Source organism: Cenococcum geophilum (assembly GCF_001692895.1).
Source record: "Cenococcum geophilum 1.58 unplaced genomic scaffold K441scaffold_12, whole genome shotgun sequence".
Taxonomy (NCBI): domain Eukaryota; kingdom Fungi; phylum Ascomycota; class Dothideomycetes; order Gloniales; family Gloniaceae; genus Cenococcum; species Cenococcum geophilum.
In genome coordinates this window covers 555,567-627,655 of record NW_027137570.1, presented here as the reverse complement: position 1 = coordinate 627,655, position 72,089 = coordinate 555,567, and the positions used below count along the sequence as shown (strand labels likewise).

The 72,089-nt window shown below is 34.0% G+C and overlaps 3 protein-coding genes across 3 annotated transcripts; 2 read left to right on the top strand and 1 right to left on the bottom strand.

Moving 5' to 3' along the window:
• Positions 1-17,388: 17,388 nt before the first annotated feature.
• K441DRAFT_37441 (uncharacterized protein) lies at positions 17,389-18,028 on the top strand. Its single transcript, XM_067641472.1, has 3 exons — positions 17,389-17,484; positions 17,540-17,566; positions 17,614-18,028. The coding sequence occupies exons 2-3, from the start codon at positions 17,552-17,554 to the stop codon at positions 17,878-17,880; spliced, it is 282 nt and encodes a 93-aa protein (XP_067506166.1). The 5' UTR covers positions 17,389-17,484; positions 17,540-17,551; the 3' UTR covers positions 17,881-18,028.
• A 1,790-nt stretch (positions 18,029-19,818) lies between these two features.
• Positions 19,819-22,103, top strand: K441DRAFT_656640 (HET-domain-containing protein). The gene has a single exon (XM_067648036.1). It carries the CDS (start codon positions 19,940-19,942, stop codon positions 21,938-21,940), a length of 2,001 nt encoding a protein of 666 aa, XP_067506165.1. The 5' UTR covers positions 19,819-19,939; the 3' UTR covers positions 21,941-22,103.
• Positions 22,104-33,412: 11,309 nt separating this feature from the next.
• Positions 33,413-38,140, bottom strand: K441DRAFT_482912 (uncharacterized protein; the record flags this gene model as incomplete). The annotated part of the gene is made up of 2 exons (XM_067641904.1): positions 33,413-33,540; positions 37,996-38,140. Coding segments are annotated over 2 exons (273 nt in total), but the record flags the coding sequence as incomplete, so codon positions are not given.
• Between the last annotated feature and the right edge of the window lie 33,949 nt (positions 38,141-72,089).

The window sequence follows — 72,089 nt, the reverse complement described above, 5'->3', positions numbered from 1 at the left end:
ATTAGGGTAATATATATTAGACCCTACGGTAGCAGCTTAGGTTTGGTCATTATAGCTTTCGTCGTCGCTTTAGTAGGGGTTCCCGTTAGGTAAGGCTGCTCGGCGCTGACCCTCCGTTAAGCATTAAGTAGGTGAAGTTACTAGTGGCGTTATATGCAGTAGAGAGGTGTTTGGCGTTATTATAAATATACTTATTAAGCTAAGATTATAGGTATTTAATTATACCTTCTCTTTTAGTAACTATAGCAATAAGTATAATCTTAGCCTTCTTTAACTATTAGACGTCGCGTTTAGATACGTAGAGGTTATCTTTAGTTTCTTAACGCGTGTTGTCGGCAAGCGCCTTACAAGCTTATAGGTCTTGGATAATATCGCGATCTTAGGCAGTACGCATCTTAGCTTGTATAAGCTTTAGGTAGTAGTTCTATAAAAGGCGGTAGTATTTATTGGGTTCTTATGCTATTATTTTTATAAACGTCTCGGCGTCTCGTATTTTGATTTTAATAGGTAATAGCCCTTCCGCTTACTTATCCGTAGTTATATAGTTAATAAAAAATAAGACATTATTGGTGTCTATCTCCTTAGGGGTTAAGGCTAGGGCTAATAAATCGAATTCTCCTGGGATTAATTAGCGTCGTAGGTTAAGTATAGATATTGGATTGTTCTTTGGGTTTAATATAGTGGCTAGTAAGAAATATTGTCTTACTATTATAGGTTCCTTAGAAGTATAAAGTAAGGTAACTTATAGGTACGCTACTTTTGGCAGCGCCTGTAGTATTGCAGAGACGTAGAATTGGTCGTAGGCTGGGTATCGGTGGTAAAAAGGCGTAACGTAATGTCATGGGACGGGGCAGTGGCTATAAGACGTATGTATTTAAGGAGTCTACAAGACGTTGCGCGATCGATCGTAAGGGTTAAGGGCGTAAGGAGGTGATATACCTACGCGTAGCTGACATAAGCTGTACGCGAGGTGTACGCGAGAGCACGGGGCTCTCCTATGGAGGCCCCTGCGGTGGGGTTCCGTGACAGATAAACTCTTTTAGTACTCTACCTTCTTCTTTAGTAAGCTTATAGATTAGAAAAAACCTTAGACTTATTTCTAGTTCTAACTCTATCTTATAGTCCTATGCTGCGTACTTTAACAGCTTTTTACTTTCTGGTAACCAAAGTTTCTTACTATATTTATGGTATTTCTTTGGTATATAACTCAGTCCTTTTTCTATTTCTTTATAGGTCGCTCCTACTTAGTACTATACTAACTTAGCTTATTNTTANATCTTNTGTTATTAAGTATCNCTAATATTNACNTNNCCTATAACCNAATTAATNNTTAGATTGTATTTNTGTAACTAAGGCATTCCTAATACTGCCTTATTATTCCCTAATAGTAATATATTAAAAGATATCTCAACTTATCTTCCTTTAATAGTTAGCTAAATAGGTCCTATCTTAAAATTAATAATGCCTCCTCTATAGGCTATCGGATCTTTTAAAATTATTACTAATAGGTAAGGGTGCTTCTTTTTCCTATATGGTAACCCCATTCTTTTAACCGCTACTAGCAAGATATAGTTTTTTATTGCCCCACTATCTATTAATGCCTTAAACTATTAATCGTGCCACTTAATTTATAAATTTAGGTGTCGTCCTTAAATTCCTTTAAGGGTCTAAAGCTCTACTACTAGTTCCCTCTGGTTTTATAGGCCTCCACTTTTCCTAATTATTAGCTGCTTAATCCTGTTTATACTTAGTCTACCTTTAGCCAATACTTAGTTTGTTTTTTGTCTTTAATATACTATAGACAGGTATTCTCTAGACATTCCTACTATTATTATCCGTCTAGGCATTCTTCCGTAAGGAATCTTCCTAGTTAAAGTATTAAGTTCCCTTGTCCTTAAACTTCTATAGGGTGCTAACCATGTATATACCTAGCGTTTTAATATTTCGCCTCGTTTAGTGCCTAATATATTTTTACTAGGTACTTTTAGTGCTTATCCTTGAGTACTCTATATATATTATACACGTCATCTATATATATAATCCATGCTAATGTGTAATACGCTTAGTGTTTTGGGTTAACTCTTAGCTCGTCTTCGCCCTTAAGTTTAAACCTTTTACGTATTAATTTAAGCGTTATGACTTCGTTCGCAGGTACTAAGATTTACCTCTTACTTCTTTAGTCCTCTAATTACTTCTCTAGATCTTTTAATATTATAATTAAGGCTCCTTTAATATAAGTTATAGCCTTCTCTATAATTGGGTGGTCTTAGATAACTTTCTCGTTTAACTACATATAGAAATCTTCCCACTTATTATTGTGTCGTTGTCTATACCACTTTTAGTATAACCCTTTAAGTATATACGGCGTATTTATAAGAAAATATCTTCTTATTATTGTGTCGTAACAGCCCTTTATATATCGTTCCTTAAATCTAGTTAGAATCCCTAGATTCTCTTCTTACTCTAGTTTAGTAAGCTATTTAGCTCTTAGTATACCTATTCTAGGTCTATTAGTAATTCTTTATATAGGTGCCCTATCCCTTATACGTCCTAGCATGCTAGATCTCTTATCTAGTTTCTGCCCTTACTATGAGGTAATTCTTACTCTGAATTCCTCCATAGTTTCTTTTCTTTTGCGTCTTATAAGTAGATTCTTAAAGTCTTCTTGCTTCTTAATCTTGTTAGTAGTCCTTATTTATGCGTTAAAATCTTAGTTCTATAAGATCCTTAATTCTAAGCTTGCTTCTATCTTAAGCTTAGCTCCTACCTTAGTTTAATTAGGCGTCTATAGTGTTCTCATCTTATCTTAAGAATCTTAAATCTTACTTATTTTATCTTGAGAATCTTGTGTCTATGGGAAACTCTGTCCTGAGCTTATTCGTATATCTTTAAACTAAGCCACTGCCCTACTCTATCGGTTTTTGTTTATTGTGGGTCCTTAGGTATACCTTATCTTATCTTAATAATCTTAGTCATCTCTTATCTCGTCTTAAGAATCTTAAGCCTTTAGCCTTTTACCTTTATTAAGTAGTAAGCTAGCACTAGTAGTCGTCTGCTTACTTAATCCCTTATAGATATTACTCCTTCTATCTTATAAAGCGATAGATGCCGTATCTAACGGTATTATAATGCCCGTTACTAAACCTTGCTTTATAGCGGTCTTAGTCTCTGCTTCTGTTATTGCGTCATTAAGATTTAGATACCCCCAGTTAGTTCTCCTAGTATTCTTATTACTGTTAATTAATAAGTACTCCAACTCCATTGTTATTGTTACTAATTATTATCTGTACGTTACTATGACATCCTAATCTAGCTTATAGAGTTAATCTTATTCTTTATCTAACTCTTTAGTTCCTTTAAGTCCTCCTAACTCTAGCTCTTACGGCCAATAGCTTACGCCATACTTAGCGTCTTTATAAATTTGGTATGTGTTATTATAACAAAACGCGAAACTTCTAATTAAATACTCTTTTGTTCTTTGTAGTACACTATTATTCGTCTATACGTGTGTGTCTTTTACTAGCCCAGTCCCCTTTATTACATAATAACTCTAACTATCTTTGCAGTCCCTTATAAAGTAACCTTATTTTCCGTAATTTATATAAGCTCTATCTTTAAACTACTAACTTTGCTATAGAGTTCGCCTAAACGTCTTTTACTGCTAAGATCCCTGGTTTAGCCTCTGCTCCTTAGTCCTATAATTACTAGATCCTTAACCTCTAGGTTTTTATAGTTTCTTACTTTATCTCTTATAGGTTTCTTTAGTACCACTTAGGTTTATTAGCTCTGCGCTATACCATAGTTTTTAGCTTAGCTTTAGTTATTATATATTCTACGTTTTATATAACTATAGAACTCTATCCTAACCTCTCTTAGCCTACTCTCTTTAGTAGATCTAATTGTTAATCTTAATCGCTTAATCTATTAAATCCCTTAGAGTATCCGCATCTTCTATTAGGATAATTACGTCCTAGACTTTAGCCTTAAGTCCCTGTTTATACTATACTATAAGCGCCTTATTATTCCACTTAACTTATATAGCTAGCGTTTAGAACTATATTATATACTTAATTACTAAAGTTTATTACGTAATGTTTTGGTGTTTTCTTTCCGCTATAGTCACTGCCTCTAGGTCTTCGAATGTTTATATAAGTTGCTCTATAAACCCCTTCTAACTTAAGAATATAAACCGCACCTCTTAGTTAGTAGTTGTTATTCCGTTTGCTTGTATTTCTATAAGGCAAGGCTTAAACCACTTAAGTACTCTTCCTAATAGGAATAGTCCTGCATATGCTATTCGATCCATAAATATTAGCAGTTTTACTCCTTCTTGCGTAACCTTAAAGTGCATTTACGTAAGGAATCCTTTAAGCTTTAATCTCTCTCCTAAGAATCTCTTAATTAAAGGTAACTTAATCTTTACTGCCCCTATCCTATTAATCCTTTATTTAAGTATCGCATTATTCTCTATTAACTAGTTAACTATCTCTTGTAGTTATCTAACCGTTATAGGTTGTTATAAGTCAATATCTACTATACTAGTGTCACCTCCTGACCTTAAAGTAGTTGCCACTGTCAATGGCGTTATGGTGGCTGCTTTTAGTGGTATATTATTTAACTTTTCCGTATTTAATACTATAACCAGGTAGTAATTGTATAACGGAACCTTATAGTAAGTACTATGATGGGTTCTATTAATGGGCTAGGTATATAGGTAATGCAATACTTAAGTTAACAACGTAATAATAACTGGTAGAGTAGTTGCCTAATAGATTAACTCCAATTGTATTCTAAAAATTACTATAAGGAAGGAACTATCTAGGTAGGGATTAAGGGTCCTTAAATACACAACCGTACTCCTAAGAAATCCTTCTTATACGTAATGTACGTGTGCTCTATCTGCTTTGTCGCAGATCTTATAGATTACACAGATTATACAGATTACCTTATATAACTTATACTACCATTTCTCATTACATAGTTCTATCAGCTCCATTCTAGACCGTGCTTGTATTAACTAACTAGCTTCTTTTAACTCTTCTCCAAGTAGTCGTAATATCGTACTTAAAGCGTCCGTAACACTTACGGATATAAAATCTTTTAAGAATCTCCTTACCCTACGGTCTATTTTATGGTTAAGAGAAGCCTTTCTAACCTCCTCCTTTTACTCCTATAGCCCCTAGAGCGGATTTAAGGCCTAAATAGCGCGGCTATATAATATTTATAAGGCCTAGTGCTTAAAGAATATAATAAGGGCGTATAAGCTAAAATAGAAAAAGTAAAAAGATTAATATATAATATTAGAAGGTAATATAGATGGTGCCTAGGTAATTGTTACGGGACTTACCCGTTCTTATGTCCTTACGCGCTTTAACGTTCTTAGCCTATACTTACATTCGTCTTAAGACACCTACGCACGTACCCTTATAATCTCTATTTATATTTATACCTAGTATATAAAGACTCTTCTTCTTTATCTAAATGTCTTTGTATTAACTACGTATAGTTATATATACGTAGCCTTCTTTAATTACTACCCTGTTTAGTACATTGTATTCTAGTTTATGCCCACTTCCGTAACAGTAATAGAAGATAAGCTTTACCTATTTTTAGAGTAGTAAGTTATTAACTAAGAATTATAGGCCGTTAGCTATTAAAAATATAAGTTAAAATAGAAAGAGATATAGAAAAATAGGAAGCGAGTAAAAAAGAGGTAGAAAACAGCTAAGTAGGTAAAAGAAAAGGTAGCCGTAAGGATAGCTATAAGGGCAGCTATAGGGGCAGCCGCGATTATAGGGGAGAAAGCTATAAAGAAGGAAGGGGATATATAGAATAAGAAGGCCTTAAACACTTTATTTAATAAAATAGTCCAATACCTAGTTATAAATAGCTATATCTCCGCTACTACCGAGCTTTATATATAGTAATTAGAAAGTAAGGCCTTATAGCCGCTATAGGGGCAAAGCTCTTAACAGTACTAGATAGCTTCTACTATAATAAGGACTAGATTTAACGTGTTAACTTTATTAATTAAGGCCTATTTATAATTACTAGCAGCTATAACGTAAAAGGGCTTAAAAGGGCAATTACTTAGTACTAAGAGACGGGCTCTAAAATACTAGGTTTAGTTAAATCTTACTTTTAAACTACGGCTAAGTATTTATTAGGTTTATATCCGGTCTATATAGCTACTATTTTAACTTATTCCTTAGGCTATACTACTATTACTTAGGGTAAAAGTAGATAGGACGTTTAGCTTACTAACCTTATTCTTATTAAATTAAAGAATAAAGGGCCTAAACTAGATAAGCTAGCGCTATATATAATTATATTAATAATATAAAAGAAGTAGAATTAATATGGTAAGGTTAAGTATATAGGCTATATATATAATACTAACCCTATTCTCTACCCTCTCTCTATAATAGCCTTTTACTTCTTTAATCACTAGGGTAAAAATAGCACTAAGAGCTTTTTATTCTTTTAGTAGCTAAAGAACTGCTATAACCTATATGTCTTTTTTAGTAGTATTAGAGTACTGTAATAGCTGTTAAGCTATTATACGCAGTTTAAATAAAATAAGGAGATATTTTATGGGGTAGGAATTTACTTAAAAGAGAAAACCTATAATGTCTATAAGTAAAGCGTCTAGTATATTAAGCTTAGCAGGGTTAAGGAGACCTAAATTAAATAGATATAAGGGCGCGAAGAGACTTTAGAGAAGATTTAAAGGAATAATATAAATTCTATCTAAATCTAAAGTATATAGCTCTTGCTAAGAATAAGACGTTGCGTAAAGAAGAGAAAGGAATAACAAGAGAATTATATAGTTAAATAGTTAGGGGCTTAGTAGTTAATGCGTGCGTATATATACACGCAGTCTTTAACGGACTTTAGTAGAATTTAATTAATCTAGTAGAATTTGGTAGAATTTGGTTAAAGCGTTAGAATTTATCTATTAAGTATTTTACTAAGACATTCCTACTATAATTAGGCTAGTCCTATTATAGTACCCCCCCTTTTAGCTAAAGGTCTAAATAATTTAATTTTAGTTAAAACTTATAACTTATTACGTATTATATTTTCGCGTTAGGTAGCAGTATAGNGTTTTACTAATTNTATTATTAAATNGGCNAATTNGGATTTTCTATCCCNANGNTANAAAATNNCTATTAGCTTAGTTAAGGCGGTAAGCAGAACTAATATCTTTATAGTAGGTCTTAGTAAGGCAGATCTAACTAATTAAACAACTTTAACTGGCGGTTAAAGTTCCTTAATATTTTATATATTACGTAATTATATTATAAACGTTATAACGTATTTTAAGTTCTTTTTAATTTTAAGCTTTCTGCTATCGTGTTTTATATATTTATATTAGGTAGTAGTTATTTACCTTTATAATATATCTATCTAGCTAGAGTAGGCTATAAAGGATAATTCTTATAAAATTCTTTTATTAAGGAAGGCGTATTAGCCTTAATCTAGTTATAGGTTTCCTAGGTTTATATTTTATATCCTTTTTATTTAATAAAAAGTTTAAATTATTTAAATTATGTTTTTTATTATATATTATTAATTAAGTTAATAAAGTAAGAACTATTACTGTTATTAATAATTATAGGAGATAGCGGCGGCACTTTGTAAGTTAAAGGTTTACCTTTTAAAGGTTATAGTAAGTTTATATAAAACGTTAGATATATTTTTATTTTAGTTAGTAGTTTAAGCTTATAAGCGTATAGGCTTAGTTTCTTCTTAATTTAGTATAGGCCCATAAACTTCTAGTCTAGTTTCTTTAAGGGTTATTAAGTCTTTAGGTTTTATATATTTAGGTAAACTATATTACTTTCCCTAAAGTCCTACGCCGAAGCTCGTTCTTTATTTATATACTATTCCTATACTATTTAAGCGTACGCTAATTTACTTTAAATAGTTCCGTTAACTGCTTTATTTAATTAGCAAAGTTATATATATTAATTAGTTAAATCCTCTTAATTATAGGTCCTATTATATTAATTTTAGGTTATAGTTTAAATTTAAGTTAAGGGTTTTATCTATAGGTTGCGTAGAACGGCGTTACGCCTATTAATTTATTTCTTATATTATTTGCAGTAAACTTAGCTAAAGATAGCTACTTTTCCTAGTTATTTTATAGGTAGGAGTAGTATATTTATAGGTATTGTTCTATAATCGCGTTCGCAATTTTAATTTAACTATCTGTCTTTAGATAAAATATAGTTAAGAGTTATGTTTATATACTTAATTATTTATATAGGGCTTGCTAAAAGTCTAAAACAAACTAGCTTCTATAGTTAGATATTATTAAATTAGGAAGTCTATATAGCTTAAAGATATACTTAATAAAGCATTCGGCTACTAATATTGCATTAATTAAGTCTATAGGAATTATATATTGCATTTTTGTAAGATAGTTAATAACTACTATAATATTTATAAACCTATTACTATTAGGCAGGTCGATTACAAAGTTAATTAAAATATCTTACTATCTTTGCATTTGTTGGTCACACAGGGTGACTCACCAATAACAACTACTCGAGTAGGTTACAGTGATGTTGGTTAATAAAGCTTCTTTCTTAGAATGAGGAAGGGCGAGGAGCTTAAGACTCCTCGCCACGCTAGTGCCGCGGCGTCACGTGACAACCGCTTGCCTCATTCCCGACACTGGCAACTCTTCTTTTATGGTTGCTATCTATATATAAATACTGCTTAACTAGCGTAGCAAATATAAATCCTCCTTACTTACTATTGCCATTGTAATATAAGTCTCGCTGCCCTAAAATTTGCCTAAAGAAATGGTGGTTAACCAAGTGGTAAATCTTAAACTATTATGACCTTAAATTGCCTTACAGATAGCCTTAGCTCGTTACGTAATGGATAGAAATAGTAGAGAATCGTAGAGCTTGTCTATTAGTTGGTTAGCTACTGATAAAGTAGCAAGGGTTGGTTAACTGTAGGCAGGGCAGCGGGGTCTATTGTAATAGCAGTACGGCGCCAGCGATAGGTTGTTTGGGTAGCAGTACGGTATCAGCGCAGGGTCGGTTCCGTAGGTAGATCGGCACGAAGTCTCGTCATAGGGTTAGTTCGCAGGTATATTAGTTACAATAGTTATCGGGTTCGTAACTGCCGTAGATACTAGCAGTTCTTTCTTTATGCTTATAGCGTTGCTAGCGTAACTGTGCCGTTCCAACCGCTTCCCCCTTATATTACTCTCTTTTTACGGTACCCTCTATAAGAACTCCCTGTCTAAATTACGCTGGTAGCCACCTCTATAGCTACTTTGGGAACCGCAGGAGTCTTAGAATCTTTGTGGAGGAATAGGTAACTATTGCTGCTGATTAAAGATACTGTTTGTAGATCTGGGTTGTTATAGAGGCTTTTGCGGAAGCTTTTACGGAGGTTACTGCGGAGGTTGCTGCGGATATTGCTGCGGATATTGCTGCGGATATTACTGCGGATATTGCTGTAGAGATTGCTGCGGAGGTTCTTGCGGAGGTTGCTGGTGGGTTGGGATATCGTTTATAGATCTGGCTTGTTGTGCTGGTTGTCCAGGCGCGGTAGGGGTTAGAGGAAACGTCTTGGCGCTTGAGTTGAATGGGGTTGAGAATCTCGGGTGGGGCGGAGCTTGAGGTACGGGTTGAGATACGGCAGCTTGAGGCACGGGTTGAGATACAGCAGCTTGAGGCATTTGATAGCCTGAGGTTGTTTGTGGTAGTTGCTGCGGAGGTTGCTGCTGTAGTGTTGCTTATGGCTGTCCGTTATTAGGATTCCCTTAAGAGTTATTCTTTATAGCGCGTATTTGGTGCTTAATCTTAATCTCTTGTAGAGTCCATTTGTGCTCTTTTTTTGCGTTAAGGACTTGCTCCTGAATATTGTCTCTAATAGCACCCCCATCTATAGGTATAAACACTGCGTACTCCCGTAAGAAGTTACGGAAGTTTTGTACGATATCCTTCTTTGTATAAGCCTATATTTTCTTTATTTATCTAATAAAGTCCTCCCTTATATAGTACTATAGCATAGTACCGTTATATTCGCTGTCTTTATAGTACGCTATATGGTGTAATAAGAATCCATTTAGGTCCTGTTGCTTAGCATTTATAAAGTCGATTATATTGGTATTCCATGTTTCCGGGTTAATATCCTTCTCGTACTTCTTTGGATAGGTTAACGCCATGGTAGGTATAGAATTGACGGGGTGTCGTACGTCAAAGGTAGGTAGGATTTTCGGTTTTATAGGATCTCGTAGGTTTGCTGTTAAGAGGTAGGCAATTTGAGATGTTGTTCAACGTGTTTTGGACGTCGTTTAACGCGTTTTGGACGTTAACTTGGGACTGTAGGTTTAGTGACACTTCTGACCTAAAGTACTCGACCAAATCTTCGTAAACGTGGTTGTTCTGCGTAATAGACGCAACTTGGTATCTCCTAGTACTTAGTAACACTTCTGTTACTAGTTTTCCGCAAGTCTAAGGTAGCACAGTATCGCCGGAATCCATTCCATATAAGCGTATATGGCACCCCTATATGAGACTGTCTCTTCTGTTCGAAAACCTAGCTGCTCTGTGGTTGACTGTGTATTTAACCACTAATTAGTGTTGGTTATATAGGGTGACTCACCAATAACGACTACTCGAGTAGGTTACAGTGATGTTGGTTAATAAAGCTTCTTTCTTGGAATAAGGAAGGGCGAGGAGCTTAAGACTCCTCGCCACGCTAGTGCCGCGGCGTCACGTGATGACCGCTTGCCTCATTCCCGACAGCATTAGAATTGGCAATAATTAAAGTACTCCTTACTTCTTTATATAAGAGGTCTTCTTATATATATACATTCTATATACTTAAACGTATTTTTGTATATAGTTATATATTATAGGCCAGTAATATACTTATTAGATAATCTTATAGGTCTTTATATAGCTAGGATGCCCTACTATAAGGGAATTATATATAAATTCGAGTATCTTAAATTATAAGGGTTTGGAATTTAGGATTACTATCTTCTATTAATAGTATAACCGATTATTACGGATTTTATATTTAGCGAGTATAATATTTTTATATTACCGTTTCTCTATTTAAATTGCTTTTATTAAATTTACTATTTAGGGGTTATTCTTATATTTATGCTTTATTAATTTATTAATTTCTATATCCTACTTATTAATTTCCAATTTATTCCTATTAAGCTCTGCGTTTAAAAATATAGGGCGTAGTTTCTTAAAGCGTTTAGGGGGCAGTAGAATTCGTAATTAATTTATAATCCGTTTATTAGAGGCGTTTATAAGTCCTATAATTATTATATTAATAAGTTAGGCTTTTAATTAAGTTTGCTAGGTTAGTATATAATCTTAAAGTTAAATTATAAAAGGTATTCGGCCTAATAAATTTGGTGCTATATTAATTGCTTTATAGTTATAAAGTACTATAGGTTTTTATAGTCTATTAATATGCGTATTAAAAATAATAATCCTTTAAGTTTTAAACACTATTATTTAAAGCATCTAATAATTATAAGTAGTTCCTTATTATATTTCTTATAGTTTAATTTAGTAGGGGTAAGTTTCTAGAAGAGAAAGGCTACTAGGCGCAGCTTGCCGTTCTTATTATATTGCGATAATACTCCTCCTAGTACATAATTAGATAAGTCTATTTTAACGATATATTTAAGGTCCGGATTAAAGCAGGTAAGAATTAGAGTAGTTATAAAATAATATTTTAGGTTATTAATGTTATAGACGCTTTAAGTATAATATTATAACTACTAGGAGAGGAGTTAAAAGAAGCTAGTTAGTTAATATAGGTATAGTTTAAAATAGAACTAGTTAAGCTATATAATAAGGAATAGTAGTTAAGGTTATATAATATGCTATATATTAAATAAGAGGAATAGGAGGAACTTATATACCTTATATACTACGCATACATCATATATAAGAAGGATTTCTTAAAAGTACGGTTGTGTATTTAAAGGACTATAGTCCCTACTTAGATGGTTCTTTCCTTATAGTAAATCTTAGAATATAATTAGAGTTAATCTATTAGGCAACTAATCTACTAGTTATTATTACGTTATTAACTTCTTATTTACCTATATACCTAGCCTATTAATAAGTTTATCGTAGTTCCTGCTATAAGGCTTTATTATAATTAAAAGCTTATTTATATTTAGTAGTCTATTTAAATCTTATATTCTTCCTTATTAAGTTTACTAATAGCTAAATAATTTTTAAGAAGTAATTAATAAATTAATAGTAGAAATTTACAAATTTTAAAAATCCTTAGATATTTTATATACTACTAGGACTTTCCTAGTTTATAATTATAGCAATTTTTTTAGGGTCTATTTTAATTCTGTTATAGGATATAATTAGGCCTAAGTACGTAACTTTAGACGTATAGAACTTATATTTCTTAATATTGTATTATAAGCCCGCGTCTTATAGGCGTTTAAGGACTATTTAAATATGCTTTTAATGCTTAAAAAGTAAAGATAAATAAATAAAAATATTATTAATATACGTAGTAATAAATATATTAAGGAATTCGCGAAGTGTATTATTAACGTATTACTAAAATATACTAGGACTGTTTTTTATACTAAATGGCATTACTAGGTATTTAAAAAGTCCCTATTATATACAAAAAGCTATATACTTCTTATCTCCTTTACAAACACGGATTTAATTAAAGGCAGTAACTACGTTAAGCTTTATAAAGTATTATACTTTTACTAAGTAGTTAAGCGTTTCTTAAAGTAGAGAAATTAGATATTAGTTTTAAATTATAATTATATTTAGGGTTTAATAATTAATATAGAATCTTAAGCCTCCTCTAAGTTTCTTAATAAATAGTATAGGTAAGGCAAATAGTAATTAACTAGGGTAAATAAATCCTTTCTTTAGGTATTCTTTAAGGTATTATTATATTATAAGCAGCTCTTTTTATAATATACTATATAATAGGCTAAACTTTAGCATTATACTAGGTTTAAGTTTTATCTTAAAATTATACTGGTCTTAATGCGGGGGTAGTTAGTTTATAAATTATTTCTTAAATATATTAATTAGATTATAATATTTTTTAGGTATAAGAGGTTAGGGGTTAATATATTACTTTAGTTTTAACGCTTTTTAATATCTTCTAGTGTTATAATAAAGATCTTATAGTCTTTTTTTCTTACTAATAAATAAAAGGGTGCGGCTTATACTATATAAATTTTAAAGGGGTTTAATATATTATCTTCGCATTCTTTACTATAATTAGTAGTTATAACTTTATAATATTAGTTTAAGGTTTATAGTAAGGGCAATTTATATTATATTAAATTTAAATAGTTATATGCATGTTTATAGGGTAAGTAATATTTTAAGTAATAACTTTGGCAGTAGGTTATATAGAATTTTAGTATTTCTTTAACCCAGCTAATTAAAGGGTTATGTTATTTTAGCTATTTATATTTAAGTATTACCTTATAATGCTTTAAGGGTATTATAAATAAGGAAACGTATTTAAGGTATTTACCTATTTATATCTTTATAAAAGTATAGTACGTTAGTTTGCTATATATTAAAGGCTTACTATTAAAGCCTTATAGGCCTTAGGGCTTATTAAGTTTCCTTAAATTTAAGCGTTAAGTTTTTACGTAGTTTGTATTAATAAAGCCTATACTAGTAGCTCCACTATCTATAAGGATTTATACTTCTTTCTATTTTCTAAGTATTTAAATTTTACTAAGTATATTAAGGGAGTTATGTTATATATTAGCGCTAGAAGAGCCTAAATACTTATACTCTTCTACTTTTTATCCTAAGGCGCAACTTGGCCCTAGGATAATTTATTTTTTAAATTAACCGAAGGTAAGATACTTTATAGCGACTAAGTATAATTTATAAAATAAGTATAATTTGTAAAATAAGTATAACTTAAGGACTAAAAGGAGCTACGGTGGACCTTTTTAAAAGGGTAAGTTTAGCAATCCCTTTAAATATATCCCTTTTTTCCATATTTAAAATATTCTCTATTTATAGCTTATATTTTTTATTTATTAATTCCTAAGGGTATATAAGATTAAGTGGCGTTAAGGTCTATAGGGTTATATATAAGGCTTTTAGGTCTTAGAAATAGATTGCGCTTTAGGGTATATATTAGTTTTATAGAGTTTTAAACGTAAGATATAGTTAGCTTTAGAGAATAAGTCTACTTATTACATTGGAGGTCTTTATTAATTTGTTAATATATTATAGCAAATTTGGGTAAATTTTTTAGCAGTTCTCTACCTACTAACTATACTCTAATTTATCTAAAATAGTTTAATAGAGAGTAGTAACTCTAGCGGCTTTATTCTAATCTAGTTTACTAATAAGGCCTAAAAATTCCAAAAAGAAGCTAATAAAGTCTTAGTTCTATTGTTATAGGTTTTTAAGTTTAGTAATAGCTATATATTTACGGCTGGCGTTATTATATATTTATTCTAATAAAGAGATAAAGATTTTAAAATTAATAAAAGTGCTATTACGGAAGAATAGATCTATAGTTTATACAGCGTCTTTACTTAAATAAGATATTCTATGGCTAATCTTGCTAGCTTTAGTAGGGTATTAGTTATAGTTTATTAAAAGTTTAAGATAGAGCTTAGTTATAAAGGGATATAGGTTATTTTTATTTTTATTAAACATTAAAGGGTTAGGGAGCTTTTTAGATTTTATAGTAGGTATTAGGTTATTATAGGTATAGGTTAAGCTATTATTACTATTTTAGGGTTTATATTTAACGGACTAGGTTTATATATAGTTATTTTAATTTTGTTTATAGGTATTACTATTAGGGTTTTTAATGTAAGTACTTTAAGGTTATAGAGTTCTTCGCGGATTGCTCCTATTAATTACTAGTACTAAGCTTTTAATATCGCTCGCTATTAGGCTAAGGTATTTATAAAGGACTGTTGTATTATAGTTAACTGTTCCCTAACTAGGGCTATAATACTTATAGTTAACGCGGTAGGTTTAAGTTCGTTTACTATTTTAGTGGTGGTTGTTTTAATATAACGTAATATAAGGGCGCGAAGAGACTTTAGGGAAGATTTAAAGGAATAATATAAATTCTATCTAAATCTAAGGTATATAGCTCTCGCTAAGAATAAGGCGTTGCGTAAAGAAGAGAAAGGAATAATAAGAAAATTATATAGTTAAATAGTTAGGGGCTTAGTGGTTAATGCGTGCGTATATATACACGCGGTCTTTAACAGACTTTAATAAAATTTAATTAATCTAGTAGAATTTAGTAGAAGTTAATTAAGCTAGTAGAATTTAGTAGAATTTGGTTAAAGCGTCGGAATTTATCTATTAAGTGTTTTACTAAGACATTCCTACTATAACTAGGCTAGTCCCGTTATAATTAAATAGGCTAGACGCTAGAATATAGATATAATAATAAGAGCCTATCTTAGCTATCTATCTTGCGTATTTATATAGTTAATTACTAGCTTCCTAAAGGAAGAAAAGGGCTACTTTTTTCTTTACGCGTAGAAGGTACTGGAGGAGGCCCTTTATTTAAAGATATAGCCTAAAACTAATATCTAGCTAAAATATATAAAGATCTACTACCTAAAAAAGGCCGATAATAAGGTTATATAGCTTAACCTTATAGGCTTAGGATTTCTACGCCCTCTCTACGCGCTTAGGGTAATCCTATTATAGGATTTAGAATTCTATATAAGTAGTTCCCACTCTACCCCCTATAAAAGAACTCCCTTTTTAGCTATAAGTTCTAAAGGTTCGCTATATAGGTAAAAGGCTTACTAGCTAGCGTAGATACGCTAGATAAGATAATAATATAAAAATACTAGCCCGCTTATAAGGCTATAGTTAGACTAAGATATAAGGCCGCGATCTTAGAGATAAAGGGGGTTAGCGAGATAAAAAGGTTATTAGTATTATTTATACCTATATAGATTTAGTAAGGGAAAATAGGTATCTAAATAGGGCCTATAGAGTCTATATATCCGTCTTTAGACACCCTTATACCTATACTTATATTTATACTTATACTTATACCTATACTTACGTCTATTTCTAAACTCGTTAATAGCTAGATTCTATCTTTAGATAAACCCTCTCCCGTATATTTAACCCCTAAAGAGATACTAAAGGGTCCTTAACTATCTACTACTATAGAGCCTACTTAGCCGTTTATTATAATGTTAACTATAACATCTACTATACCCCCGCAGCAGCTGCCGTAAGCTTTTACTATACCCCTACTATAGCTACCGTAAGCTAACGCTTAACTTTTTCTATTTATCCTTAACTTATAGGCGCTATTAAGAAAATATAAGATGCTTTAGGGCGGTAATTTAGTATTCCAGCTCTGGGCTAAGTGGACTTTAGGGCTAGTAGGTAGGCCGTTAATTAAAGCTCTTAATAACTACTAAGGGATATACTAGCGGGTTAATAGTAAGGCTATATTCTATAGCCGTTACTATAGAATAATTAAGGATATAAAATAGCGCGTAGAAGACGGTATAGCAAGAAATAAGAGATAGGTTATTAACTAACTAGAATAGCTATAAGGTCGGCGTTCTTTAGATTAGCTTCATAAGAATACCTAAATAGTTATTTTACTATAGTAACTAAGACGCCTTAATATATAACTGCACTATGGTAATTAAAATGCCTCTATATATAACTATACTGTAATAACTAAGACGTCTTAATATAGGACTATATTAGTAACTAAGACGTTTTCATATAGGACTGCACTGTAGTAGCTAAGATGCCTTAATATAGAACTATACTATAGTAACCAAAACGTCTTAATATAGAACTGCACTATATTAACTAAGACGCCTTAATATATAACTATACTATAGTAACTAAGACGTCTTAATATAGGACTACACTATAGCAATTAAGACGCCTTAATATAGGAATAGAATGCGTTTAGGTGTTTTAAATTTAGAGTAACATTACGCGACCGCCCAGAAGTACCGATTAAACTTAAATTATGTACCTTTTTGCCCAAAATCGCGTGCGAGGGTACTCACGCGGTCGCTGCGCGACCTCGTGCGGGGTTCGGGCGCGTTATCAGCAGGGGTGGCCCTAACCTCGTATTAACCCGGGTCGTAACTGCGCCAAATCAGCCCCCCCGATATGTGATAGATATGTGATAGTTATTAACGGTTGTTTCAACTTAACACTATGCCAAGAGTCCAAGACTTACGATATTTCTAATCTCATTTGGTTTATCTGGTTTAACCGGTTGGGCAACCGGTTGGGGCCTTCAAATGGGCTATTGGTTGGTTATGGGGGCAAAATTTGTAACCAACCAGACCAATTACATCACTGTCCACCCATAGGTACGATTCTCCCAGCAACCAGTGCTGTAACTGGTCTGGTTCGCCTATTGGTTGGTTGGTTGGAAAAGCTCCAAAATCGCAACCGGTTCGGAGCTTTGATTGGCTTCCAGCTGGTTGGTTTTGAAGCTCTCTAATTAACCGGGTAACCAGCTAAACCAGTAGAGTTAGGATAGGCTTTTGATGGTGATGATTTGGGTAAGAGCACACGCCACATAGGGAGCCGAAGCCACTAAATCGTTAAGATCTACCACCTTATTTCCGGATACTATTTAAGGGTCGAGCTTGGTGTTGTGCGTCGCCCATTTCTACGCGTCCTATTTCTACGCGTCGCGTTTCTACGCGTCGCCTCCTTACGTCGCCTTACTGCCTTATCCTTATTACCCTTATTTCTACCCACCGCCAATTCGATGGAGGGCTTTATTATTTCAACCAGTCGATCGTTGCATAGAGGAAGAGGCAGCCTTGNAAGTAGTAGTCGTTCTACGNGCAAGGCTCCCACCGCCTCTTAAAAGCGCGCCGGCTAGGGCTCTAGTAGTTAACGAAAAAAGCGCTATAAGGGCGATAAGGGCGATAAGGGCGATGAGGACGATAAGAGCCAGGAGGACGATAAGAGCCAGGAGGAAGATAAGGGTAACGAGGAAGATATTGTTAAATATATCGTTGTCGACGATTAATTGTAACCCAACACCATGCCAAGCCTTACAGTATATTAAATATCATCTGGTTGAACCGGTTAGACCGGTTCCCGAACCGGTTCGGAGCTCTAAGTAGGCTATTGGTTGGTTACAGAGCTCAAATTTGTAACCAACCAGACCAATTACAGCACTGCCAGCAACTGCGCCACCTGAATGGCGTCATTAATAGCTGCAGGCAAGAAATCACCATATTTATCTAATGATCTTGGAGTAAGCATTTCTGATACATTAGACTGGGTTGTTGTGAATGGATCATATTTGGTTGGCCAGCAATAACTGAGAGCAAGATATCTCGCTCGAGGCGGTGATTTGCATATGCACATCCGCCTGACGTCAATGACAAAGAGATCTTTAGGGGCTGTCATACCACCAATACCGTCCTGTTCGTAAGATTCAGTAGTTCCGCAAAGAGAACCGTGGGTGTTCTCGCAAATATAAAGCCACCTTTTCACAAGACGGAAGTCAACCTGGCGCTGGCCCATTTTCCTGCCATGGATAACTTTATTTTTTCCGATTTTTGGAGCACTGTCGCCGGAAAGCTGAATAGTACCAACATGATCACGAAAACTATCAGAGCGTATAGTACTGTCGCTTACTGTTCTAGTTGCAATTCCGATTCGATATGTGTCGTTAATAAGAGATTCAGATGTGGATGGCCCTTCCCTAGGATCAACTCCACTATCACTGGCAAAAAAATAGCTGTAGATGAAATATTCGGTTTGTGTTTTGTTGAGCCCCTCACTCTCTAGTAGTTTCTGGGGAGATTTCCACAAATGAAGCGCCCTTCTCTTACAGATAGCATTGACTACAAGTCGACAAAAGGCACAGCGGCTACTGCGTTCCATTAATTCTTCTAAAAATCCCATTCGAACAGCGTTTGGACCAGCACATGGCCATAAATCGTTACCACGATGTACGCCAACCTCCCGGCAGAAATATTGGGCAAAATCGATGTTGGAGCACAATGTGCATAGTGGCGATTCTGAGGGTAGTGCAGTATCCATAGTATGGCGGTGGAAAGCGTCTAAGACTGGGTTAACGCTGTCACTAGACGGGGTTGCAAAGCTAAGGCTTAACCAATCTGGTCGTGCGGAAGATGGAAGGAAGGGAAAGGGTAGAAAAGGCTGAAAGGTGGAATGAGTACCGTTATTTAGAAGCTTTGGCCACCGCGTGGACGCAGCCACCGCATGCACGGCACCCAAATACGTCTTTTTCAAATACTTATATCTCAACAACTATAAGAGCTATTTATATAAAATTTAAATATGGCTTATCGAATAGTAAATAAAGCTCTTTGTGAAATAAAAATATAAAAAAACTATTATTTATAGTATAATATAAAATAAAAACATAAAAGTATTATATAAAGTATAATTTTTATTATTTTATTTTATTGAAGGCTTCATTTGCTATTTAATAAGCTATATTTAAAATTTTACATAAATAGCTTTCGGCCAAAGCTTCTATTTATCGCCCTAAGCCTTACGAGGATACTAGGAATCCCCACTTCTTGTCATACAACAATTTTTCTCAGCCTTCCTTTGACATAGCACTATCTAACATGGCTAATCTACAGAGCCTTTTAATGATTAAGTTATTATAAGAACAAAAGCATCAAGATGCTAAAGGAGCTTCTATTGCGAAACAATTCGCAGCCATCGTTCAAGGCCGTGTTTCCTGAGTCCTGGGGTGTAGCAATTGACACCAGCTGAAGTATGAGGCTTTCCGATGCATAAAATGGATTGGCCGATGGGGGTGCGGGGTAATCTTGCTGGGGAGAGACATTGCATCTTGCGACCCCAGGTCATCCCTCCGAGCATTGACGAACTCCTTTCACCACTTTGAGAGCAAAGCAAGTTCACTAACCTTAATAATGGCGTTTGTATACCATCCCTTAGAATGGCATGAGCGGGAAAAAGAGCCACTCAATCTTAACAGTCAATCTATCCGACTCCTAGAGGTCCTTGCAGATGATGGCAATGATCGCATCCGCTGTAGCATTCGACATGTCCGGCTCGGGGATAAACCAACATATTACGCGCTTTCCTACGTTTGGGGAAGCTCTGCAAATCCATCAATCATCTCGGTGACCCAAGTGTTAGCGGGATCGAATGCAGCACATTCTGGCAATAGTAGGACAGGCCAGGAACTCAAAATAACACAAAATCTAAACTTGGCCTTGACGCACATCCGAAGCCACTTCACATCTGACAAGTTCAAAGGGAATCAAGGGAGAAAGTTCCTCTGGATCGACGCTATCTGCATTAACCAAGGCGACGACGTCGAAAAAGCGCGTCAAGTCCGCCTCATGCGCGATATTTACCGCTACGCCCATCAGACCATCATCTGGCTTGGTCCCGAAGAGAATGAGTCCAGTCTCGGCCTCCAATTCATGCACAAACTCTTACAAGCCCAAGAAGACCAATCACAGAAAGGAGACACCCGCAATATTTTCCAACTCCCCGTCCGCTTAAAAGGCACCCAGGTCTGGACGCGCGACTACGACCTCCCTATCCCTCCAGACGCGCGCTACAAAGCACTCTACCACATCCTTGACCGCCCATGGTTCAGTCGCGTCTGGATCATCCAGGAAGCAGCCGTCTCACAAAATTCGGTCATTCATTGTGGCGACCATCAAGTCCTACTAACCGACTTCCTGAACGCGGTACGGTACTGCACATCCGATCTCGGCTGTGGCGCGGCGTACAAGCCTACAAATTTGCTGAAGGCGACCAAGCTTTGGAATGCGTGGTACAGCGTGCAGAACGGCCGGAGGCAGAGTTTGTTGGAGTTGCTACAACAGCATAGGGATTTCAATGCGACGGATCCGAGGGATAAGGTGTTCGCACTGTATGGGCTTGCGTGGGATACCAGTAGGGATGGAGATGGATTAGATATTGAGGTTTCGTATCGTGGAGATCGGAATAACGCGGATGAGTTGAAGAGAGATACAGCTCGATTGTACACCAATATCGCCCAAAAGATCATCGCTAAGAGCCTTAATCTAGACTTGCTGAGCTATACGCGGCCCCCCCCCGAAGAGACAGCGGATCATTCGCTCCCGTCATGGGTCCCAGACTGGAGAGTGGCCGACTCCCACATGTCGTTCCGAAGCCGAGGAGCCGAAAGCGGTGACTACTTCCCCTTCGAAGCCGCCGGTCCCGCCGGGGACGATGACATCATCTTTGATGAAGAGAAGCGTGAACTCCATGTTCGAGGTTACGAACTTGACACTATCGTAGAAATAGGACCGGTGTGGAGCATTGAAGGCGGGAGCTCCACCTTCAGGTTTGTTGACGAATATCTTCGCGGCTTGCAGCGCCAACGCACATTCTACGAGTGGGAAAGGCTCTGTAAGGCTCGTTCCGGGTCGAAATACCGCGGTACCGATGAGGACATGCTGAGTGTATACTGGCATACTCTGGTTGCCGGCGGCACGTATGACGGTAGGGAAGTTGATCTGACACACTTTACGAACTTCGATTACAGTTCACGGCTGTTTCGGTGGATTTACCTTCTCCATCTTCAATACGTGACCGTTCTCTACCACGGTGCTGCCATTTTGATGGTTGTTGTCATGGGAATAAGGGGTCTTGTAGGCAAAGGCCCGATTGATATGACGTTTCAGGCGCGAATGGGTATCACGACGCCGAATCGGCGAATGTTGAGGAGCGAAACTGGCTACGTTGGATTGGCCCCAGCAGAAGCAAGAGTAGGGGACGTTTTGGAGTTGTGCAAAGGCGCGATGGTTCCGCTTGTGCTGAGGAAGAAGGATGAGGGCAGGTGGGAGTTGGTTGGGGACGCTTACGTTCATGGCGCTATGAAGGGTAATGCATTTGTCTCCCAGAAATGCTCTGAAATAGTTCTTGTCTAGATGTAAACAAAATTCCTGCTCCTCAGCCAGTTCATAAAACCCCCGGCATTATTGCAGTTTGGCTCAATGATACACTAGACGCCCTTACGACTTCAAGGAAATGTAAGACGTTACAGCAGATATTTTATAGTTTTATTTTCTTGCTAATAAAGTAAAGGGTGCCTATATTATATAAATTTTAAGAGGTGTTAATAAAATATCTTCGCATTCCTTACTATAATTAGCAGTTATAGCTTTATTATGTAGGTTTAAGGTTTATAGTAAGTGCAATTCATATTATATTAAATTTAGATAGTCGTATGCATATTTATAAGGTAAGTAGTATTTTAAGCAATAATTTCGGCAGTAGGTTATATAGAACTTTAGTATTTCTTTAACCTAGCTAATTAAAGGGTTATATTGTTTTAGCTATCTATATCTAAGTATTACCTTATATTACTTTAAGGGTATTATAAATAGGGAAATATATTTAAGGTATTTACCTATCCGCATTTTTATAAGAGCGTAATACGTTAGTTTGCTATATATTAAGGGTTTACCATTAGAGCCTTAGAGTTTATTAAGTTTCTTTAAGTTTAAGCGTTAAGTTTTTACGTAGTTTATATTAATAAAGTCTATACTAGTAGCTCCGCTATTTATTAGAATTTATATTTCCTTCTATTTTCTAAGTATTTAAATTTCGTTAAGTATATTAAAGGAGTTATATTATTATTATTCATTGCTTAACGTCTAATTCGGATCCCTATTAGGCCCACGCGGACTACTCCTTATTTATATATAGGGAGAAAACTCTGCTTAAGAAAACCCCGTAATCCATCTCCCTGCCTTTTAGAACTCGCCTACTTAGCGCCTATAAGTCGCCTATAGTGCTCTACTACCTTACTTTTTAACCTCCTTAGGAACCACTACTGCCGTAATAAGCCTACGGACGCGCTAGTATTATAAACTTTACTCTACTACTATAGAGTTATTAGGGGGCGCCTATTACTTACCCCTTTACCTTCTATTACTATTTCCTTTATAACCTAAAACTAGTCTAGCACATTTTAGCTAATAAGCTACTAGGTAACCGCCTTAAGACCTTTTTATATTAAGAGTAGTATATTATAGTTCTCTATGCTAGCTACTAAGAGTATTACTTCTTAGTTAGTGTATAGGGGGCATAATAGTATTACGTGTTTTAGTGTCTGTCTTAGCTAGCTACATTTATATCTCGGGCTACCTACTAGAATACCTACCTAGTAAAGCCAATCTTTTAGTCCTATTATCCCTATTCTTAAGAGTATTACCATTATATTTTCTGCCTTTATTAGGCCTTCTCAGAGCCCTTAAGTGTTTACCCCCTATAGCGTTAACTATGCTACGGCTTAGGTTTCTCTTACCTAAGTTAGCCTCTGTACCTTTAACTCCTATACGCCTTTTTAGCGTTAATCTAACTAGTATTATATTGCGGTAGATAGTTTCCCAGCATTCTTTTATACACTACTTTAGCTTCTTTTTTCTTCTTACTATTATCTTTACTAGCCTCTTACGCGTTTTCCTTCCTCTACTATATAGGCCTAGGCCCTAACGCAGTACTATTTTTCTTCTGCTTTTTTTACCTATTTCTTTAATATATCTTCCCTACTTTAGGGTTATTAGTTTATTCTCTTATAGGGCACCCTAAGGTCCCTCTATAGTTTATTTAGGTGTATCTTAATATACTTTATAATATTAGAGTTACGTTTATTTTACGCTCTTTATATTACAGCGGCTTTAATATATAGTTATAGGGGGGGAATATTAGCTTCCTTCTCGAGTAGTGCTATAGCCGTTTACTTATACCCGCCTATTATACTCTAAAGGTAGGCTATTTAGACCTTTTAAAGTGGTTTAAGGAGTAATTTAGGGGGGCCTTTCTTAGTTTCTCTAATAGCCCAGATACTGGATCTATATATTATGGTTAGCCGGACAACTACTATATATAGTAGGCGTGACCTCTAAAAGTATAGACCTTATATAGAATTAATGATCCTAGATAGTATAATGTACTATACTTAGCCCTTATAAGCCGCTTATACCGCATATGCGCTCTACTAAAGCTTACTATCTACCTATACTCCTAATACCCTTAGGCCCTAAACTAGTTAACCTCTAAAGCCTTAAATATAGATTATATAATAGAGATCTGCAAATTAGTTGCGTTTTCTTATAAAATAGATTAGCTGGTATTTCTCTAGTAAGAATTAGACTTTATATCGTCTTGCCTATTCTATATAGGTATTATAAGCTTTCTCTAGTGTCCTACAATTCTTTACAGCTATTGGCCTATATATAATTAGGTTTATATTATTAACAAAGCCTATCCCCTAAGTCGCCCCTTTCTTAAAGGTATTAAGTAGGTTGCTTATAAAGAAGAGGAAAAGTATAGGCGAAAGAGGTAATCCTTATAGTATACCTATTACAACTATAATAGGGGGGCTCTAGTATCCGCTAAAGACCAGTAATATTTCTTTCTAGCCTATAAACCCCTAAATAAATTATATAATCTATTCTGGAAAGCCCTTTACCCTAAGGATATATAGGAGGCGCTTATAGGGTATATTATTATAGGCGCCGCTAATATTTAGGCTAAGTATTAATACTACGAAGTCCTTTCGCATAGCCTATACAGTTTTAATAGTAGTAGCGAGCAGTGTAAGTGCTAATAGCGTTAAGCGATTCTTTCTTGCCCCTATTTAGCCTTATGGTAGTAGGGCGTATTTCTCTACTATATCTACTATATAGTCTACTATAACCATTTCTAAGATCTTGCTTAGGGTATTTTCTAAAGCAATAGGGCGGTAGCTTCTTAGAACTAAGTAGTCTGCTTTACCTTCTTTTTATAAGATAACCGTCGTTATAGATCTTCTAAGTCGCGGGTAGTAGCCTATTATAAAGCATACTTTGGCTACATCTATAAGCTAAGGTACTATAAGTAGTCTATAGGTCTTTAAGGATTTATTTAAAATCCCATCTAGTCCCAGTGCTATATTATTTAAGAGGCGGCTAATAGTTCTGGCCATTTCTTTAGTTATTATATCGCTGTTAACCCTTAGGCGAGTTACTAGTATTTTGCCGGTAATATCGCTAAGGTCTACTAAAGCCGGTTAGGGGAAAAATCTTTCTATAAGGATCTTTGCCTTCTTGTTATTATTACTTATAGCCTATAGTTTACCTACTCTTTATAGGGGTAGTAGGTATAAATCTTCTACTAGGCGTCCCGCCTTTTTCTTTACCTATTTTGCTATAGTCTAAAGGCCTTTGTTATAGGGGAGGCTTAAGTTAGTAGTGTATTTATTTATAAACCGTCTCCAGTTATTCCTTACTTCTTTTTTAAGGGTATTCTTTAGCTAGTTTCTTATATCTTTATATTATCTCTTATCTTTAGGATCGTAGCTACTTATATATTTTCTTCTTACTCGTTATTAGCTAGCTATAAGGGCCGCGCACTATGCAAACTATGCGTGTTACGCGTAGGGCCCAATTTTAAAACCGGGCAGTACTCTTTTAGCTCGCTTTTAATTACTGCCTAGATCCTTTCTAGTCTTTAATTAATTTCCTTAGGGGTAGCTAATAAGCCTCGCTCGTTTAGTATTAGGTGGATTTCTTTTAGGTCTTAGAGTTGTTATTTAATTATATTAAGGAAGCTGTCTATATTAAGCCTCCTTATTGCATATCTTTTGCCGTTTAGTTACGCCTTAATATCTAGATCTAGTTATATCTGGATAGGGATATAGTCTAGGGTAAGTGCCTATTCTTCTTTAGGGGTACACCTTTTAAGTCTCTAGTATAGGTTTTCGTCTATAAACGTAAGATTAATTATACTTTTAGCGGTGCCCTATTACTATATAATTGCACCTAGGGGGGTGGCTAGCTTAAGGCCCAGGTTGTTTATAGCTTTTAGTAGGCACTCTACCTATTAATTGACAGCAACATAGGTACCCCCCTAGCGCGGGTAGTAGAGGTTTATATCTCCTAATAGGATAGACTCTATGCCTTTGGTTTCTAGTAAGCTTATTACTAATATAATATTCTCTGTTTATGGGACCCCTTTAATTCTAGGGTTATATACATTAATAATTTATACCGGTCCCCTATATATTTAGATTATTATAACTGCAATATCTAGGTTAACTGCCTGCTATAACTATAAGGATAGGCCAATAGCCTTACTAATTATAAAACACATGTATATAGCTGCTTTTAATTTATATAGAAGCTAGAATCCTTAGGGGCAGTATATTAATTATATATAGGTATTATAATACGGCTCTTATATAGTAAGGATATAGTGGTTTTCTAGGTCTAGACTGTCTAGTAGGGGCCTTGCAAGACGGTGGTTTATATTACCGTAGTTATACTATATAATAGATAGGTAGCGGACCCCTAGCGAAGGTCCTTTATTACTCCTTTATTACTCGCTTCTTCTGCTTTTACTTTCTCTAAAATATTTAGAACTTTTATCTCTTATATCTACACCCTAGTCGCTACTTATTTATATAGAGCTTTCTATTCCTGTATCTTATATTCCTACTAGCGCTTTTATATCTAAATTTATTATTATTTCCAGTTCTTCCCCTAATCTTACTAGTTAGCTATATACCCTTTATAGGTCGGCTATAAATGTTATATTTACCGCGTTAAGTCTAATTCTTAATTATCCTAGTCTTAAACTTGCTATAGCTGTTTATAGGGGTCTTCCTACCGGGCATCCTTTCCCTTATATCCCCTATAACCCTTATATCCCTATTTAGTTTAGTAATATCGCGCGGCGTCGCTTTTAGCCCGTTAAGGCTTGAGATAGCTAGCCTAGCCCCCTAGTGTTAAAGGTATAAAATGCCAGAAAGGCGCCTACGTCCCCCTAGCTTATCGCCTATTGTTTCTATTTATATAACCTAGCGTGTAGTTATTCCCGCAGCTGTTAAGCCCTTGTCTTCCGTCTCCTGTATTTAATATAGTCTTCTCTCTCCTATACCTTGTGTGTACTTCAGTAGCAGTTTACGTATTTTATTTAGTCTTAATTTAAGCAGTGTCTTATATTATAGGGGCCTGCACAGTGGCCGCAGCACACCTATACTGCGTATGTGGATTAGGTATATCCCTATTATACGCAGTAATAGCATTATTCTAGGCGTAGTCTATAGTTATAAAGCCTTGTATTGTATATAAGGCCATTTATAATTATTCCTTTTTGGATAAGGAGTTTTTGCATTCCTAATATATGTGTGCTGACGATAAGGGAGCCATGCGTTTATCCGGCGTCTCCCTAGCGAGTCTCTAGTAACCCTTATATCCTCTTATTATTCTTATTATTTGCTTAGTTTATATTTTTTTATTAAAGCTATTAGATTTAGGTGATCTTAAGTCCTAGTATAAAGCGTTCCGTTTGTTTTACTATCTTCTATATAGTTGCTGTATTATCCGCCTAGCGTCTCTTTTCTACCCTAGGACTTTAACTAAGTAGTTTTTATAGAGCACTTTTATGCCAATACGTTCTCCTAGCCTATCCTCTACCCTTACGGCTTGTTCCTTTACCTATTAATCCTTTAGGGTAACTCTAATATCTCCGCTCCTAAGGTATCGGACTATAATAGTGTCGTAGACCTCTTTACGAATCTCTATAAGGACTTCTATTTCTAATTATCCCCTAAGCCCCTCTACTTTTTCTATATTTAGTTATATTATAATTATATACCTAGTTATTATCTTAAGGGGGGTAGGTTCCCTATACTATAGAAGCGCAGCTATAGCGGCTTAGGTACGGTTTACTGGTAAGGGGGGTTTTTATTTATTTTTAATTTTGCTTAGCTATTAGAGAATTTAATTAAGGGTTTACTAGAGCGGCGCCTAAGGTTCGCTAGACTGGCGGAGCCATTCTACTAGCTGCGTTAGTTCGTTATAGCTAATAGTTACTCCCCTATAGTTCTAGATTCTAGACGTGTCTAATAGGCTTTATATTTTGTTAGATGCATTCTTAATAGGGGTATTTCCGCTTTATAGTGTAGTATACGCCCGTCTTTATTATGGAGGGCCATTGCTAGGCGTAGGTCTAGCGGTCGCGCGCGGGTGTAAACCACCGTCGTTTGACGTGTAACTCCCCTACGATATATGCATCTTAGGGGGGTTCTCTAGGTGTTTTTTAGGGTTCTTTTAGTTAGTTTTAGTCTTTTTGGGCTGGGTGCAGTAAGAGCTTTAAATCGGTTAGGTAATCTAGTTTTCCAATTATATTATATATTAGCGCTAAAAGAGCCTAGATACTTATACTTTTCTACTTTTTATTTTAAGGCGCAACTTAGCCTTAGAATAATTTATTTTCCAAGTTAACTAAAGGTAAAGTACTTTATAGTAACTAAGTATAATTTATAGAATAGGTATAATTTAAGAACTAGGAGGAACTTTAGTAGACCGTTAAAAGGATAAGTTTGGTAGTTTCTTTAAATATATCTTTTTTTACTATATCTAAAGCATTCTCCGTTTACGGCTTAAGTTCTTTATTTATTAGTTGCTAAGAGTATATAGGATTAAGTGGCATTAAGGTCTATAGGGTTATATATAGGGCTTTTTAGTTTTAGAGGGGGATTGCGTTTTAAAGTATATACCAGTTTTATAGAGTTTTAAATATAAGGCGTAATTAGCTTTAGAAAATAAGTCTATTTATTATATTAAAGGTCATAATTAATTAATAAATATATTATAGCAAATTCAGGTAAATCTTTTAATAGTTCTCTACCTATTAATTATACTTTAATTTGTTGCGGGACGGAGGCAGTAGCTTTAAAACGTATGTATTTAAAGAGTCTACAAGACGTTACGCGATCGATCGTAAGGGTCGAGGGCGTAAGGTGATATACCTACGCGTAGCTGACGTAAGCTGTACGCGAGGTATACGCGAGAACACGGGGCTCTCCTATAGAGGCCCCTGCGGTAGGGTTTCGTAATATTATCTCTCCTCCTATAGAGGCGGAGCTCCGGCAACACTATGGTTACTATATATATAGAAGGAACACTTAAGGTATAGAGAAGGAAAAAGAGGGTATTACTAAAGGCTTATAACAACATTATATAATAAGGCTTAGCACCTAAGAATCCGACTAATTAGATAACTTTAACCGCCGGTTAAAGTTCCTAAATATCTTAACGATTTTCCGGTTACGTAATCGCACTTTACTTATTATATAACGGCAATTTACGGCAATCTAACGGCAATTTAAAGGCAATTTACCCTTACGTAGTAATATATAACGATTTAACTCTATAAGGGCTCCTATAGAGAATTAGGCACAAAATCTCTACTTAGGCCTAGTTTCTATAGGTTCGCGTAATAAAAATCGCTAATTAGATCCTTTGCATTTTTAACGTCTTCCTATAGTTACTATTCTGGCTAATCTATATATAGATAGCTCTATAGTAGAGCCGCCGTCCTCTACCTTTATTAAAGTATTTAGAGTTAATAATTCGTTTAATAGTCTACTCCTTATAGTTCTTATCTTTATTCTTATCTTAAATTAGTACTAGTAGGGGTTTAGGCTATATCTATTCCGGTAAAAGGTTAGGCTAATAAAGGTATAGTAGCTATAGGTAAAATATAGGCCATATCCCACGGGTAGCTAAAGTAGGTAGGAGCTCTAGATTATATACAGCTCCCCTATTAATAACTTATTTAATCTAATAGGGGCTAAGATTCTTATAATTAAGTAATTTTATAGGCCTTTACGTAGAGATATTATATATATTTAGCTATACCTAGTCGCCAATACGCATCTCCAGTGGTGGCGTTCTACAATAGTTAGTAAAGTAGGCCTACTTTACTTAAGCCCAGGCCATTTCTCCCTTATAGTAGTTAAGTAAATTTTTTATATAGTCTATATACTAGTTAGTAAGTAGCATCTTAAGGCATTTTCTATATAGTAGTTTCTTATTAATAGGTTCTAGTGGCTCTATACTAGATTAGGGATAATAACCCTTATTCGCGAAGAAAGGGGTAAGTTCTATAGTAGTTAAGACGTAGTTATTTACTACAAATTTACCTAGTAGAAGGTAATCTACCCAGTTATCTTAACTATAGGTAACTACCTATTATAAGTACGCTTTTATACTAGCATTAGCGTTTTTTAGTTACCTAGCAGTTTTATAGTAAAAGGATATAGATATTTTAATAAAGATACTAAGGCGTTAGCAGATTTATCTCTATATATTAGAGTTAAACTATATACCTTAGTTGGATGTAATTAAGTTAGGTAACCTATATAATTAGTAAACGTTATAGAAAAAGGCGTTAGTAACGTCGCTAATAGCTACGCCTTTGGTTAAGATATAGTGGCGCCCTTTAATAAGGATATTCTTATAAGTACGGCCGTATTATTTATAGGGTAGTAGGTTAATAATAAAGTCTATAGCAATATCTACCCATTATTATATAGGTACTAGTAAAGGGTATAGTAGTCCCTAGTACTTTATATTAAAGGCCTTAGCACGCTTATAACCGTAGTAGGTGTTAGCGACTTAGTTAATTGAGACATTAGCACGGCAAAAGGGTCGCGTAAGCCTGTACAATTGGATTGTCTATAAACGAGAATCTAAAGCTAGGGAAAAGAAAGGAGAAGAAGAGTAGCGCCGCTTAATGTTATATAAGATCTTCGCGTTACGTAACCGCAATATGCGGCAATCTGTGGCAACTTGCCAGTGTGAAGATCTGCTAAGTTCTGCTAAATGAGTTCTACCAGTGCCGTAATATTACCCCCCCATTTAGTAAAGCCTGCCCTTAGGCTTTATATATCCATATTACTTCTATAGGGCGTTTTTATTTTTATATTCTTCTAGTAGCCTATTATCTTTACTATACTAGCACTTTATCTACTTATCTAGGTACTTTAGGGGTCCTGGTTTATTAGGGTAACGGCTATAGAATTCTTAAAGCTTATAAGGACTACTAATAAAGTTCCATATAGGGTACTAGGTAGGGTCTAGGTTATAGCCTTTTTAACTAACGCGGTACTTTAGCGTTTTCCTTACTAGTTTATAGGCTAGTACTTCTTTAATCTCCTATTTATTGTCGCCACTAACTTAAATTAACAGGGGAGGTTTGTTCTTTTATCTAGGTAATAGGTCGTTTATAGCTTTCTATAGCTTATCCGGCAAAAAAACAGGGTAAACCTTAATTAAATCCGGGAGCTTTACTTTATATAAGTTACCTATCTTCTTAAGGACCTTATATGGTCCCGCTATCTAATAGTCTAGCTTATGGCTAGGCCGTTCCGTCTTCTAGTTCTTTATTATAACCTAGACTATATTACCTACGGTAAAGTTAGGTTCGCGCCTATACTTATTTGCCTACTGTGCTATTAATTTCTAGGCCTTTTTTAGATTTATACAGGCTACTATCTAGGCTTCCTCTAAGCGCTTGGCGTACTACTGGGCTTCCTTATAAGATAGTTTCTTATGTATGGTCCGTGGTCCTTCTGGTCTATCCTAGTTAAAGCTTATTTAGGGTAAATACCCTATTTCTAGTTAGATAGGTGTAAATCCCGTAAAGTTATAGGGTAGGGTTGCCTAGGCGTAGTTTATTAGGGGTAGCAGTTCGCTTTAATTATTTTAGAAGTAGTTAATAAAAGGCCGGAGTCTCTGATCTAAATATTAATTTATAATCTTTGTCTAGCCGTCTGTCTAGGGGTGGTATATTATAAAGAGCTTTAGCCTAATACCTAGGATCCGGGTAAACTTGTTTTAGAAGGCTGATATAAATTATGGGCTGTAATCGGATACTATAGTATCTAGTAGTCTGTAAATGCGGTAGACGTAGTGGATATATAGTTAGGCCGCCTCCTTGGTATTAATATTCTTATAATAGGGGATTAAGAACGGGCGCTTACTAAAGCGGTTAACTAGAATTATAACTATATTATATCTGTTGCGGTTTATAGGTAGCTTATAGAAGTCTATAGAGATATGCTACTAGGGGCGGTTGGGTATTAGGAGAGGTTTTAATAGTCCTGGGGTCTTATCTCGTGGAATTGTGGACCTATAGTAGTTGTTGCAGTTCTATACGTAACGGTTAATATCTATAACTATTCCGGGCTAGTAGTAACAGTTACCAATAATCTTGTGGGTCTTCTTTTTTTTAGGGTAGGCCGTAGAGACCTAGGTATATGCTTCGGTAATAAGCCGGGTTCATAAGTTCCGTTTTTCTACTACTACTAGCCGTTTTTAGTGCTTAAGTAGTCTATTTTTAAGGGACTATAAGCTAGTAATATCCTTTGCCTTTTCGCGGTATTCCTGTAGAGAAGGGTCCATACGGTTTACTTGCAGTAGTTTATTAATAAGGTTAAATTCCGTAGGGTTAATGGGACATATCTTAGCGCTTAAAGATTTAGTATTTAGTTCTTTTTGTATCTAGGGGTTAAGGTGCTCTAGTTATAGTAGTGTTTAGGTTTATAATAAGATCTTCGCGGCTATCTAGTTATTTAGGTCCTATTTACGTCTTATAAGAGCGTCCGCACGGTTAGTGGTGCCTAGCCTATATATAATTAGGAAGTTAAACTAGGATAGAATGTCTGCCTAGCGCGCTTACCGGGCCGTAAGGGCCTTAGTTATTATAAAGTATTCTAGGGCCTTATAATCCGAAACTACCTAAATAGGCTTAGGGGTCCCTTCTAGCTGTGCTCGCCAGTGCTAAAAGCTAGAGATAATAGCCAACATTTCTTTATTGTGGATTGGGTAGTTTAGCTTAGCATCTATTATAGTCTTTAAGTAGTAAGTAATAGGGTGCTATTCTCCGTCCGTCTACTTCTAGAAATAAACACTAGCAATAACACTATTTAAGGCATCCGTTTCTAGCATTAAGGGCCGTTTTAGGTTAAAGTGGCTAAGTAAGGGAGCAAAGACCAGTCGTTTCTTAAGCTTATTAAAAGCCTACTTATATATGGTGTTAAAGTAGAAGGGCCGGTTCTTTATAGTAAGGCGGCTAAGGGGCCGAGTAATCCTGCTATAATTCTTAATAAAGCGTTAGTAGAAGTTACAGAAGCCTAAGAATAACTATATCCCTTTTACGGTCTGTGGTGGTTCCTACTAATTAATTACGGCCGTCTTTTCTGGGTTAGCCTTAATTCCGTCCGTACTAATAATAAACCCTAGGTACTTTATATGCTTTATACTAAATTCTAACTTCTTAATATTGGCCTAGAGGCTAGCCTTATAGAGTTGTTATAAGACCTTATAGATATGCTCCTTGTATTCTAACTTGTTCTTAGAGTAAATTATAATATTATCTAGGTAGGCCGTGTAGAAGTCGTTAAGGTAGTTAAAGAGTATATTATTTATATATTGTTGGTACGTAGCTAGTCCGTTAGTTAGTCTAAAAGGAAGTACTTTATATTTATACGATCTATATTAAGTCCGAAATATAGTAAGATCTATAAATTTAGGGTCTATTTTAATTTGGTAAAAAGCTTAACGGATATTAAGCTTTATAAATACCCTAGCTCTATTTATTTGGGCCAGTATCTTATTAAGTAGGGGCAGCGGATAACGGTCTTTGCGGGTTATATTATTAAGCTTATAGTAGTTAATATAGAAATAAAGTCCTTTATTTAGCTTTTTTATAAAGAGAATAGGGGAGGTAAAAGAGGCCTAGCTAGGCTTAATAAACCCCTTTACTAGGTTATTAATAAGGTACTACTTAGTGGCCTATAACTTAGTAATGGATTATTTACGGAGGGGGGTATAGCTAAGGGCGTTTTCCTTGTCTGACTTAATCTTAATCTTATAGTCGTACGGTTAGTGCGGTGGAAGTATATTAGATACTACCTTAGAGAATATATTCTTAAACTTTCGGTATTAATAGAGTAGTTTCTATTCTACTAGCTCCTTGTTTATAAGCTCGCTTTCCTTTTCCTTAAGTATTTAGTTAATTTTGTATAAGCTAGTTGTAAAAGTAATAGTATTAGGCTGGACCAAGTTCTGGTAGAATCCTACGGCGCTAATATAGTAGATATTAACTAGTAGGAGGTCCGCAGGTTTCCTTACAGCCGTTTACTGGACCGTATTTTGTGGTTTAGGGTTTATAATCTTTTTTAGCTCCTATTCTATCTTCTATAAGTTATTCCTCCAGTCTATTAGTTTAGTGTAGCGTTTGATATTCCTTACTGTTCTTCGTAGCTATATAGGGCCTAAGCTCTCTATAGGGGGCTTTTTTAGGTTATTACTAACTTCCTAGGTCTTTAATGCGGGTAGTGTAATATAGGTAGTTTGGGGGTGGCGTAATATACGGATCCGTTGCGAATTAAGCTGTACGTCTTTCTTAAAGGCCTGGTCCCTACGTATAGCATCGGCCTAGTAAATAGTATTAATCTAGGGCCGTATAAGATTTTCTATTATAATACTAATTTCTTTTATAAAGGAAGGAGTTGGGGGTAGAGTTTTGGGCTAGATAAGCCGTCTATTCCGTACGTCTAGCTATAAGCCTAAATAGGCTAGCCATTTTCTCCTTAAGATTATATTGTGGCTTCCTAGGTCCGTAATAAGGAAGGGGATATTATACTACCTTCGTCCGTTAACACGAAGGTGAATTCGTAATATAGTTGTAATAGGTGGTCCTACCTGTCCGTTATACCCACAAATAGGAATTAGCTTGGGTAGTTCTTCTAGAGGCGTATTTAAAAAGTCAGCTAGTTTTACAGCGCACTTTATATTAATTAAGGTAAAAGCATTTACTCCTAAGTTAGCTAAAGCAGAGGTTAAAACTTAATATCCATTACGGAATAAAGTATAAGGGATAGTGTAGCTTTTTCTACTAACTAGCCGACCCAGATTAATATATAATATGTTAATTCCTTTTAACCCTAGGGAGAAGTCTTCCCCTAGGGTTCCTCTTTTTTTAACTCTATGCCATCCTCCTAAATTAATAGGACCTCGTTTATCTTTACCTTTATTAGGTAGTTCCTTATAGGGTAGCTAGGTTGACCGCACGAGAAGTAAGCTCCTTAATCGCTAAGGGCCTATATATAGAGGTCGCTATATATAGGCTAGGTGTACACCGGACCCGTAGTAGGGATAGCTACGCGGTTAGCTGCTAGGTTAACTATAGGCTAAGCGGCCGGTGCTGTAGGGGTTGCCGATTATACTAGGGCATTATAGGCCGTTCTCGCAGTACTTATAGCCTGGTTTGCAAGGTTTCTAGTTTTTAGCTAATTAGTATATGCCTTAATTCGACGGAGGCCTTAGTTAATAGCTAGGCAATAGTCCGTAAGTTCTTTTAACGTCTGTGCCGTAGTATAAGCTAGTAATACGGCCCGCTATAGGTCTAGGGTAAGCTTGTTAAAGAGGTCTAGTAGTAGGTCTTTCTAGGGGATCTAGGCCTGTCCGGCTAGGTATAGAAAGCGGGTCTAGAAGGCTAAAAAGGTCTCCGCTGTTTTTATATTTAGACTTTTATAGCTAAGGCGGGCGTTCTATACCCTAAAAGGGTCCTTATAGATAGAAGACAGGTAGTTAATTATTTCTTCCTTTAAGATGAAAGGGTTTGCTAAGTCTGCAGTGTATTACGGGCGTAAATACGTCTGGGCGTCTCCGCTAGTACGGCTAAAGACATAGGCCATCTTGGCTTAGGGGGTAGGAAAGTAGTTAGTATTAACTTCGAGCTTGTCCCGTAATTAAAGCTTCTAGTTATTAAATATCGGGTCTATTTTATCCATAAGTAGCGGGGGATCCACAACCTTTGCTAACCGCTTTAGTGCTATATAGGCCTTAGTGGATCCACTAAGGCGCTGGGATAGGGCCTAAAGGACTATAGTAAGTCTTTGGTTGTTTAATAATGACTTATTATTAGATATAGGGGTATCTCTGGCTTTAAGCAGCTCTTATAGTTGTTTAATTTCGGTATTAGCTGCCGCAAGCTCCGCCTAGGGGGTTGAAATATTAATTATTTCTTTGTCTGAGGTATTTAAGGGTCCTACAGCTGCTTTGCCTGCTGCTGTGTTTTGTGGCATAGTGGTAGGGGTGTTGGGTAATTCCGGGTAATTTCTTTAGGGGTTCTGGTCTGTGCGTATCTTATAGGTCCTTTCCTTAGGGTTCTATTCTTTTCCTTAGGGTCTTATTCTGTGTTCTTGTTCTATTTATAGTCTTATAAATATATTTAAGTTCCTTCTTAGGAAGAGAGAGTAGAATGAGCTTTAGATAATATTAGCGACTTAGTTAATTAAGACATTAGTATAGTAAAAGGGTCGCGTAAGCCTGTATGATTAGATTGTCTATAAACGAGAATCTAAAGCTAGGGAAGGGAGAAGAAGAGCAGCGCCGCTCGATGTTATATAAGATCTTCGCGTCACGTGACCGCAATATGCGGCAATCTGTGGCAACTTACCAGTGCGAAGATCTGCCAAGTTCTGCCAACCGAGTTCTGCTAGTGCCGTAACAGTAGGCACCTATAAAGCGTTTAACTAAGTCTATTATCTTAGGCTAGAAGTAGTATTAGCTAAGAATCTTATAGGTTCCTTTTTTACCTAAGTAGCCGCTTAACCGGAGGTTGTAGGCTATTTAGATTAGTTACCATTATAGGTTTTCTAAGTTAGGAATAAATAGGCGGCCTCTATAATAGAGCCTATTGTCTTTTACTTTTAAGGCTGCTATATTAATCTAGCCCAAGCTTTAGAGGTTAGTGGGTAGCATATAGGTACTAGCGGTCTTCGCAGCAATAAGTTAATATAGTAGTAGGTTAATGGAGGTGTTATATACTATAGTAATAAACTTATTAATTTTAGGAGATAACTCTAGTTCTATAGTATAAAGCTAAGGTATAGTTAGCTTTGTTATAGGTAGTATACCTAGGGCTAAATTCTGTGCTTTTAGGATTGTTTATTATTAGAACTAATTATAGGGGTTATTTTTTAACTAAGAAAGGTCTTATAAGCAGCGTATTAGGCTATTAGGCTAACTGCCTTATACTTCTAGCCTATATATAATTTTAAAGTTAAAACTAGAGAGAAACTCGTTCTAATATACTTAGCGTTAGTTTAGCTAGAAAGTACTTAAGGTTGCAATAATCCGTAAGGACTTTAGTTGGCTAGTTAAGTTCTACTAAGGAGAGTTCTAGTTAGAATTCTTTAAATACTTATATAATTATAAGGAGTTCCTTATTATAGATCTTATAGTTATACTCTTATAGTATAAGCTTAGACGAGTAGAATGTAACTAGGTAGAGAAGACTATTATTATCTATCTAGGAAAGAATACCTGCGTTAACGTGGTCTAAGAAGTCGGTTTTAAGGTAGAGTTATTATCCTAGTATAAAGTAAGCTAGGGTAGGTTCTTTAGTAAAGGCATTTTTAAAGTCTTAAAACGCCTTTTTGTATTTAGGCGTTTAGGTAAAGTATAGATACGTTTTTCTTCCTTTTACAAAAAGGCCCTTTATTCGTATTATTATTATTATAGGTAGTATTACTATACCTAAGAAGTTATATATAAATTTTTAATAGAAGTTAGCGAAACTAAGGAAGCTTATATATCCTTAATCCAGTTAGGGGCTTGCTATTTAGTAATTATACATACCTTTTTAGGGTCCATACGGATACCCTTAGTAGTAATAATTAGTTTAAGGTATTTTATTTCCATAACTAAGAATTTGCACTTCTTTAAATTAATATAAAGTCTTATATCCCTAAGGCGCTATAGGACCTTTTAAACGTNCTTAGTATACTTAGAAGGGTTATTATAATAAATAAGTATATTGTCTAGGTACGCAGAGCAGAAGTTATTAAGGTAGTCCTATAAGGCGTTATTAATATAGCTTTAGAAGGTGCTTAGGCCGTTATATACACTAAAGGGCATAACGGTATATTTAAATTGGCTAAAGCGTAATACGAATATGGTTTTCTATTTGTTACCTTCCCGTATTTAAAAATAGTTAAAGGCGGCAATAATATTAAGCTTAGTATAGATTTTGGCTTAACTAAGCCGCTTAAAAGTCTTACGTATAAGTAGTATAGAGTATTAGTTCTTAATTGTAATAGCGTTAAGTCCTCTATAGTTAACGTAGAATTAAATACCTCCTCCTAGCTTCTTAATAAGAAGGATAGGGGTAGTTACTAGGAATATGCTAGGATAAATAAACCCTTTATTAAGGTGTTCGTTAATATACTTTTTTATAACTAGAAGTTTATCTTTAAATATTAGGTAAGGTCTCTTATAAGGTAGCATTTTTCCTTATTTAATATTAATAGCGTAGTTATTAGGTCGATATAGGGGGAGTATATCTACGCCTATTACGGAAGTAGGCATAGGCTGAAATACAATATACTAAACGAGGTAGTAATTAAAGAAGGCTACGTACGCGTAACTATACGTAGTTAATACAAAGACATTTAGATTAAGAAGAAGAGTCTTTATATACTAGGTGTGGGTATAAATAGAGGTTGTAGGGGAACGTGCGTAGGTATCTTAAGACAAATATAACTACGGGTTAAGAACGTTAAAACGCACAGGGACGTAAGAACGTGTAAGTTCTATAATAACGCCCTTTTATAAGCATATATTAATAAAGTTATAATACCTCTTAGGGAGGAGCTTGTAGAGTTCCTTATTAGTAAAACCTTTTTTAAGCTGTATAAACTTCTTAAAGTTTAAAGGTAAAAGTCCACAGAGTTCTATAAGGGAGTTATCTTCTAAAAGGTCGACTATATCTATCCTATTACTATAGAGGACGTAGTTTTATTTTTTTATTAAGCTTATATAGTTATAACTAGGAAGCTATAGTAACGGTTTAGCCTTTCCTATATATTATATAGTAGAAGGCCACGGGACTTATATAGTAGTAGTTAGTTATAGGTAGGGTAATAAGGGGTTCCTTAAATTAGTGTCCTAGGGATAAATAGAGGCGGTTAGGCTATGCCCTAGGCAAGTCTTTCTATAGTATTTAGAGTTAAAAGTTACTTCTCTCTTTTTCTAGTTAATGGCGGGGTTATATTATTTAAGCTAGCTCATTTTAAGGATAATAAGGTAGTATAATATAGGCCTAGAGCTCTTCCTGGTGCCTATTTATATCTAGGTAGAGTTATACTATATAGGTAATCTTCTGTGTAGTATAACTACTATTAGCGAGTTATAGGGCATAGGCTTTAATAAGGGATAAGGTAGGTAGGTTATAAGTACGCATAAATTAGGTATTTATAAATTTATTAGTAGCTTCGCAATTAATTATAGAACGGCTTTTATATTATTTTTTAGCAGTAGTTCCTATTATAGGTAAAACTATTTATTTCCGTCTATTTATCTTTACTAAGTTATTTATTAAGCAGGCCGATATATAGATCCCTCTATTATTAGGGCGTTCTAACCCGCAATTTAGGGCTAGGACTTGGCGTTTTCCGCTTCTATATTTAACTTTACTGCTATTACTACGTCTTTATCTTATATAGTAGCGACGTATAGCAATATATTTAGTATTTGGGGTATTAGGTTAAGTATTAGGCGGCAGCTACTAAACCTAGCTATTAGGTAGTTTAGGTTATTATAATAATAGCCTTTTTAATAGTATTTATAGCAGCGTTCTAGTTTCCGGAGTAGCTTACGCTCTCCATTTAGGAGTTTTTATAAAAAGGTTAGTAAAGAGAGATCAATATTAGCTCTAGTTATACTTAAGATAGTAGGCGTTAGTGGCTTGGTATGTATAGGTTTAATAGGCCCGGAGGGCTTCTATAAAGAGGTCTTTAGGTAAGGGTTAGTAGTAGCAATCTAATTTAGTCGTCATTTAATCTTTTATAGGGCTGCTACTATATTATAAACATCGTTATAGTTGTGGCTGGGGGCTGCGTAACTAAGGCAATAAGTAACTTTTTTAAGGAGACCCTCTTAGTCTTTAGTATTATCTTAGATAAGGGCTCTAGTATATTCCTAGAATTTAATATAAAACTTATTAAATAATTTAATAGGGCTTATCTTTAGGGTATGTAGTTTAGCTTAGCTGGTGGCTAATAGGTTATAGTCGCGGTATATTAAGTTAAGATTATTAAGGACTTTTTAGTAGGACTACTACTTCTAAGGGCTATTAGTCTCCTATTAGGCAAAGAGTCTATTAAATAATATACTATTTATTCGCCTAATAATATAGCTAATTTTAGTATCTTCCGTTAGGAAAAGGGAGGTGCTCTAGGTTAATTTCTCGTGGATTAATATCTTCTAGTAGCTATATTCCTTACGGTCTCCCTAAAAGATTAAAAAATTAGGGTAATATATATTAAACTCTACAGTAGTAGCTTAGGTTTAATTATTATAGCTTTTATTATTGCCGCTTTAGTAGGGTTTTTATTAGGTAAAGCTACTTAGTACTAATCCTTTATTAAGCGTTAAGTAAATAAGGTTACTAGGGGTATAGAGACTTAGGTAGCGTTATATACAGTAAAGAGATATCTTTACCTCAGAAGCTTAGACTAAGAAATTAACTACGCTGGCGCGCTAATCTCCTTCGGATATTTGATCGATTTCTTAGTCTGAGGCACTTTGGCGAGATTTGTATAGAAACACAAGCATTTTTAGTAAGGAAAACTCATAAACCCCAACAAAATTATTCAACATCCCCACAACATAATTTAAGGTAAAAATTATATCAAATTACTTAGAAGATTAAGCTCTATAGATTATAAGATTTTAGGCTTTTTATATTTTTATATAGGCCCGTACGGGCCTATATAAAAAGTGCTTATGCTTTTAATAATAGGAAATTTAACTTTAATAAAATTAATCTCAGATTTGGGAGGGGATAATGCAATTTAAAGCCCTTTATATAAAGTAGCTCCCCAAAATTTATATATTAACTTTTAAAGACTTAATTTTATTATATTGTAGAGGAAATCCCCTTATAAAATTGCCAAAACTAAGATTTTTACTTATGCTTTTAATAAAACTCGCCAAACGCTCTCAGACGTGATTTTGGTGGACGTTAGTTAACTTATTAACGGGCTAAAGGAACATCCGCTCCAATCAAATTCACGTCTAAGCTTGCTGAGGAAAGAGGTATCTAGCGTTATTATAAATATGCTTATTAAGCTAAGATTATAGGTATTTAATTATATCCTCTTTTTTAGTAACCGTAGTAATAAGTATAATCTTAGCCTTCTTTAACCGTTAGATATTGCGTTTAGACATATAGAAGTTATCTTTAGTCTTTTAGCATGTGTTATTAGCGGGCGCCTTAAAGCTTATAGGTCTTAGATAATATCGCGATCTTAGGTAGTACGTATCTTAGCTTATATAAGCTTTAGGTAGTAGTTCTATAAAAGGCGGTAGTATTTATTAGGTTTTTATACTACTATTTTTATAAATATCTCGGCGTCTTATATTTTAATCTTAATAGGTAGTAGCTCTTCCGCTTATTTATCTATAGTTATATAGTTAATAAAAAATAAGATATTATTAGTGTCTACCTCCTTAAGGTTATTGTAATCTTTTAAGCCACTAGGCTTCCTCTTAGGGGTTAAGGCTAGGGCTAATAAATTAAATTCTCCTAGAATTAATTAGCGGCGTAGGTTAAGTATAGGTATTAGATTATTCTTTAGGTTTAATATTATAACGGCTTATATAAATGCCTCTAAACTAAAGCTTGTGGATTGCTATCTAATAAAAATACTAAGCTAAGGAGAAGGAAAGGGGGTCGCGAGGGCTAGTGTTAACAAATAGGTAGCATAAGCCGCTAGGGCGCTAGCAGTAGACGAGCTAATAGTAGGCGAGCTAATAGTAAGAAATAGTACTAGATAGTATACGATAGTACTAAATAGTATACAATAATATAATAGGTGGTAGAATATAGCAGAACTTAGCAGGTAACGCGCTTTAGCACCATTATATCACCCCCCCCCCCTTCCTAAAAAAGCCTGCCCTTAGGCGTTATCTAAGCTCCTTATTATTATCTAAATTATTATAGCTATCTAACCCTTCTTCCTAGCACTTAATCTAGTTATCTAATTTGCGTAGTAGTCTAGGGAGGTTAGGGTAGGCTAGGTAGAAGTCCCGCAGCTTATAGGGGGAGTACTTAAAGTTAGATGTAGGATACTATTCTAGGTCTTTATTATAGCCTACCTAGCTTATATAGTATTTTAAGACCTTATAGTCCTTTTTAACCGCTAGGATTTCTTTAATTTTCTATTCTTTATTCTCTGCAATCTAGATTGGTAATAGGGGGTTGTTATATTACCTAGGTAATAGATTATTCGTAGCTTTTTATAGCTAGTTTAGGAAAAAAACGGGGTAGATCTTTATTAATTTTAGTAGCTTAACCTTAAAAAAGTGTCCTACTTTTTAAAGAATCTTATATAGACTAGCTATTTAATAGTTTAGCTTATAGCTTAGCCTCTAGGTTTTTTATTTATTATTAACACCTATACCTTATCTCCTACTTAGAAGTCTACCTTGCGATAATATTAATTTACACTAGACTCCTTCTCTTACGCCTTTTTTATAATTATTTGGGCGGTCTCCTAGGCTCTATATATTCTCTTAGCAAATACCTAGGCCTCTTCGCGGCTAAGGCATTCGCGAGCTATAGTAGGTTTAGTAGGCCTATTCTAATTAAAGAACGTTTGGGGTATATACCTATTAAGTAGTTTAAATGGCGATATCCTTATACTATTATAGGGGAGTATAAGCTGCGCGTAGTCTATTATAGGTAGTAATTCCAACTAGTTGTCCTAATAGTAGTCTATAAAGGGGCGTAGTTGCTAGTTAAGATACTAGTTTATAATCTTAGTTTAGCCATCCGTTTAAGGGTAAAATATAGTAAAGAGTTTAATCTTAATCCTAAGGATACGGTAGAGTTTATTCTAGAAATCTAATATAAACTAGGGACTTATAAGGGCGCGAAGAGACTTTAGGGAAGATTTAAAGGAATAATATAAATTCTATCTAAATCTAAGGGTATATAGCTCTCGCTAAGAACAAGACGTTGCGTAAAGAAGAGAAAGGAATAATAAGAGAATTATATAATTAAATAGTTAGGGGCTTAGTGGTCAATGCGTACGCATATATACACGTGGTTTTCGACGGACTTTAGTAAAATTTAATTAATTTAGCAGAATTTAGTTAAAGCGTTAGAATTTATCTATTGAGTGTTTTACTAAGACATTCCTACTATAACTAGGCCAGTCTCGTTATAGTACCCCCCCTTTTAGCTAAAGGTCCAAATAATTTAATTTTAGTTAAGACTTATAACTTATTACGTTTATATAGTTATGTTAGGTAGCGGTATAAAGTTTTTACTAATTCTATTATTAAATAGGCCAATTAGGATTTTCCATCCCTAGGATAGAAAATCGCTATTAGCTTAGTTAAGGCGGTAAGCAGAACTAATATCTTTATAATAGGTCTTAGCAAGGCAGATCTAACTAATTAGATAACTTTAACTAGCAGTTAAAGTTCTTTAATATCTTGCGTATTATATAATTATATTATAAATATTATAATATATTTTAAGTTCTTTTTAATTTTAAGCTTTCTGCTATTATATTTCGTATATTTATATTAGGTGGCAGTTATTTACCTTTATATTATATCTATCTAGCTAAAGTAGGCCGTAAAGGATAGTCTTTATAGAATTCTTTTACTAGGGAAGGCGCGTTAGTCTTAATCTGCTTATAGGTTTCCTAAGTTTATATTTTATATTTTTCCTACTTAATAAGGAGTTTAAATTATTTAGATTGTGTTTTCTATTATATATTATTAATTAAGTTAATAAAGTAAGAACTATTACCATTATTAATAATTATAGGAGGTAGCAGTAGCACTTCGCAAGTTATAGGTTTACTCTTTAACGATTATAGCAAATTTATATAAAACGTTAGATATATTTTTATCTTAGTTAGTAGTTTAAGCTTATAAGCGTACTAGCTTAGTTTCTTTTTAATTTAGTATAGGCCCATAAACTTCTAGTCTAGTTTCTTTAAGGGTTATTAAGTCTTTAGATTTTATATATTTAGGCAAACTATATTACCTTCCTTAAAGTCCCACGTAGGAGCTTGTTTTTTTTTTATATACTATTCCTATACTATTTAAGCGTACGCTAATTTACTTTATAATAGTTCCTGTCGGGAATAAGGCAAGCGGTCGTCACGTGACGCCACAGCACTAGCGTGGCGAGGAGTCTTAGGCTCCTCGCCCTTCCTTATTCTAATTAGAAAGAATATATATAATAACAATCATCATACTACCTACAACTTGTAGATACGTGATATCACCTTGTAATACTAACACTGATTAGTGGTTAACTTTACTGTTATACTATAGAATAGCTAGGTATTCCACCAAGAAGAGACAAGCTACTATACTAGTGCTACTCGTGCTAGAGGAAGCTGTCTTTTAAGGTCAGAACTGGTCCTAAACCTTAAATAGAACTCTTTCACGAATCTAAGGATCTAAAGGCCAGAACTGGTCCTAAGCCTTTCTTAGATTACAGATTCTTGCGTCTATTACGTAAAACAACACGCTTTATAAGTCTTCGCGATTTAAGGCTAGAACTAGTCTTAAGCCCTATAATCGTAAATACACGTCATAAATGCGTACTAAACAATAAACACGTACCAAACGACAATTCCTACCCTAATAATACTTCCCTCCCCCCGAAAATATGGCTACGCCTACCTTAAACGACTAGGAAGACTCCTTACCACTAGGGGTAGCTTTATACGCAAAACTTATTAATAAAGATTAGAACGAATTTACTATTAACATAATAACTTATACCGCAAAATAAGTTAACGGCTTTCTCCTACACCGTATTATATTCTACTAAAGTAGACACTATACCGATCTATAGCTATAGGAATATTTTAGGGAGGATTTTATAGGATAGACCGCTAACACCTAGGCACTTAGCAATATTAATATTGTTTAGGATTTTTAAGACTTCCTCCGTAGAAATAGGGTATATATTACTAAAAACGGTAACCCAATTACCAGTAATATCTAGGCCGTTATTATTAGTATAGAAGAACTAGTATAGACGAAAGCTAAGATTATACGTTAACTACGGAAACCCAGAACTAACCTATATTCTTTAAAAGGCAACTTTAATTCAGAACAAAACCCCTAGAACGCTACTATCCCACCTAAAGGTGCTCTTCCACCTAGAGGTGCTCTCCTACCTAAAGGTACTCTTCCTCCACCTCCGCCGCCTCTAGCTCCTCTACCCTAGCCAACCAGTAAGCCTCTACTACGAGAAGTCATAAATCTAATAAAGATATATTTGGACGAGGAGAAGAAGTTTAGAGGAGAACTGTATAATATACTTAGAACAAAACTACAGGTCTTTTATAACTGCTATAGTAAGGTCGGAATCCAATGCCACTAGTTTTATTATGCTTTCTCGGTTATATTAAAGGGACGGGCGGCGACATTTTATTACAACTATATTGCGGGTAGAAATTATAGCTTTAATATAATACTTTAGCTCACTAGAGCCCACTTTAAAACTAATAAAAATCGCCAGCTTTATATATCTAAATAGCGGGAGACTATATTCTAAAGAGTTATCGCTTCTAACTTAATAAAGACTTATTTAGAGTACCTTTAACTACTCTTTAATAAACTCCAGAAAATCCAATATAGCTTTACCGAAACTTACTAAAATAAGAATAGCCTAAGGGACTAGGTTATCTTAGCCTGCTATAGCGTTCCTAAGTGTAATTTAGCGCTATATAAACCTATAGATATGTTTAAAGGAGTATATACCAAGCTACGCTCCGCTATAGGTACTGCGATACGAATATAAGAATCTTAACAGTTTTATACCAAAAACCTTACCTAACTAAGTATTCCCAACTAATACGATTATAACTAAACTAACTAAATATATAGTGGCCGTGGTAGGGAATACGGTAAAGGGTATAATTAACGTTAACTATAAGGCAATTATAGAGGTCCTTGTGGAGGTTTATTTCAAAATAATCGCTAGAAAAAGTACTAAGTTTATAAAAAGCCAAATTACTAGTTAACTAGACACTCCCTTAATAAGCGAAAGGAGGTATATAATAAGTTCTATTAGAGTATAAGAAACGTTGGAAATTATAAGGTTACTACGGCCTACTTCTAAAGCTTCCTAGTTTAATATAAAGGCGTAGAAGATCTTAAGGGTGAGGTTAATAAGACCGAATAGCTCCTTATGGATATAGAAATTAAGGACTACTTACCTAACTAATACTTTACTAAGTATGGTAAGGTAAATGGGATATAAACCGTCACTGTTCTTAATAACCAATCTACGCTCCACTTTATTACGAAGTTAGATATCTTTAATAAGCTAAAAGAGAGTTTTACGTTCTCCTTTAATAACAGATACTCGGCGAACGTCTTCTATAGTATTATGCCAGACACTAGAGCCGTAGGAGTATCTATAGCAGGAGAACCTTAAGTTTAAGCCCTTTAGCAGCTTAATAGCTCTGTTTAGATTAACTATTTAATAGTAGGCTAACATACAATTCATTTTAGCAAGGGTACTATAATCTCTCTTAGCATAATTAGGGTTTAAACCCCCTTAGGGTATATTACTTTTCACGTTATTTCTATAAACACTCCGTTTCTATTTTGCATTAGAGATATAAACAAATTAGGCGTTAAGCTTAATAACCTTAAGAATATACTTATTTAAGGAGATAATCGGGTGCCCGTTATACGCAAGTAGGGTTACCTCTAGTTACTCCTTTATTAACTAAAAAAGAGTGTTGCTTAAAGCCACTTAACTAAGTTAGAGTTACGCTAACTACACCATTATTTTAGCCACCTATCCGTTTATTAATTACTTAGGGTTCTTTAGCGAGTAGGCTATAAAGTTAAGGTTAAGGCAATTAAGCATCTTATAAAATACTACTATTACTACTAAATAAACCAGAAGTCCCCTAGCCGATTTAAGTTCACCCTTAAAGATAACTATAACTTTAACTTTTATATCATCGTCAACGTTATATATCTTAGCGGCAAGCCAGTACTCTAAGTTATTAACTTCTTAACCTCCTTTTAAGCCGCATAATTCTTAAAGGATATATTAGCTAGGAACGTATAGAATACCCTTTAATTATGCTAAATTAATATCTACCTAGGACCCCCTAACCAAATTATCTATAACGTAAAAAAGAACTTCTTATCTATAGAGTTTTAATAATAGATAAAGGCAATGGCAATTGAGGTTAAGGAAGTTCCTATTAAGGCATATAATAGCATTAAAAAAGTAGAGCGATATTACGCGCTATTACGCCGCGTATATAAGATTATCTCTTTAGAACTAGAGGATATTAGTAAAGAACTTACCTTATAAATAGCTGTTAAAGCCATTAATAATTCTACTGGCCCGGATGGACTCGTACCCATATTACTAGTCTTTAGCGCCTACCCTTAAATAACTAATAATTCTTTACTATCTCCCTCTATTATATAACGAGCTAAGGCTATTTGCAAGGCAACGAAGAAGGTATAACATCTCTACGCTACACGTTAGGTCAACAACGAACTAGGAATAAGAAATAGCCTAAATACCTTAACTACGCTTAATCTACTACTCTAGTCTAAGGTACGCGTATAGCGTAAAAAGGGAGAATAGTTAGGCCTATATTAACTTATTATAATTAATAGTTAAACTTANACTATTTAGATGCCTTACGGACCCACTTAATTCCGTTTAACTGTTATTAAGCCTTACTATAAAGATAACAGTTTTAAGCCTTTACAGGATACCCTAAAAAATGCCCTAAAGGAGAACTATGATTAATGTGCTTTAGAAGACGACTACAATCCTAATATAATTATAGTAGATGTGCCGCAACTACAACGCGGTAGAGGTCGCCTAAAGGGATCATAAAATCGCCAATATCTTGTTAATTTTAAAGAGCAATTTATTGCCGCTATTAAGAATGGAATTGAGTTATTAATGGCCTTTATAACAACTAAGGAGAAGGCTAACTTTAAGCTTGTAAAATAGCTTTAAAAGGAAGATCATATTATAACTCCTAGAGCTCCTTTCTAAGTATCTAATAAGCAGGAGATCGACGGTCTTATTATAAGAGGAGTCTTTAAATTTAAGAAGTATGACCCTACTAAGTTCGACGAAGTTTATATCTTTAAGTTAAGAATGGTTAACAAGATTAAAGGCAAAGCTACTAACGCCCTATTTAAGAAATTAAGGCTTATTATCCAAGGTTACAACGATAATAGTAAGGAGGTAATTCTTATATAATCTCCCACGATTTAACAAGCTAGTTAGCGAGTTATTGTTATACTAGCTCCCTCCTTAATAAAGAATAGAATGGCGGTCTATTTATAAGATATTACTTAGGCCTATACCCAATTAGAGACGCACCTTTAGCGCTTAATATTGGCATACCTTTTAGAGCAAATTCGTTACTAATATCCCGAAGATACGATTATGGTTGTGCTTAAGCCATTATATGGAATCGCAGAGGCAGGAACCTATTAGTGGGCTACTGTAAGAGTACATATATTAGATCCCGCCGCGCTTACGATTAATATCGCAAGCACTCCGTGTCTTTTTGGCCGAATGGCGACGTTAGGGCGGGAAACGTTACAGCTACCTATAGCAAGCACTATAAAGAGAAGCTTTTAATAACTACTTTTATATTCAACCTATGCTTCCTAATTATAACTATAGGAACTCTATTCGGAATCGTTGGCATATAAACTAATAATATAATTATCTTGGGAGACGACCAATTCTTAGCTCTTAAAGAAGATAAGTTAGTAAAGGCAAATCTTATAGCAAAGCTAAAGGAAAAGCTTAATTTAATAATACTATTACTCTTTAATGGATGCACCCTTTCCCTAAACAAGGATTCTATTGCTTTACGCTAGAAGGGTTAAGGTAAGAAGATTAACATTATTAACGCTAATTCTCCAAAGTAAGGATACGTGGAGTAACGCGCTTGTGGAGCTTATATTGCTTCTATCTATTAACCTAAGGCTTTATTTAATCTCTTTATTGCCGCCTAATACTAGGAACTAACTAAGAACGACGTTCTTGCCCTAAATAAATATCTTTCCTGGCAAATAAACCATCTCAATTAGGGACTACTTTATGTGCCTATTAATCTTCCTACTGCTAAGCTCTTTATATTTGTTAATAGATCGTTTGTAAATAATAAAGATTTTAGCTCCTAGTTAGGATATAAGATTATTATTATAAACGAATTTACTAGAGAGAATAACTTTATAATCTATAGCAATCTTATTTATTAGAGCTTAACTAANAGNAAGCNNNTTACNNNAAGNGTTTTAGCATTAGAGATATATGGAATGGTCGGCGGAGTTAATATAGCAATTGCAATTGGAACTACCCTAAAGATAATTATAGATCGACTCGAACTTCCTATTATCCCTATAATCGTATACACCAATTTATACTCCCTCTATAAGTGCTTAGTTAAGCTCAATACTACAAAAAAGAAGCGCCTTATAATCGATATTATAGCACTTTATTAATCCTATAAACGGTAAAAACTCTTTAAGATTTAATAGATTAACGGTTAAGATAACCTAGTAGATGTAATAACAAAGGCAAACCCAAATAAGGCTCTAGAAACGTTTATTAATATAAATACTCTATATATATAAGTTAAAGGTTAGGTTAAAAGGGAGTAAGAGTATAGTATTCTATAGACCCTAATTTTAACCAGCTAATTAGGATTTTCCATACCTAGCATAGAAAATCGCTATTAGCTCGCTTATAACTAGCGCCTTGGCGGCCCTAATATAATATCCACCTATAACTCTAAGTAAGAAAGCACTATATGCTAAGAGGCAAATTTTAGGANAGNNAGACTTATATTATAATAGNAATAGTAAGTAAGNAGGATNNATATTTNTTANNCTAGTTAAGCAGNATTTATATATAGATGGCAACTATAAAAAAAGAGTTGCTAGTATCGGGAATAAGGCAAGCGGTCGTCACGTAACGCCGCGGCACTAGCGTAGCGAGGAGTCTTAGGCTCCTCACCCTTCCTTATTCCAATTAGAAAGAATATATATAATAACAATCATCATACTACCTACAACTTATAGATACGTAATATCACCTTATAATACCAACAGTTCCATTAACTGCTTTATTTAATTAGCAAAGTTATATACATTAATTAGTTAAATCCTTTTAATTATAGGTCCTATTATATTAATTTTAGGTTATAGTTTAAATNTAAGTTAAGGGTTTTATCTATAGGTTANNTANAACGGNNTTANNCCTATTAATTCGTTTCTTATATTATTTATAGTAAATTTAGCTAAAGGTAGCTACTTTTCCTAGTTATTTTATAGGTAGGAATAGTATATTTATAAGTATTATTCTATAATTACATTTACAATTTTAGTTTAACCATCTATCTCTAAGTAAAATATAATTAAGAGTTATATTTATATACTTAATTACTTATATAAGGCTTACTAGAAGTCTAAAATAAACTAGCTTCCGTAGTTAGATATTATTAAATTAAGAAGTCTATATAGCTTAAAAACGTACTTAATAAAATATTTAGCTACTAATATTATATTAATTAAGTCTATAGGAATTATATATTATATTTTTATAAAATAGTTAATAACTACTATAACATTTATAAACCTATTACTATTAGGTAGGTTAACTATAAAGTTAATTAAAATATCTTACCATCTTTGTATTAGAATTGGTAATAGTTAAAATACTCCTTACTTTTTTATATAAGAGGTTTTCCTATATACGTATATTTTATATACTTAAATATAATTTTGTATATAGTTATATATTATAGGCTAGTAATATACTTATTAGATAATCTTATAGGTCTTTATATAGCTAGGATGCCCTACTATAGAAGAATTATATACAAATTTAAGTATCTTAAATTATAAGGGTTTAGAATTTGGGACTACTATCTTCTATTAATAGTATAACCGATTATTGCGGATTTTACATTCGGCGAGTGTAATATCCTTATATTACTATTTCCCTATTTAAATCGCTTTTATTATATCTACTATCTAGGGGTTATTCTTATATTTATACTTTATTAATTTATTAATTTCTATATCCTACTTATTAATTTCTAATTTATTTCTATTAAGTTCCGCATCTAAAAATATAGGGTATAGTTTCTTAAAGTATTTAGGGGGTAGTAAAATTTATAATTAATTTATAATCCATTTATTAGAGGCGTTTGTAGGTAAGTTATATAATTATTATATTAATAAGTTAGGCTTCTAATTAAGNTTACTAGGTTAGTATATAATCTTAAAGTTAAATTATAAGAGGTATTTAGCCTAATAAATTTAGTATTATATTAATTGCTTTATAGTTATAAAGTACTATAGGTTTTTATAGTCTATTAATATATATATTAGAAATAATAATCCTTTAAGTTCTAAACGCTATTATTTAAAATATCTAATAATTATAAGTAGTTCCTTATTATAAATCTTATAGTTTAATTTAGTAGGGGTAAGTTTCTAAAAGAGAAAGGCTACTAGGCGTAGCTCGCCGTTTTTATTATATTGCGATAACACTTCTCCTAGTATATAATTAGACGAGTCTGTTTTAATAATATATTTAAGGTCTAGATTAAAGTAAATAAGAATTAAAATAGTTATAAAATAATATTTTAGATTATTAAAAGCTTATTTATATTTAGCAGTTTATTTAAATCTTATATTCTTCCTTATTAAGTTTATTAATAGCTAAATAATTTTTAAGAAGTAATTAATAAATTAATAATAGAAATTTACGAATCTTAGAAATCCTTAGATATCTTATATACTACTAGGATTTTCCTAGTTTATAATTATAGTGATTTTCTTAGGGTCTATTTTAATTCCATTACTAGATATAATTAGGCCTAAGTATATAACTTTAGATGCGTAGAACTTATATTTCTTAATATTGCATTATAAGTCTACGTCTTAGAGGCGTTTAAGGACTATTTAAATATACTTCTAATACTTAGAAAGCAAAGACGAATAAATTAAGATATTATTAATATACGCGGTAATAAATATATTAAGGAATTCGCAAAGCGTATTATTAATATATTATTAAAATATACCAGGACTATTTTTTACACTAAACGGCATTACTAGGTATTTAAAAGGTCCCTATTGTGTATAAAAAGCCATATACTTCTTATCTCCTCTATAAATATAGATTTAATTAAAGGTAGTAACTACGTTAAGTTTTATAAAGTATTATACTTTTACTAAGTAGTTAAGCGCTTCTTAAAGTGGGGAAATTGGATATTAGTTTCAAATTATAATTATATTTAGGGCTTAATAATTAATATAAAACCTTAAGCCTTCTTTAGGTTTCTTAGCGAGTAGTATAAATAAGGTAAATAGTAATTAATTAGGGCGAATAAATCCTTTCCCTAGGTACTCTTTAAGGTATTATTATATTATAAGTAGCTCTTCTCGCGATATACCATATAACGGGCCGAACTTTAGCGTTATACTAGGTTTAAGTTTTATCTTAAAATCGTGCTCGTCTTAATATGGGGGTAGTTAGTTTATAAATTGTTTTTTAAACATATTAATTAGATTATAATATTCTTTAGGTATAAAAGGTTGGGGATTAATATATTGCTTTAGTTTTAACGCCTTTTTAATATCTTCTAGTGTTATAGTAAAGATCTTATAGTCTCGTTTTCTTACTAATAAATAAAAGGGTACAGCTTATATTATATAAATTTTAAGGGGTTCTAATATATTATCTTCGTATTCTTTACCGCGATTAGTAGTTATAACTTTATTATATTGGTTTAAGGTTTATAGTAAGGGCAATTTATATTATATATATATTTATAGGGCAAGTAGTATTTTAAGTAATAACTTTAGTAGTAGGTTATACGGAATTTTAGTGTTTCTTTAACCCAGCTAATTAAAGGGTTATATTATTTTAGCTATTTATATCTAAGTATTACCTTATAATACTTTAAGGGTGTTATAAATAGGGAAATATATTTAAGGTATTTGCCTATTTATATCTTTATAAGAGTATAGTACGTTAGTTCGCTATGTATTAAAGGCTTACTATTAAAGCCTTATAGGCCTTCGGGCTTATTAAGTTTTTTTAAATTTAAGTATTAAGTTTTCTTATAGTTTATATTAATAAAGCCTATACTAGTAGCTCCGCTATCTATAAGGACTTATACTTCCTTCTATTTTTTAAGTATTTAAATCTCGCTAAGTATATTAAAGGAGTTGTGTTATATATTAGCGCTAAAAGAGCCTAGATACTTATACTCTTCTACTTTTTATTTTAAGGCGCAACTTAGCCCTAAGATAATTTGTTTTCTAAATTAACTAAAGGTAAAATACTTTATAGCGACTAAGTATAATTTATAAAATAAGTATAATTTATAGAATAAGTACAACTTAAGAACTAAAAGGAGCTATAGTAGACCTTTTTAAAAGGGTAAGTTTGGCAATCCCTTTAAATATATTCCTTTTTTCCACATCTAAAACATTCTCTATTTGCGGCTTATATTCTTTATTTATTAGTTCCTAAAGGTATATAGAATTAAGTAGCATTAAGGTCTATAGAGTTATATATAGGGCTTTTAGGTCTTAAAGACGGATCGCGCTTTAAGGTATATACTAGTTTTATAAAGTTTTAAATATAAGGTATAGTTGGCTTTAGGGAATAAGTCTATTTATTATATTAAAGGTCCTTATTAATTCGTTAACATATTATAGTAAATTTGGGTAAGTTCTTTAGCAGTTCTCTACTTACTAACTATACTTTAATTTTATCTAAAATAGCTTAATAGAGAGTAGTAACCCTAGCGGCTTTATTCTAATTTAGTTTACTAATAAGGCCTAAAAATTCTAAAAAGAAGCTAGTAAAGTCTTGGTTTAATTATTATAGGTTTTTAAGTTTAGTAATAGCTGTATATTTACGGCTAGCATTATTATACGTTTATTCTAATAGAGAGATAAAGATTTTAAAATTAATAAAGGTACTATTATAGAAGAATAGGTCTATAGTTTATATAGTATTTTTACTTAAATAAGATATTCTATAGCTAATCTTACTAGCTTTAGTAGGGTATTAGTTATAGTTTATTAAAAGTTTAAGATAGAGCTTAGTTATAAAGGGATATGGGTTATTTTAATTTCTATTAAATATTAGAGGGTTAAGAAGCTTTTTAGATTTTATAGTAGGTACTAGGTTTATTATAAGTATAGATTAAGCTACTATTACTAGTTTAGGGTTTATATTTAACGGGTTAGGTTTATATATAGTTATTTTAATTTTATTTATAGGTATTACTATTAGGGTCTTTAATATAAGTGCTTTAAGGTTATAGAGTTCTTTACGGATTACTCCCATTAATTACTAGTACTACATTAGGAAAAAATTTACCAGCATTTTTACAGTATTTGGCGGCATTTGGCGGCTAAATGCGCAATCCGCGCACTGCAACGTGTAGCGTATAGTATCAACTTAGGTGCGGCATACTACCGCATTTAATAACGCGGTACAGCATACTGCCGTATCCAATAACGTAGTATAGCATACTGCCGTATCTAGCAACGTAGTATAAGCATACTGCCGCATCTAACAATGCGGTGTAGTATACTGCTATATCCAACAACGCGGTACAGTATACTGCCGTATTTAATAACGTGGTATAGCATACTGCCGCATCTAGCAATACAGTGTAAGTATACTACCGCATCTAATAACGCGGTATAGCTAATTGCGCATCCGTAGTAACCTAGGTAAGTAATACCTTTATTCTATTAAGCTCTCTCTATACTTAATGCGTAATTAATATATAATACCCCCCTTATATATTTTATATATCTTACTTACTTTAAGTAATAAATAAGCGTTACTTTTTCCGCGTACTTAATAGTATTTACTTAGTCTACGCAGTTAGTAGTATTTACCTATTCTACGTAATTAGTATACTTTACTTAGTCTGTATAGTTAGTACCCTTTACTTATTCTATATAGTTAGTACCCTTTACTTATTCTACATAGTTAGTATTCTCTACTTATTTTATATACCTAGTATATACTATATAAAGAACATATTTTAACCTAATAGTAGTATAATATAACCTTAATACGCCTAATAACGCCCTTTAGTTAACCTACTATTTTAAGTTTAATATTTATATAAGTCCTACCGTAATAGTAGCGCTATACTATTAAACCCCTAATCGTCTTTATTCTTGCCATTATTTTCCCTATTTATCCTACTACCTTCTCTACTCTTATTCTCTTTATTGCCGTTATTTTCCCTATTTATTCCTCTACCTTCTTTACTCTTATCCTCTTTATTAGCAAATTCTAGTATTATTAGTCTATCTCTACTTTATAGGCGGGCCTTTATATTCTCTAGTATAGTACTATTTATAATATCTATAACCTTAGACTTGCTAGTAAAAGTATATTATAAGATACGGTAATTAATTCCTGTTTCCTATTTATTATTACCTTAAATTTATTTAAGGCGCGCTTAAATAGCGTTAATATTATAGATATATGGCATTAAAATCGTCTTATTAGTATACTACGAGAAGGAGACCTTATATATAGTTTTAGGGTTTATTTTTAGCGACGAATATACTAGGCTACTGTTGTCCTATTATATTATCTTTATTAGCCTATATATAATAATTAAAATAGTATAATATTATAATATAGGAAACGGCGGTAAAGTACTATAGTATATAGCGAGTATTATAATATAACGTTGCGATGTAATTAATATAATATTATATGTTTACACTTATAGTATACGGTTATTAAGTAAACCTATTATTATACTTAGGATCTAGTTCCTTTAGATCTTCTATAGTATTCTTAAATAGATCGCTAATTACCTACTAAGTCTATAGCATTTTATCTCTAGTTATATTCTATATCTTATTAACTTATTATAGAAGTAGCCTATATAGCCTTTTATTACGCTTAGGTTAGTAGCTTTTTTAGGTATTCTATAGTTACTCCTAACTATCTATAATATGCTTTAGTAAGTATAGTAAGAGGCTTCCTATGGATTTACCTATAATTATAGCGTTAGCTTTAAACTTATAAATAACTTATATTCCGCTTCTATAGTCCTTAAGAGTATATTAAATCGCTATATATATAAGCTATATCGTATTAGCTGTAATAGGCGAGAAGAGGTTAGTACTATTTTTATTAAGGGCGAGTAACCTTAGCCTAGTATTAAAGAATATGCGCTTAATATAATATATAATAATCGGCGCCCTAAATTTTATCTTTTTATCCTAACCTTAGTTAGTTAGATATAGTAAAAGGTAGAGTACTAACTAGGCTACTAAGTATAAAGCGGTTATCCTTAAGTAGTTCCGCTACTTTTTTTACTATAGCCTTAGTATTTAGTTTAAGGCAGTAATAGCTTCTGGTAATGGTATTGCGCATTATATTTATTATATAATACTAAAACACGCTAAGCTAGTTATATAGCTAAAAAATTAGTTAGTATAGTGCTACTAAATCTAAGAACCGCGAACCTTGCGTACTGCTAGCCATAGTAATATACTTAATGCTCTATTTATTGGGTTTTTATAACAGTCTATAATAGTAATCGCCTCTTTCTATATCTGCTTTATTAGTGTATTTAAACCGCTTATATTTATTTCTAGCTAGGGAGAGAAATAAAGCTCTTTAGGTATAAAGCCTATTATTACTTATGCGATAAGACGTGTCTAAGCAATACTATATATCTTTATATTAACTAGGCTAAGTAGCTGCTTTATATATTATCTAAAGTCATCCTATAGCGGTTATTTATTTAAGTAATATATATATTTCTTTTAAGTATAGGTTTTAGATATTTTAGGGTTGCTTAGGGTTTATAGGCTTTTATCTAACAAAAACAGGACTGTCTATTAAAATGATGTTATTAAAATTAATAATAATAGGTTATACTATAGTATATTAATAATAGTCTTGCCTTTTAATAGAGATAGTTACAGTATAGAGCTTAATATTATCCCCTTTAAGATCTAGATTATCTTAGGAGCTACTGTTTAACTTATAGTGTTTTTATTTACTTTTTTATGGGATAAGTAGAGGATAAGTATATTAGTTTAGTAGAACTATTTAGCTTTTATACGCACCTTACTTCCTTAAAAAATATTAGATAGTCTGGAGTCTTATACCTAATATACTTTAAATAATAACCTAGTTAATTTTTATAATATAAATTAGGCATTTCTTGCTAAGTATATAGAAAGGAGTTTTAATAAACTTATAATAATAAGTTAGGAGGGCGGCCTAATTATTTATTAGGCTTTATAATAGGGTAATTAGATTGCCTTACTATAGCGTAAGGTCCTACTTTATATAATATTTTTTCTATACTATATAGAAGCCTAGTTCCTTATAATATTTACCTATTTTTAAGGTAGATAGTACGGTGTATAGGATATAAAGGGTAGCTAGCGCGTGGAGGGTAATGCGTAGTAGTATTATATTCTAGTTTATTATAGTTGCGGTAATTTACCCCTTTATTATAATCTAGCACTACTAGTTATAACTTACCACTATTTTAGCTAAGTTATATTTATTTACCGCCTAGTGCGAGCCTGTTTCCTTATATATATATTAACCTATATCCTATTTATTTACTCGAAATCTTTATTATATATAGTATTATATATATCCTAATTGCTATAGTTATTTATAAAGAAACAGTCTATAATGTTAATGTTTATTAGTATAAGTAAAATAGGCCTTATAATATAGTTAATATTATATATCTAAAGGGCATTTAGCGTACGTTTCGTCCTACTATTAAATAGCTTTATACTTTATACTCTAAGCATTTTAGTTCTTATATTAATCTTACTACTATTATAAACTTAGAGGGTCTCTACTAACGTACTAGCGTATTTTAGATATTTACCCTTGCTATTTAATTACCTAGTATCCTAGATTGTGAGTAGTAGATAAAGCTTCCCTACTTTATTGCTATAGAGGCTATTATTTACCCACTCGTATTCTTATATTATTATAGTATTATAGCGGGGGGCTCTAGTATTAGCCTATAATAGGGTATATTAAGTAAACACCTTATTAAGCTTATTAGTGTTAGTAGTGTCCTTTTTAAAGTAAATATAGTATATAACACTATAATAGATACTTAAGGGCATCTTTAATACCTAATCGTTATCGGCCTTTAGTTAGTTAACGTCCTAGTCTATTTACTAGATTCTGTTAATCTACTTACGGTATTCCCTTATAAAGGGGGCTAGTTTAAATATAAGGTTAGTAATCTCTATCTAGCGCTATACCTCCTTAACTATATGCTAGATAGATATATTAATTCTTTAGTCTTAAAGTATTTAAGTTATATAGTTATTAAAGTTCTATATATATGAGTAATGTACGCATATATTAACTATAGTGTCACGGCACTGACCTGACGCATACTGTTTCATACTATCTTGTACTGTTTCCTACTGTTAGCTAGCCCACTACTAGTGACTTGGCGGCCAGCCCTACTATTTATATACAATACCCCCTTTTCACCTTCTTTCCCTCTTTATACTACAACGTAGTTATTCAGTCTACTTTATTACAGCACTGTGACAGTTTATGGTATCTTTAATTTGCGCCCCATCGCGATCACTAATTCCTTATACCCTAGCCAATTAACCTCCGCCCCAGAGCAATCGCGACCTATACGCGCCTCTGCTAAAACCAATACGTCCCCAGTATAGTCCTAGAACAATCCTTAGTTTTTACCTAGCGCCTAGATGGGCGATACTAATAACGCTGAAATGGCCAAAACCTAGAACCCCCGCGACGTTTTCGCAGACCTCTTTATAGAGATATACCCTAATATCGCGTGGATAATCCGCCGCTCCCCACTATACCCTAAGACCTTTAAGCCTAGCAAAGCTTACCTTACCCTTGTTGACTATACTAATGAGTTCCTTAATAATATTAAAGTAGGACTATAGTATATATATAACACAAACACCACCAACAAGAAAGCTAACGAAAACCTTAGTACCCTTATTACTTTCTAGATAGGAACTATTAACTCCTAAATAGAGACTATCGCCGTTCTAAAATAATTAACCCCTATAACAATGGTAGTAACCTAGCAGAAAAAACGGAGATCTAAAGACCCGCTAATATTTAGTGGAAAAGGCACCCCGCTAGAACGATAAGCTAATTTTAAGACCTGGCACATTAAGATTAAGGGAGTCTTTAACTAAAACTAGGACTATTTTAATACAGTTTAGTCCCAGATCCTTTATATCTTAGATATACTAGAGGATAAGGCCTATAAGTTTATTAAGTAGGGCCTAGAGCTTATACATAAGAACCCAAATAACATATCTGCGTGGAAATGGCCTACTAAGGAAGATATGCTTAAAGACCTTACTGCCTACTATAAGGTCCTTAACATAACCTAGGTCGCAAAAAATAAGCTTAACTATTTCCTCTAGAGCGAGCGTAATTACTAGTTCTAAAAGGGAGAGCTTAATAAGCTAATAGTCCGCGCCAAGAAGATAGATAAATAGAAGGTAGACCTACTTTAAAAGTTTATTTCTCTAAAGATAGAAGAGCTGGTGCTTAGACTTACCTATAAAATTAATAACAGCGACTATATAGGTTGGAGTAAGTAGATGGATATATTCGCTAAGAACCTCGCGAACTATGCACACTAAGCCAACCTTAAGAAGAACGCTAACCACCGCCTACCTGCCTAAGCCTCTGCCCCTATATTAACCCTAACCCTAGCAGTAACTAGAGAACCTATAAATCTTAATAGAATCTTAGACACGGAGCGTAAGCGCCGCGTTAATAATAGACTGTGCCTTGCCTGTGGCCTGCCTAGCCACTAGAAGGACGCCTATAACCCCACTAAGACAGCAAACCCAGTCCTAATGCCACCCTATTAAATAACGCGAACTAATAACCGCGGACGCGGCGACTGTAGAGTCTATTATAGACGCGGCAACCGCGAAGCCTATTATAGCCGCAGCGGACAACCCCCCCCCCTTTAACCCTACGGCTTAGTTACTCCAAACTATACCCTATATAGGAGCCCAACCCGTTAATAACGCCTAGTATTAGCGACTCCGCGCTAGCGAATACGAACACGGCTACGTTATTGGCGAGGTATCGTCTTTCTATACCCCGACCAAGACTAAGACCGACACCGCTAGCTAGATGGACACTAGACCGCCCCATTAAGACAGCCTTATACCCTAGTCGTTAAAAGGCAGACCCTTAGACTAAGTCGCGTCTAAGGGTCTAAACTATATAAGGAGGAAGACGAGAAGATTAGGTCCCTATTACTAGATTAATTAGTCCTTTCTATTAGTAAGCTGCTACTTAATCTTAGATTAGTAAATAGTAATAAGAAATTAATCCTTATTTAAACCTAACTCTCCTTATTACGTAACCTATACCCCTAAGTTTATATTAATACAGTAAGCCTAGTGGACTCCGGTAGTACTATAATGGCATTTACTAATATAGAGTCTATTATAAGAAAGTATAATATTATAACTAAGAAGCTGCTAGTATCTAGGCCACTGCGCCTTATAAATAGTATCCCAACTTCGCTTATTATGGACTACTTCACCGCCCGAATATTAATCGGCCTCTATACTAAAGCCATACTCTTTTTTGTTACTAAACTCTCGCCCACTACCCTAATTATCCTAGGNATGCCNTAGCTTTAGAAGCATAAGCCCCATCCCAGCTTTAGAAAACTTAAAATCCGCTTTAACTTAGATTACTGCTCTAGGTACTGCCTCCTATAGGGGATAACCGACGGTAGTAGGGACGCCCTATGTGGATACTTAGCACTACTAAGCCTAGTGCCTAGGACTATATACTAAGCCCTAATAGTAGAAGACGTTCCTAATAAAGAGGAGCCTATATAGCTGCAAAGAAATAAGACAGTGGAAGACTAGACTACCCTAGTACTTAAGACTAAAATAACGGGCTAGCTAGCCCTGCCGAGACCTAGAAAGAAGGTCCGCTTTGCGCCGCTATTACTAAGAATCCAACCCTAACCTAGGCACTATTTAAACCCTAGCCGCCTAGCCTAATACCCGGAACTAAGCTATATGCCATATACGTACACTATAGCTCGCGTTATAGTAAGGACTGGCTATAAAACTACTAAGACCCGGATAATAGAAACCGCGCCACCGCAACGCCTAACCTTATACCCGTCTCCTGCGCGTACCATATAGGGCCACCGCCTCATTTCCGCCCCCCTAGGCTAACTAAGCTGTGCTAGCCTAGCCGTAGCACCGGAGAACTAGATACGCCCTAACCTGGACGATATTAAATACACTTATACTATTAATTTTACCTAGTTCTATAAATAAAAAGACGTAAAGGTAATAAGGATCTATATAGCGGAGCTAGTAGAACTAGTTAAATAAGATAAGCACTAATAGCTGCTTAAAGAGCTGCCTATAGGCCTAATAGAAGTACTAAACCTATTAGAAAGGTCTTTCCGCTGGCTAGTAGAAGGCGACTATATAATAAAGGAAGCCCGTAAAGTGCTCCCCCCCTATTTCTATAACTTCCTTAAGACAAATTTAAAAACTAAACCCAAGCTTTTATATCGGAAGATAGTTAATACTAATATTAAAAAATTCCTAAAAAGCAAACCAGAATTAACCCGCGAAGATATTCTACAACGCCTACTAAAGGAGTTATGTAAATATATTAAGCACTTTCTCCCTAAAAACGGAGATAAGCTGCCCCCTTACTAACCATAGGACTATAAAATTGAATTTATCCCCGGAAACTAGGCCCCGTACTATAAAAATAGACCACTCTTACCTGCTAAACTTAGGTGTGTAAAGAAGTGGATTAATAAGATGCTAGATAAGGGTTTTATCCGCGAATCGACCTTACTAGCTACTATACCACTCCTCCTCGCTGCTAAGCCCGGCGGCGGTATATAAATCTACTATAACTACTAAGGCCTAAATATAGTTACTATTAAGAATCGGTACCTACTGCCACTAATCTATAAGACACTTAACGCACTTTATAGTGCTAAGTACTTTACTAAACTTAATGTAATTACTGCGTTTAACCGGATCTGGATTGCGAAGGGCTATAAGTAGCTTATAGCATTTATTACCCGGTTCGGACTCTATAAGATACTAGTTACACTATTTAGCCTTTATAATACACCCGCTATATTCTAAAACTATATTAACTATATTTTATATAACGCCCTTAACGACTACTATACTGCCTACCTTAATAACGTCCTTATCTTTTCTAAAACACGCGCTAAGTATATTAAGTATATAAATAAAGTCATCTAAAGACTTGGTAATGCTGGACTTTAGATTAATATTAATAAGTCTGAGTTCTACTCCACTAAAATAAAATACCTTGGCTTAATTATCTTAACTAATGGCATAACTATGGACCCTAAAAAGGTATAGGCCTTATAGGAATAGAAGGACCCAATATTAATTAAAGAACTATAATAATTTCTTAGCTTCGCGAACTTCTACTAACAATTTATCTAAGGCTACTCTACTATCGCTATACCTATAATAAAACTCCTAAAGAAGGATATTGGATGGCTATAGGGACCAAAATAAGCTAAATTATTTAAGGCCCTTAAGGGAGCCTTTACTTTAGCACTAGTACTAGTATACTATAACTATATAAAGAAAACAGTGGTAGAGACAGACGCATTAAATTAGGCTTCCGGCGGAGTTCTTTCCTAGTATAATAATAACGGAAAATTAAAACTAGTCGCATTCTTCTCTATAAAGCACTCTGCGCTAGAGTATAACTATAAGATCTATAATAAAGAACTCTTAGCTATTATTAAGGCTTTAGAGGAATAGCGTCCTAAGCTATAAGGGACTAAGGAGCCGTTTAAAATTATTACCGACCATAAAAACCTATAGACGTTTATAACTACTAAGTAACTAAATTAGCGCCAAGTCTAGTGGGTAGAGTTTCTTTTATAGTTTAACTTTATAATTATATATAGACCTAGCAGCAAAGCCACGCTCCCTAATGCCCTAAGCTAGCTACTAGGAATAAGGCCTAAGGACGCTAATAATAAACACCTCCGCTACCGAGCCTAAGTCGTTATACCGCCCTAGAAAGTTAACCCTATAATCTTAGAAGAATTACTACATAAGTCCCGTAATTCTAATAACGCGAAGTTTATAGCCACTCTAGACCCTAAAATAGCTAAAAAGTTACTAGATAAGTTAATCTGGCTAAAATACTAGGAGAATAAACTTATAAGAGATATAGTGGCGGCCCTACGTAATTAAAAAGCTCGCCATTAGCTAAAGAAGATTAGGAAATTACTCTATTGCAATAAGTTAGAATGCAGTATTATTAACAAATAGATCTACTTCCGCTAACGTCTCTTTGTCCCTAATACCCTAGACCTCCGCCTAGAAGTTACCTATTACTTTTATAGCAGCGGCCCCACTAGTTACCCTAGCCGGGTTAAGACTCTTAACCTCTTAAACTAAACATACTGGTAGCTAGGAATCTCCTAGTTTACGGCTACCTTTGTTAAAGACTATGCCCTATACTTTTATACTAAGACCCCCTATTCTGCCCCGCCTGGTTTCCTAAAGCTACTAGAATTACCTACCCGCCCGTAAACCGATATCTTAATTAACTATATTATAACGCTACTGGTATACTAACGCCACGGTAAGGCATATAAATATATCCTTATTATTATAGACCGCCTAACTAAAATATAATACCTTATTCTAGTAACAGGACTCTTAATAGAGGAGCTAGTTAATAGCTTTATTAACAACGTGTATAAGCTCTACGGTGCACTAAGCATAATTATCTCTAATCGCGGTATATAATTTGTTAGCGACTTCTAGCAACGACTAAGTAAACGCCTTAAGATAACCTTGTAACTAAGCTTAGCTTAGTACCTAAAAACGGACGGCCAAACTGAAATTATTAACGCTGCCGTAAATAAATACCTCTATGCTTTTGTTAGCTTTATATAGGACAACTAGGTTAACTACCTGCTGCTTACTAAGTTTACTACAAATAACTAAGTTAACGAGAGTATAGGCATCTCCCCGTTTTTTGCAAACTATGGCTTTAACCCTCGCCTTGGAATTAAGCCTGCTGGCCCCTGCCTACTAACACTATTAGTATAAGTAAAGAAGAAGTTCTTCCGCGCAGACTCTGTGGCTAACCGCTTTAAGCGGATATTAACATAGCTTAAGGCCCTAGCCTAGATTTTATAGTAACGCTATAAAGATAATGCTAATACCTGTAGGGATAAGAGCGCGTTATTCTACGAAGGCGATATAGTTATGGTTAGCTTAGAAAATATAAAGATAAACAGACCTAAGAAGAAATAGGACGATAAATGGGACGGCTTATACCCCATACTTGTAGTATACCAAGGGGCAGTTATAGTAGACCTTCTGGACCATATCTAAGTAAATAAATCCTTTTATACATCTAAGGTCCGCCTTTAGGCTGCTAAAGAGATCCCTGGCTAAGCAAATATTAATACTATAGAGCGCCGTAATATACAAGGACGAGTGGTAGAGAGAGATAATAACGGTAATATAGAAGACAAATGGGAGTTTAAGAAAATCCTTAATGTACACGATGAAGACCCCTAGGGCCTAACTTATGAGATTAAATGAAAATATTATAAGGATATAACCTAGTAGCTAGAGGAAGACCTAAAGGGTTGCGAATAAGCTGTATAGCGCTTTTATAAGCAATACCCTAAGAAGCTAGGACCCCCAGACTGGGTATAAGATAAGGAAAAGTTATGCTAAGGTCGCGGCCGACCACCGTATTAAAATTTGTGGTGGTTGAGATGTTATAGAACTTTAACTAGCGGTTAAAGTTATCTAATTAGCTAAATTCTTGCCAAGAAACGCCATACGGATTAATTTGGGTGGCGGTGTGGAGTTCTGCCGACCTTACTCACTAAACTAACCAATTAGGATTTTCCATGCCCGGTATAGAAAATCGCCATTAGCCCGGTTAAGGGCGGTAAGCGGAACTAACATCTTTGCGGTAAAAAAAAAATAGGTAACCCCGTATACTGCCTATTTTTAAGTTATCTATTTGGTTTAGGGACTAAACCATCTAGGGGAGAGGAGTACTGTCACGGCACTGACCTAACGCATACTGTTTCATACTGTCTCGTACTGTTTCCTACTGTTGGCTGGCCCACCACTAGTGACTTGGCGGCTAGCCCTACTATTTATATACAATACCCCCTTTCCACCTTCTTCCCCTCTTTATACCATAACGTAGTTATTTAGTCTACTTTATTGCAGCACTGTGACATATAGGGCCTAGTTATATTATCTATATTACGCTTATTAGGTCTACTGTGTTAATTATATTAGTTAACGCCTATAGCTTAAGTTTGTTCTAAAGTATAGTATTAAGATATATAGTGTTATATCGTAGCATCTACTCTTTATAGTTATTTTGTTTATTAGTCCTATAGTAGAATACCTTCTATAGCTTATATGCTTACTCCGAATACTTTATATCTATACCTCCAATTATTTCTAGTCGCTAAATACTTTCTAGATAGTAGGTAATAGTATATAGCTTAGGAATATTAAAGTATAGTAGTTCTACCTTACTTAGTTAAAATAGAAGGAATATATTCTTTATCTTGTTTATTCTATAAATAGCTACTACTAGGTACTGGATAGTTGATTTATTATATAATATATATTAAGATAGTATAGTAAAGTCTATAAACGCCCGGATAAATAGTATAGCGCCTTTATTCTATTTTAGTAAGGGTGCTATAGTAGGGACTAATTATTATAATAGAGATTTATATATCTTTCTTATCTATTGGCTAATATTTGCCTAGCTATCACATACTATTATATCAGTAAATTGTTCCACCTATATAAAGCGGGTGGTAATAAATATATTAATATTTAATATCTCCTAGCCGCAACTATCTGTGCGCGGGATATTAAGGCCCTAATATTTTCTGGCCTGTATTTTGCTTTATATAAGCCCCTTAATCTAGCATATAAGATGTTTACTAGTAAGGCCTTTAAGCACCTAGTATAGAAAATTAGGCGCCATTATCTTGTAAATATTAGATAGATTATAGCCCTATATAAAGTTGCGGAACGGCTAAATATAATCTAAGTTATTCTTTTTATTAGTATTGCAACCTTCCTACTATATTTGTATTTAGTCTTTTATCAATTAATATATACAAAACGGCTATAGTCGCTAGATGGCAGTTGTTAGATTATACTGTTTATTTATATATATATAATAAGTTAAATATTTACGGCCACTTTTAATACCTATAAGCGTGACCTATTTTTATAATTAGCCATAAATATAGCTAAAAGTGGAAAGTAGTATTAATCCTAGCTATCCGCGTATAGAAGACGTACTCCTTCTTTATTAGCTTTCTCTAATACTATAGGCATTATTAGTATAACCGTACTAGTAGTAGGGTTGTCGCTAAAGTATACATTTAAGGATGGCCGTAAGGGTCTTATATTACACCGCTAGTTATATTATTTAGTTACTAGGTATATAGACCGGGAGGTATATAAGTAGTAATAGGGCTAGTTAATTTACGGATTGCTAAACGCGTAGTTTAATGTTTCTAATTAAAATATAGAGCGGCTATACTTTCTTGCCGCCGGCGTGTTATATTAGTTAGGTCTTATCGCTGGCTAATATAATCGGCACTATAGTTGCGCCGAGCGGTAGCTACTCTTACGTCTCCTACTACTAGTTTGCTGTGTTAAGCTTATTATATATTCTTATTCCTGCTAATAAGTACTACCTTAATAGTAAGAAAGTTATATCTCCTTAAAAAGGGCCGTAACTAATAAGGAAGGATATAATTTCTAGAGTATTTTGGTGACGTACTAGCAGCTACTAGTCCCCTACGGTTATAATTATTTTAATCTACTGCGGTTAATTACTCTTAGATTATATCTATTTCGAAAGTAGTTTTACTTTAATATTATTAGCACTTTAGTAAGAAAAATGGTTAGTAAATACTCCCTAAAGCCTAATATTGTTAAACTATTTATTAATAGCGCGGTTAGAAGTTTTGTGGCTTACCCACTATAAGACCTATATATATTCTGCCTTACTATTAAACGGATAAAATAGGGGAGGTATTTTATCTAGTATACTGCTAGTACGCTTAATACGCGGTATAATATTATATACTGCCGTAGTATTATCCATAGTTTATGGATTTCCTTAGTTCCGTCCTAAAGGCTTTCCTATAGCGCGGCTAGTGGCCTCTTTAAATATTTTAGTCCGAAAGACATCTATAAATATTCTAGTTAAAGTTTACTAATTAGTCTTAACTATTACTAGGTTATATACCCTATTAAATATTACGGAATTATTATTATAGTATATATCTATAGCCCTATTATTTAGCTTATTAACAATATTATTGCCTAGAGCTTATACGGGTGGCCACTTATTACCTTACTCTAATTCGGCCTTATAATTAGTTATATAATACCCTTCTAAGGTTTAATAGTATAATAGTGTATTGTTGTTTATATATTATATAAGTGGCCACTTATTATATTGCTCTAGCTTAGCCCTATAATAGACTGTCTAATACTCCTCTAAGCTTTAATAGCGTAAGGGTGTATTATCGTTTATCTCTTTAATATTAACGCCCTCCTATTTACCCTTCTTCCGTTTCTATTATTTTAGATAATATTATTTATAATGGGTTAAACCGCCTATACTTTTTACTTTAGTCCTATACTTTCCACATTACTGTTAGATAGAGCTTATTTATAAATTGCCGCATTAAGCTGCAATTTACTATAGTTTAGTTAGAAGGGGGCTGAAAATAATATCTATATAGAACCGTATATTTAAAGTAGTGTTTATAGCTTGTGCTATATTATAAGCCAGTTAAAATAGGAGGAGTATAGTAAGAGCACGGTGATGTCTGTAGACACTAACGCGCTAAATAGCGCAACCCATTATGTTTTACGCTAATTTACACTAGATTATATTATGTTAGGCTAGGAGACTCTACTTATTACTAATATTACGCCGCCTCTTTGTTATACTAAGTATAGGATTCTAAACACTACTATTCCCTACTTAGAATATTAAACTGTTTTTTATAATAGGACGCAATATATAATAGTGGTATGCCGTAAATATAGTATAATATAACTCTGTAAGCGCTATGGACCCGCGAAAAGATATATAGCTTATTACCGGCTTAGGCATTACTATAGAGAGACTTAATACTATTAAGCGAACTTTTAAGTAGGTTATTATTAAGGACAGCATCCTATATATTTTATTTTACGAATAACTAAATAACTCGCTACGCGAGTAGGCGATCCAGAAAGTTATCTATTAAGTAGTAGAATGCGAGAAGGTACTAGCGCTATAGGTATATAAGGCTATATAGAATATACTAGCCTACACACAGTTAAATATATATAAGAAGATAAAGGTGCTAGGGCGGCCTAGTATTAACTATATAGTAAATGCGAAAAGGGGGCATATAGCTGCCGCAAACTTATAGAGTTTGTCCTAGCTTAACCATACGCAGAACTACAGCTATAATCTTAAACGACTTATTATACTACTTTATAGGCAGAAACTAGATAGTACGAACTTAGTCCTAAGTATAGACGTAGCCTTAAGTCTAGTATCGCTATCTAATACGCCTTAAGACCTACGTATAGTCAAATATTAGCTACTAGTTAAGATGTTTTTAGAGGCCGGGGTAGATTATAATAAGGAGTAGATATAGGCCGCCTATATAGAGACTATACCTATCCGAAACGATAGGGCCTTAAAGGCTGCTCTATTAAGGGTAGTTTATTATAGGGTGGGCTAAGTTATATTTACGGCTATCCGCAGAGATGGTATATAGGTGTCCGTTATAATTATAATATATTACTAACGTTTATCTAGCCCTATCTCTAGCGCGACACATTTTACTAGGCGAGCTAAAAGGTATTAATTAATTACAGTTAATCTAATTTACGTAGAGATAGTAACTTTAGTTAAGTTTGCCTTATAGCGAGACCTCCTATCGCACTAGGAAGCCCTAAGATTATTACCTATATATATAATCTTAGGTTATCCAGATATAGTACGGCGAATTACCTTTACTATAGGCTCTTCTATTAGGGGCAACTATATAGATATTACATTCGTCCTATATTTTGCTAGCTAGTAGCTAGTATAGTAGGACAGGTATTATTCTAAGGGCCTATAGTATTAGTAACAAGTTTCTTAAGATATAGTAACGGCGTACTAATGCTAGGAATAGCATACCCAATATAAGTAGGAGAGGGCGTTAGGTCACGTTGCCTTAGCAGCAGCTATAGTAAGAAAAGGATTAAATCCTATTTAAGGTTATTACAGTTTAGTAAAAATAGAGGCGGCCTGTACTATACGGAGAGTAATTAATAATAGTTGCGGTTGTTAGCGAGATATCTAGACTATAATCTAAACTAGTTAAGTACTTAGGGAGCGTTTAGTTATAAATTTAGATTAGAATAAGGGCTTTAAAATAGAGTTAATTTAAAGCTCTAATCTAATTCTAAGGCGACCGTTCGGTTAAATTCTAGTTTAACTTAACTTTAGCTATAAATTTTTAATGTTCTAAAAAACACGCTAAAAGTTACTAAAAAGTTGGCAACTTTACTATATACAGAATCTAAACTAAGGTCTTAGCGTCAGTTTAAATTAGGAGCTTAAAGCTTCTTATTTAAACTCTAAATTAAATCTAAAGGCTTTAGATTATATATATCTATGTAACCTATAGAGCTATAAACGCGTATTAAATTAAGAAGGAACGCGTTCTTTCTACCAGACTTTTAGTTTAGATTTAAAAGTAATAGATTACAACTAAATAACCCCTTAAAATCTAGATTATAGATTAGTATTAATTAACCACTAGCCTAAAAGGGATAAAAACTAGAATCACTAGGCTTTATAAATTGGGCTGTCTTTACTATAATACGCTTATTTATTTTAGAGATTATAATTATTAAGAGTCTATCTTATTTGGCTGTGATATATAATATTACAATATACCATATTTTACCTAGTACTATAGCAAAATTGTAAATATTAAAGGCCTATAGCTACTACTGCTCTTAACTTCTATCTAGTGTCCCTATTTAAGGGTCTCGCTACTAGTAAAGTCTATAATATCCGTCCTTACTATCTTTCTTATATTCTAACGCCACCAATATCCTCTCTATTATTATTATCCTTATTATTATCACCAGCACCGCCCTAGCCGTTATTATTAGCGCCCTCTCTATCGGCTTTATTCTACACTTTAGTATAATTACTAGTGCTACTAATATTTGCTACACCCGCGAAGTTAGGAATAGTAATATTAAAGTTAACGTCTATACTGTATAAAATAGGCGTATAATTAGCTGTACGCTAGCGGTAGATATACTGTATAGTTTCGTCAACGTTAAACGGGGCAATAAGTTACTAGAAGTGCTCTTTCTACTTAGGATTCTTAAGGTTAATAAATACCTTATTGTCCTTATACCACTTCTTAATTTTATAATACGCGGTGTTCGTAAAGGTCTTATTGCCAGTATAATGATTATAGATTACCTAGGGACTACCGACGATAATAAGGCCCGTTTATAGTCTAGTAATTATAAAAAGGTTCCTTATTATATCCTAAACAAATTTTAGCGGACTAGCAACTGTTATATTATACACTAATAACTCCACTTAGCCGCCTTAGATGCCGTTAACGGTAAAGACCTTAATCTCGCTAACTACTGGCGCAAATTCCCGCCACTTGCTGCCATCTTACTAGGCGTAGCACCATTCTTTAAGCGCATGCAGCGCTGCGGAGTAGATAGTAAGTTAGGCTATATATAGAGCGGCAAGGCTAACCTCTAATAGCTTAAATCTAAAGTCTATTAGCGCCATAGCTACCTAAAATACGCGTTAAGCGTAGACTAGGTTATACGTTAATTAGCTAAGCTCGTTTACCTACATAGTACTATTAACGGCAAGAAAGGCAATAGGGTAGTCGCAGCGCAGCACATTCTTAAAAAAGCTCGCCGCTAGCTTTAACTGCTCTTAGTCCTTAACTATTAGGCTTATCTAAAGCTGGCCGTGCAGTAGGACGGCATTTACGAGATATATAATATCTTTAATAAATTAATATTATAGCGAGAACCACACCATATCCATACTAGCCGTAAGGAGACGTATATAGAGGGAGATAAATTTCTAATAGTAGAACGGATCATCGAAATCGGGACTAAGAATTGGTTTTAGTTGGTATATATTATTAAGGAGAACCTAAAGTATGGGGTTATTAGCCTAGATCTATAAACCTCCCTAGATTAAATATAGTCTGCTCTAAGTAAACCTAGTAAAACTACCTAGCTCGGATACCTTCCTAGCCTTATTATAGAAAACTATATATATAGCGCTAATAGAATATATATAAGTCTGTAAGACCATATTAGGTATTATAAGAATAATATTAGCCTTCTTAACCAGGTTTGCGATAACTACGTTAGCCGTAAGTATTAATCCTATTTTATTATCTTATATTATATTATTACTAAGCGCAAATTAGTATAAGTATTGGCGGAATTTGGCGTATTTAGTTATATTAGGGTCTATAATAGGATATAGGTTTCCGTTACTATCCAGGACACCTATAAGGTATAATAACTACTAACCTTTAAATAAATCTATAACCTATAACCGCTTATTAAAGCTAGTAGCATTACTAGCCTTAAACGTACGGTAGAGCAGGAATGCTATATTTAGCATAGACACATCCTCGTTAATTATAGTATAGTTATCCTATTCCTTAAAATACTTAGGATAAGTATTAATACCTACCGCTGTTCGCTATATAACGGCATTTTGCTTATAGATCTTAGTTTCTATTAAGCATATATAGCGGCAAAGGACGATAGGAAATTTGGCGGGATGGCCTTACGTAATTAGTGCCTTATAGTCCTCTATAAGCGCATTATTAATTATCTTAACTAGCATATCTAGTTAGCGATTAAGTGGCAATAGGACCTAGATTTTAGTAGGATCCTACTAGGGCGACCTAAGTTAATACTAGTATTATACTAAGACAGTTAGGAAGGT

What these genes read in the sequence shown, in the direction of transcription:
- K441DRAFT_656640 (XM_067648036.1), top strand. Translation starts at nt 19,940, where the DNA reads ATGGCGTTTGTATACCATCCCTTAGAATGGCATGAGCGGGAAAAAGAG.